Raw genomic sequence first — 72,089 nt, 5'->3', positions numbered from 1 at the left:
TTATTATCTTTTTAATTTACCTTTTTTCTTTTTATTCAACTTTCTGGGAGGTTAAAATTATCTTTTGAGTCTTCTACAGTATTCTTTTTTTTTTAAAGATTTGTTCTGAGCTAATGTCTGCTGCCAACCTTCCTCTGTCTTTTTTTCCCTCCCCAAAGCCCCAGTACATAGCTGTATATTCTAGTTGTAAGTCCTTCTAGTTCTTCTATGTGAGCTGCCACCACAGCATGGCTACCGACAGACGAGTGGTGTGGTTCTGCGCCTGGGAACTGAACCCAGGCCGCTGAAGTAAAGCACACTGAAATTTTACCACTGGGCCATCAGGGCTGGATCTTCTACTGTATTCTTAATTATGATTATCATATTTTAATTTCCAAGAGCTCTATCTTGTTCTAAGCTTGATGACGCTTGTTTCATTGACACAGAATGATTTCTCACGTTTCTGTGTTGTAGTGTATGGTTAAGAGGCGGACCTTCAGCCAGACCACTTACATTGAAATCTCAGCTCTGCAATTTACAGATTATGTAAACTGGGACAAATTACTAAAGATCCTCATCTGTAAAATGGGCTGAAACCTTTCTCATAGGATTGTTATAATGATTTAATGAGTTAATACACTTAAAGTACTTAGAACAGTGCTTGACCCATAGCAAGAGCTTCCATAAGCATTTGCCACTCTCATTATCTCTCTGAGATTATTAATTATAGGATTAAAATTTTTTTCTGGTTTCCTTATTTTTCCTTTCTCTGAGTTCCTTTTGCTTAATTTTGTGCCCATCTTTAACGTTTGAAGTATTCCTCAAACGTCTGGTGATCCTTGGCTGTCTGTTCATAATTGAGTGAATCACTAAAATGTTGGTTGGAACCCGTGTATATGCATCAAGCAGCTTGACTCATGGAGTTCACTGTAGGATGTACAGATATTGGAGCTGCCTCTTTGTTGGAGAATGTCAAAATCTTACTGTGTGGATATCTTTTATCTCCAGCTTTTCAGTTTCTCCAGAGAGGAATTCTGGTCACAATAAGAGTCCAACCGTTCAATATGTACACTTTTTATTAATCCCCATTTCAATCTTACACTTTGCCACAGTCATGCATCCTTCAGTCTAGATGCTCACTGCTTAGGTTTCCTCCAAGAATAAATCTTTCAATTTCTTTTGGGAAATTACTGAAGGGGTAGTTACTTGTTCTGCTTGATTGGGGAAGAGAGCTGGGAAGTCCAATTACTCTTTATTTAGACTGTCAATAAATCCATCCATGCTTAGTCCACACCTAACACTTACCTGGTATCTCGAGGCCTGAGCTTTCGTGGGTGCTGTGGAGGTGTGTTGGCTCATTTCCCGTCAGAATCTTCTCTCTATAAGCACTTAAGTTAAAAGTTTCTCTACTCTCCTAAGTCGATTAGTTACTACTACTCCGTCCAGTTTCCATCCTCAAAAATTTTATTAAAATCTTTCCTCTGCAGTTGTCTTTCCTCCTGTTCCTTTTGCCTTTTGGAGTTATATTTTTTTATCCCCCTTAACTATCACTTTAGTGGGGTTCAAGCAGGAAAAGGAGGCTAGGGTTAATTTGCTATGTTTAACTAGAGCTTAAATGAATTTTTTAATAGGGGGCTTTATCATCTTTTTCTGGTAGTATGTACACAGGAAGTGCCAAGGAAGAAGGTATTGCTCATAACCCTGGATCATCTGGAATATGGCCATTCCAGTTTCTAGGAGCCAATATTTTGCCTTTCAGCTCACTACTTTAGGGTGAGACAGAGTTTGTGGCAATTAATCAAACTGTATTATTATCTGATCTTCAGAGGCCTCAGATTACTAAGTCCATGGAAAATAGTCTTTAACAATGCTCTATCACCTGTCCTTTTGTTCCCTGTCAAATGTCGGATAAGTCAGCTCGTCTCTCTTTGCCCCATTTTTATGAATGCCGAAAGAAGTAGCCAACACTCCATGATAGGGAAGACAGCAGTTTCCTACTAAGCTTCCTAAGGTTCTAGCCTTGGTGATTACTTGTCTGAATCTAAGAGGCGACAGGTGGTAGTCTAACCAGCTGTTTCACTACCTTCAAAAATGTATGTATCAATGAAATTGCACATATTGAACTGTTGAATTCCAAAGCTCCAACCTTCAAAAAGATATTTCTCTCACCCCGCTTGGATTCACTCATATCAAAATGTTAGGTCCTACCCTGTTAAGAACCAGACTCTGGGTTGTAATTGACCATAATCAAACTCAAATTACCTCCCAGAATCTGTGAAAGACTTAACAGCCAAGAGAGAAGCAACTGGTTCTCACAAGCAGCTGTGACCAGGAATGAGACCAGGATATAACCTCTCTCATCTCTGAGGTTCTGTATGTCACCATCATCATTTTTAGTTTGCTCCCCAGAGAGTTGAATAGAGCCATCAATAGTCCTGAGTTTTCCATAGTATACATCTTCCACCAGCACAAAAGACTCACCTACATTCTCAGTTTCAGTTAAAAAAATCCCTAGGAAGGGCTTTACTTGGCCAAGCTTCAATGAGGCATCCATACTTGGGCCAACCAACTGGGTCCATGGGGTAAAGTCAGGTAGGAATGTCATCGCCCAAGGAGCCATTTGCATGGGATAGTTGTGGTGACAGTGGCACATCCTTGGAAGGGTAAGAGACAGTTCTTGCAAAACAATACCTTAGATGCTCACCGCAAAGTAACCTTGAGTTTTGGAGCAAAATTTTCTCTTAGTTCAAAATACATGTAACACTGTGTTTCTTATACACGTCAACTTAAAGTGTAGCTGTTAGAGGCAAAGGGAACACATTTTCCGTTGTCATTTCAAACTCTTAACTCTTTTTCACTCCGAAATAACCAGCTTGTGGCAACCAGGCTGATAGCTCACTTTCAGAACAGAAATCTGACAGCACTTACTGACTTTGACACTTTCGATAGAAAAAATTCTCTTACAGTATTGACAACCTGAATTATAAGCAAGAGAGTCACGAATGTTGGAATGAAAGAGACTTTTAACACAATAGACCTCAATAAATATTTTGGGTATTGATGATAATAAAATGTCCAACCTGGAATTAGAATCACCTTGAAGCATGATAGATGGCCATCAAATAAGGCACTGAAGTGATTTCTGAAAATCTGATTGGTATATAAAAATTATATGTATAAATATATGTAATGTATATATAAAATCCAATGGTTTAATAAAATTACATAAATTAAAAGGGAAGATTGGCATCATTTTGGCTCTGCATGTACAGTTTACCACACCTAGCTATTGACACCTTTCAAAGGACTTGATACAACCTTGAATTTGACACAAAATTGAATCCTTCAACTGGTTTGCTACCATTCCGTGGTTTTTACATTCTGGTTGTTTAAAAATGTAAGAATTACACTTTACACTTGAGAGCCTGTTTTAATTAAAACCTCAAGACTGAATTATACTTCCCTGCAATCTGAATATAAGAAGATTGAATTATTTACTTTGTGTATCTGTGCAGATACCATAGACCTGATTTATTGCTGGTAATGATATTCCATCATAGATTAGCACTCTGAATATTCAAAATTTAAAACACATCTTGGTAATTGCTGAAAATCTCCTGAGAACTCATGCCTGATTTTAAAAAGTAAGAAAGTATACTTGGGTTGATAGATGCAGACTTTTAAAACATTAAAGTAGAATAGTCAGAAGTGTCTCCTACTGTTATAATTGCCCCTGCTGCAAAATTTCAGAAACTCTCTGACCCCAAATATAGAGAGTGCTTGATAATTTCAGACAATTTCACCTTTGTGTAAAGTGTGATAGGTACTTGCAGATTTAGGTATATTACTTTAAAATACCTCTTTTGAAATTTTCTCTTTAGCATGATGCATGAGTATTCTGTTTTTAAGAATGCATGCATATTTATGTAGATTGGATTATAAACTTGTCTAATATAAATGGATATGATAGAGTCATTAGGATCTTATTCATTTCAACTCACATTAAAATCATTGAAATTTAAAACATTCAGGGATGGAACAGAAGGTGGGTGTGAGAATAGGAATGTATGAGGATGTACCGTCTCCCTTTTCTGCAGCAACTTAAATTTTATGGCTTCATGGAGCTCAGGGAGTGGAAGGAGAGATTAAGAGAGATGCTCTGAGCTAGGAGTACTCTACTTTGCCTTCCTGAGTGGGATGGGAGCTGTATTAAAGCTGAGAGACTTCAAATAAAGTCACAATATACCAGACTGTGGAGGGAGAATTCCAGAGTGAATGGCCTATAAGAGATAGTTTGAGCATCTGTATTAAAAAATTATTTATAACTGTTTCTCAGAGTTCCTATGCACAGCCAGTCATAAAGATGTGTAGAAGAAACTAGACCAAATGAGGCTAAGTGGCGATTAACCCAGGTCAATAAAGACAAGAAGGTGTTCCATTGCCCTGTGTTGTGAGTGCACGATGCTCATGACCACTAATCAAGAGATGGTGGTTTTCAGAACTAAGCTTTAAGAGTGGGTAGTATCAGCTATTTTTTTTCAGAATTAAGCTTTAAGAGTGGGTAGTATCAGCTATTTGACATAAGTAGGTGTATAAGACAAGAAGCCTTAGGCTATTTGCTGTGCCCCAACTTTGTGGTGACAGAGACTTGGGATATGGAAGATTTGAGAATGATGGTCGATCTTGGCTATATATGGGTACCTGTCATGGTTTGGAGGAAACCAAGCAATACCTTCATAAGGGGACATATGTCCCATGTCAGTGGAATATGTGAGCTGAGCATCAGGAGAAATAAGCACTCCCTTAAGGATTTTTGCCATCATCACTGGCCTCGTGCTACCTAGTTCAGGGGCCTACACCATTTTTAGAGTTTAATAGATAATCGAAGTGACCTGTAAATAACTATGTCCAAATTCCCAAGTTTCTCTATCTGATTTAACTCAAAGTTAACAAATGTGGGCTAGAATCCCTGCCGGAGGGCTGGAGTCCACCTCAAACACTGAGGGAGGTGAAGGTCCCCCATTCCAGAGCCTTGAGGTGCAAAATAACAACACGGTGTGGTGAGTCAGCCACTCCTCCAGGAGAAAAAAGGCACGCTAAGATCTTACCTTGCCGGTGTTTTCCTGGCTGTCACACACTTCTGGTGATTAGCTGTGAATCTTCAACTACAGAGCGTTCCTGGTTGCCCCAGAACCTCCAGCAGAGGGCAGGACAGGAACAATCTGGGTCTATTGTTCCATCTCAACCTCACCAGGGATGCAGGAGTATTCAGCAGACTCTCCCTATCATGCTTCCCTGCTGATTTCATTCAATTCCTTTTGCCTGTGCTGGGTGTGGCTCAGTGCCTGCCTGCAATGAGTATGGGGTGGTCTACACCGACCCTCTGCCAAGTGAACAGGGGAATATTTTTAAGACTATTATTAAGGCTAATTGAACTGACTGCCTCCCTCACTACCCCCAACCCATCCCATTCCACTCAATTCAAAGATAGAAAAGGAGGAGGAAGGAAAGAGAAAGAAAAGAGGCTTGCATAGTTTACATATGGATATATGAGGGAACACATTTTAACAAATTTTTGATTTTATTGCACAGAAAACTAGAACTGTCAGTCAATTTATTGTAAGAATCTGTGAAGAATATTACCGTGAGGGCAATGGAACTAGCTGAGAGAACAATCAGTGATTTATGTAAGCTGGGATGCCAAGCAAACCCGTAGAAGTGACAGAAATTAGGAAGATCCTTTATGCCCCATTCATTGCCAGAACTCTGATTTGGAACAAAAGGTCCATTTGAAACCTGGACTGCCTTCTTTCTACTTGGAGCAACTTGTACCAACTTCTAGAGGTTAATTAACTACAAAACAAAAAAGTCATCTAATAGGAATATGATAATTCAATTAAGCAACATAATCCCATAAACCCAGTCCAAACCCCACCAGTACCCTGAAACCCAAAACCTTGAAGCCCCATCATTCATGCGCCCCACCATTATTCCCTTTCTCTTATAAACCTTTCCTCCATTTCACACTACCCACCCCCACAAAATATATGATTATCATACATTTGCAATTGCTGATCATTTAATTGTTGATGGAAAGGTAGGGGCCATTCAAAAATAATGAGTGCATAGTCAGGATATTTGGTTGTAAGAATATCAGCCTGTCTCAAGTGATTTATTTAAGGGGATTTATTATGGGGTTACCTGTGTGGCAGTAAGGGAGATGGGGTTTCACCAGACTGCAAAGCTGATCACATAAAAGAAATGGGAGCCATGATTGATAGAGCCTACCATGGAGGAGAGAATCATTTGGGATTCAAGGCTGCTCTGGGGAACAGGGTATTTCATGGGCCCTCAGCAGCAGTCTGTAATTCTCTGTTGACTTCCTTCTGATTTTACTGCTTCTGCCTAATTACCCTCTTCTCTATTCTACTCATATCTTTGCTTTATGGTGTATTTTCTGATACTTATGATTTGGCTCCTTCACGTTTCCTCTGCTTTATGTCTGCTTTGGTGTTTTTTAATCTTCACCTCCCCCCCTACTAATTATAGTTCTTTCTGTATTTCACATTCAAATTCCTGCCACATTAAAATTCCTGAGGAAGATCCTTTGATTGGGCTAGATAATCACCATGATTCCTGTCCAGCAGAACTTTTGAATGGGCCAGTCCATAGTGAGCTGCTTACTCTGGTCCAAACAGCTACAGCCGATGTGCATGGTTACTCAGGCAGAGAACAGGTTCACGGACAGGGAAAGAACCCCCACGGCCATGGCCTCAGCAGGGTGGTTGCTTACTGGTTTCCTGTGTAAGACCACTACTGCTACATCGCAGGTGCTGTAACTGATCTGCCTACATTCATAGAAGTCACATTTTGTCTAGAAATTTGTACAAGTCAAATTCCCTTACAACAAAAATTCTCATATGCATAATCTCAGGCTATAACGAAAGATTACAATGCATCGACGGATACTTGTTTGATTTAAGAAAAGGTAATTTTGTTCACTGGATTTGATTCCTTCCATCTTTTCTTTCTTTCTTCCTTCCTCCCTCCCTGCTTCCCTCTTTCCCTTTTTCTTGTCTCTTCGGACTTCTACATTTACAATTATCTCATGCATATTCTATATAGTTTTGAGTTGCTTGGTCATGATGCATACTGTTGAGCCTTTTCTTCATCGTTAAAGTCACTCACTGCAGCCATGAACTTGCAAATTAGAACTAACTGCTCTCTCAAATTTTCTAAACCAAGGCTACCATGGTTGTTGGCTGATAGCTGTTAAATGGTGGGTTTCTGGAGGGTCATGTTCAATTTTAAAGTATTCAAAGCTTATCAAGAGGGATTATTCTCTATTTAATACTTTCTTTGCATAAAAAAAAAATTCCAACAACAGAATGTAACAGTTTTAAAGGAAAATATTTAAAAACAAGTTTAAATATAAATTTTTATAAGTTATACATACATTTGAGTCTCATCTGTCTGTCTAACTATATGCCACTTATGAACTCTACTTTTTAAAATTGGAGCCAGTCAGATGTGGGTTGAAATTACCAGTCCACTGATTATTAAGTCTATGTCTTAGGCAAAATATTAGGCTAGGCTTCCATAGCTTCATTTATAAAATCATGATGACAAGTTTACTCTTCTACAGCTCCTGTTTTTAAGGTCAAATCAGACTAAATTACACATTAAACATGAAAATCACCAAGCACAGTGTTCTGGTTCATGGAAGAAAGTTAAGAAATATTAAATCTCCTCTCTACTACTGTAACACAACTATTTTTATTTTTGCATATACTTGATGCAGGCTCTACCTCCTTCATCGCAGAGTGAGCACACAACTTATTATCAAGAAAAGACAATTTTGCAAGTGAAAGTGGGTGCTATTAATTATTAGTCCAGGAGGATGTATATCAAATAAGACTGTCTCCAGGACACCGGGAGTGTGGTTGCTCTATCTATAGACGCCTTCTTGTTGGTTTGGGTTCAGGACCCTGGCAGTTATTTAGGAGTTGAGTAATCACAGGCGATGTTTACCTGGAATTTTCTGACAATATTGTTTCTTCACTCTCCTTTAACTCCTTCATTTGCTTGCTTCATGGCTTCTGTAGTCATTTGCTGTGATGATCCCTGGCATAAACTCTCAGCTCCTTAGCACCCCATGTTGACTATTCCCATCTCTCAGAACTCAGCACCTGCATTAAGGGATTTGAATGAAGCTGGAGAAAAATGTAAATCCATGCTGACGCTTGGTACGTATCTCAGATGGGTCTTCTGCTCTGCCCAACAATCCAACTACACTGCCCTCGTCATTCTGTTTTATGCTCTCTGATGGACTATTTCAGACATTCTCTTCTCTCCTCGGACAACGCCCCCTTCCCATGACGTGCATGCTTCTCATTCTACTAAGAAAACGGAAGCAATTAGAACTCTGTGTCTTCCAGCCGCTAAACCTTTCAACCTACTGTGTCTGAACCTATACTCTCACAACCACCATACTGCACAGCTCCGGGGAGCGTGCTTCACATTCCTGTCTCCGTGACCAGTACCTTCTGGAACACATTGCCACAGCAATGCTTACTTAGTGTCTGCACTTTCTCACCTCACGATCTCTCTTTAATCAAGTCTCATTCTGGATTTTATTTCTCTTGCAAATCTATTCTCTTCTCGGCTTTACCTTAGTCAACCCCTCTGTCCTGATTTTCCTTCACTGGCTGATCTTTCTGCCTCTTTTCTGAAGACCCCTTCTCTGCCTCACAGAGCTAGATGGTCTGTGTTCAAACCTTGACTCTATTACTCACCAGCAGGTTTCTTTGCCTGTTCACGAGTCACTTTCTTCATTTGTAAAATAAAGGTAAAATAGCTTTTATGTCAGAAGATCATTGTAAGCATTAAATAAGTTAATTCAGGTCAATCCTTAGACAAGTGCCTACTAAATAGTAGGATTCAATAACTGTGCTATTAGATTTTTGATTAAATGTTAGTGTGTCCCAGGGTTTTATATTTGGCCATCTTCTCCTCTCTATCTGCACTATCTACCTAAGAGAACTCCTCCAGTCTTTTAACTCTAAATTCCACTCTCACCAAAGCTTCCCCAAATGTTTATCTCTAGCCATAACCTCCGCCTCATTCCTTGGCTTGCAGCTGCCTTCCTCCATCTTCAAAGCCAGCATCACAGCATCTCTCTGACACTGTTTTCATCATCACATTTCTTTCTCCAATTCTCTTCTTTGGCCTCCTTCTTACACTTTAAAAAATTCTTGTGATTACATTAGGCCCACTCAGATAATCTAGGATAATATCTCTATTTTAAAGTCAGTTTATTAGCAGCCTTAATTCCATCTGCAACCTTAATTCCCTTTTACATGTCACTTCACATATGTACAGATTCCGCATCATAGGATGTGGACATCTTTGGGAGACCATTACTCTGCCTACCGCATGCACCAACCTCCAACCTGGCAACTAATTCCATCTTTACTCAACAGTGAAGTGGCCACTCCACCACTTGCCCAATCGACCTCTCCTGCCCCATACCAAGAGAAAGAAAATCTCAAAAAGGGAAAATGGATTTTAAGCTATTGATTCTGGTTGGATATGAATCTAATTTTATAGAAACCATAAGTTCAATCTGCAATCTTTGTAAAGAGTGACATTGTTACTTAGAAAACATGCTAGACTGTATCCATTTGAAGGACGGAAAACTTCAGTTTCTCTTTTTTGGGGAGATGAAATAGCTGATATACAATTCTCTACAAAGGACAAGAAGCTCATCTACCACAGTTTATTTTTCCTCTGTAAATGCGTCTAATATTTGAAAAATTGCCAAAATTTTATGACTATAAAATTGATAGGAAGAATGAATAAGTAAAGCATGCTTATCAAAAAAAGCTTATTATCATACATTCAAAATTGTTCTTCACTTTAAGACCGGAAAACTGGGTAAATATTGTCTAAGAACACTTAGGTTATCTCTGAAAGTCATAGTTCTATAAATTAATTAAAATGGAAGAATCTTGATTTCACATATCTATGAGAGCAGGAAACAAAGTGAAATACATATCTGACACAAGATCCAAGCTACCTAATAAAGGATTATCTTTCTATTTAGAGACGATACAGTCAAGTCGCTATCAGCTGAAAAGTCTAAGCTAATAAAAACTAAACCCCTGTGTCCCTTCCTCCCGCTGTTTCACCAGAACTAAAGGTCAGTAAGTCAATCAGACAACACCGCTGAGGGCCTTCTATGGGCAAGGCACTGTGATTAATTCAGGAAAGCAAATACAAAATAGCTTTTTAGAAGGAACTTGCTAAAATAATTCTTACCATATTATTTAAAGATGTGTACATGTGAAAAGAATATCTCCTGGTTTAATTTAATAGTTATTCCCAGATATGCCACCAAAAAACAAATTAGGATATCTATGAAATTCTTACCTTGGAGCATATAGAAAAGAGGATGATCATCTGTTGCCCCAATATCTGCAGACGAAGTGAAACGAGTGGGATTTCCACATTCTAACCAACATTAAACTTAATATCTCTTGGATTTGACGCGTGTCACAGGCCTAAGAAGTGCAGGCTAATTTGCCTCACTAATTCCCATGTTGTGAAAGGAAGCCAAACATGTAGAAAGACCCCATTAGACACTGCTACTTAACGACTCCAGTGTGCCTCATTTTCGAAAAGTACCTGCTGAGATTCTTTTGAAGTGTGATGATTATTATTCAATTGAAAACACTCTTAAGTTTTTATGAATTTATAAAATGATTGATCAGCCTCGTCTATGGGTTGCTCCAGATGTTGCTTTCCAGGCCGTAATTTTTATGAGCCTACATTAAAGGTCAAAGAGCTGCTAGTCAGGGGGACTGGTTAGAGCCTGAAGTCTGGAGAGGTGATGCTTAATCATTTAAGGGGCAGGAAAGCAATGAAATGACCATTTGGGCGTTTTGCATTTTATTGAGCATATGAGATATAAATATAGGGGACAACCAGCTCAGGTCACCTATAAACTGGGATTAATGCCTTAAGAGTCTTTCATCTCTAAAAGTCTTTCATCTCTAAAAAAAATTACCTGAAACTCAATGGAGGTAGTAAGCGATGTCTTGTAATCAAAATTCAGCTTAAGGCTCCACTGCATTTTCTTATTTCCAAGCCCTGACCTTACAAGTCAGCTTCTACCCTGAGGCTCTGATGCCTGGGGAAGGTGAAAAGCTGAGCCTTTGAAACAACAGAAATAAAGCTGATCCACGGATTTGACTTGAATCAATCCACTCATTCATTCTTCAGCAAACATTAAAGGAGCACTCCCAGGCCACTGGTGGCATATAAAGATGCCGCAACATTGCCCCGCCCTCCAGTAGCAAACGATTCCTTTATATGGAGGAAGAGAGAAAGTGAGTGGGACCACATGAAGCTCAAGAGAAATGGCAGGAAAGTATCCAAGAGAGGCAGGAGGGCCTTCAGAAGACCCTCTGGATAACTATGGATTATCAGTTCCACTGATACAGGAAGCAGGATATGGGAGATGTTAAGCCATAGATTCTGGAGTCAGATAGACCTGAGTTTGAATTCTGCTTCTGTAACTTCTAATATTGGTGACCTTGCTCAGGTTACTTAGCTCCTAGGCCTTTGTTCCTGGACATAACACTAACACCTTCATAGGCTTCTTGTGGGGACCAATAATGTTATTCTAAAGGACTTCAACGCTTGGCACATAAGGAGCATTCACCAGGAGGTCATTGTTATTTATTTATTTATTTATGTGTGTGAGGAAGATTGGCCCTGAGCTAACATCTGTGCCAATCTTCTTCTATTTTGTACATGGGACACTGCCACAACGTGGCTTGATAAGTGGTATGTAGGTATCCGAACCCTTGAACCCTGGGCCACCGAAACAGAGCCAGCAAACTTAACCACTATGCCACTGGGCTGGCCCTAAGCCTACTCTTTATTTAAACATTTTATCTATGGCTTTGAGTGCACTGATTAAATGTCATATTTATTGGTGTATTCTGGAGTTGAAAATCACAGCCCCAGAATGGCCCAAATGTTTGTTCCTTAATAGCAGCTGTTTTTAATATAATTGGAAGAAATGGAGCACACATGGAGTAATAATATTTATAAACACTCCTTCTTCGCTAGCTGGATCCCTGCAGTGAATGAGTCCTCAGGGTGCTGTCTCCTTCCTGTCTCTTTTCTGAACTGTAACAGGAGGGTCTTCAATGGTTAAGAAGTATTTAGAAACCAGCCTGCTCCTTATTATGGAGAAAGTATTTCTTATGCCCTACCTGATCACCACCGCTTGAATTTAACCTCATTCCTTCTTTCTTTGCCTTCATCAGAGATAAGGCATAACTGGGCAGTAACCTCCTTGTTTACTCCATTACTCAAGAGAGCGATGCTGTATTTAAGCTCCCTCAAGTCCAGGCTACTTTTAGTCTTTTAAAATTTCTCTCTTTAGTACTTTCATGAAATTTTCAACCATCTGGATTTTCCACCTATATTCTTCTTTAAATATTTTTTTCTTTCTCTATTTCTTCCCTGGACATCGCCTCTCAATATCTCTCCCACTGAAAAAGCATTCTTTGTTCCATGAAGTCCTTCATTTGGGGCCACTGCTGACTATCAATTCAAGCAGTAGAGCCCTACCTGATAAAGCACCGGCCCACTGACCCCCTTTTCCCATTCCCTGGCTACCCCTGGACAGCCATGGCCATTTCTGAAGGACCCCCACGCACCTCTGAGGTTAGGAATGAGGCAGTTTATTTATAGCTCCTTTATTTAATTGGCCTGTTTAGTTTTGCAGCTTGCAGCTATTGAGTTCCAAACCTTAGTGACCAATGATGTGTGCAGTCATCAAAAGTCTCTTAATTTTCTCCCTGAGTGAACCTGGCACACGAAAGTTTAGGGTTATTAATGGTTGTTCTGCAAACTACCAACCTGTGCTTACTTGGTGTAGAAGACCTTTGCGGGAGAGGGTAGACTGTTAACATTTCAGGAACTGGGTTTCCCACCACCTGACAGCTGAGTGCCAGAGAAATTGGAGATAAGGTGGAAAGTTGCCAAAGAACATTTTTTCAATCCTACCAGCAAGATCCCTCCACACTCATCCTCCTATCCCGCTGTCCAATGCCTTTGTGCCACTTAAGCTTTCTGGAATTGAGGTATAACCCCTGGGAAAAGGGATGAGCATCTTGACATCGTTTCTGTCATTCAGTGGAATGGGCACTAAAAACTAAAATTAAGTTTAAATAAAGACAAGGGTAATATTAAATATTTAGCAACTGTATAACCCTGGTACTCACCAATCAGAACAGATGTTTGGCTGAAAAATCTGGAAGGCTGCCTGCTGTGCCTGGCATAATCTCTTAGACTGCTAGAACATTCAGAGGGCTGGGGGTTTGTGGAGCAGGGCCTGGTGTGGCAGTGCCAGTGGAGGGGCATGCACTTCAACCAACAATGAAACATTTCAATATTTAATTAACGTCTGCTTGTGCTGGTACACATCAGCTCAATATCAGGTCTGGTGAAAAAAATAAATGAGCAAAGTTATATTTATTGCTTATCTAAGTTTGCAAGTTGATTGGTGTATGCTGCATGTAAATTGAATGAAAGTTCTTTGCATGCAAATTTTCCTATCTTTCATCTCCATTGCTAGCACTTGTTTAATTTCCCACTATCATTGCCATTTATTTTATTCTTCAAGCAATAACACACACACACACACACACAAGAACAGAAACTACCTCACTGATTATAATGAACTCTTCAGATTTCTTTTCATTCTGATATAATTAAACAATTAAATAACTGAACACATTATTTCCATCTTAAGGAAGCAAAATTATTTGTTGAAAGACATGGTAAGAGGTAATACTGATAGGCTTACTATATCAGATTCTTGTTTGTTTTAAAAGAGACCAAATAATGGTGATTAAACAAGATAAAAGTTTATTTCATTCTCATATGCATGGGCTATGAGGGTGTTTCTACCCCACAAAGTAGACAAGAGTCCCAAGTCCTTCCTTTCTTGTCCCTCTGCCTTCTCCTAAGACACTGCTTTTGTCTATGTGGTTGAAGGCAGCTATTGACCATCATGTCCACACTGCAGCTCTTTATCCAGTAATCAAGAGGAAGGGGAAGTGTCTTAGTCCGTTCAGGCTGCTGGAACAAAATAATGCAGACTGAATGCCCTATAAACAGCAGAAATTTATTTCTCACAGTTCTGGAGGCTGGAAGTCCCAGATCAGGGTGCTACAATGGTTGGGTGAGGGCCCTTTTCTGTGTCACAGATTTTTTGTTGAATGCTCACATGGCAGAAGGGGCCAGGGAGCTCTGTGGGGTCTGTTTTATAAAAGCACTAATCCCATTCCTGAGGGTCCCATCATCATGGCCTAATCACCCCCCAAAGGCCCTACCTTCTAACACCATCACGTTGGGCATTAGGATTCAACATGTGAATTTTGGGGGTGACACAAAATTCAGAGCATAGCAGGAGGGTAAGCAATGACTTCAGAGAGCAAGACCCAAAAGTTGCACACGTTGATTTTGCTCATAACCCATTGGCTAGAACTGAGTCACGTGGCTGTGTCTATCTGCACGGGAGATGGTAGTCTTATCTGGGCAGCTGTGTATCCAGCTAAAACTCAAGGGGTTCTAGATACCAAGGTACAGCTAGTGGTTTCTGCCACGTTCATGGAAATAAGTTGACTACTATCCTAGTCCATTGCTACTGTAAAGGTTGTGTGATACTTTATATCTTAAGTGGGTAGGTAGAGTGGTTTTAGATAGCTGTCTTTTCAGTGTCATCACACACACTGCTCTGTTCATTCTGATCCTGTGTATTTACATGGTCTTTCTTAAATATACTACTAAACCGTGGTCACATGGTTCCCACAAAATTTCCAAAATTCAACCCAACTATATGAAGCTGTTTTTATTCTTAGAGTTCTGGTACTGTATGTTCTTCTATTTATATTCCAGTCTCTTCAAACACATCTTTGTGTGACTTTAATGAATTATTATTAATTGCTTCATTCTCTCTGTCTTTTTTTCTCTCTCAGCCTCCCCTTGCCTCGGTTCATATTTACGCCTCCACCTCCCGTATATCTGCTTACATTGATTTCTCTGGGCCTCTTGAGCAGTGACTGTCTTCTCCCTCATCTTAAGATATTAAGATATCACGGTATTTTCCCATTTCTTCCTTTTCTCTTTTAAGATCTCAGGTGAAATCTTCAGGATTTAAATATCAAACCCTCCTCTTTTTCTTAGTAGGAACAGTTTTTGCCTTCTCCATTGTTTTTAATAGCATCTGTCCACCCTATGTACTTCCTAATTTCTTTCGATCTTTTTCTTTCTGGAAAGACTTTGAATTTATCATCTTTATTAATTAGACCCTCCTGACATTCTGTGGTTTCCTGTTAGTGTTTTGGTTCCTTTTGAGTTCTTGCAGTTGTATGCTACAGTGTTGTGTTCCTGATGAGATTGTGGGGTTTAAGTGTAAAAATAATAAGATCTGGAACAATCTGTGCTTTACTCGCAGCTGGGGTATTCGACAAACTTGTGGGGTTTGAAAAGAAGGCCCATTTCATACAATCACAGTTAGTCCATCATTGCAATGTATATTCACCAGCGGAAACAACTGTATGTTGTTACTTATTTAAAACATCTGACACATACTACTGAGGCTCTAGTACAGTGGTGACAACTATGACCCACCCCCATCTTACTTCCAATATATGCATTTTTTTCATCTCTATTTTAAGAGTTCTATATCATGTGTGGCTTTCATGGAAGCCTATCTCAAGTCAGTACTGGAATTAGACCAGGTATAGAAAACCAAATGAAGTGACTATCAAGGAGGATTTTTCCTTTTTTGTGTGTGTGAGGAAGATTGGCCCTGAGCGAACATATGTTGCCAAGCTTCCTCTTTTTGCTTGAAGAAGATGGTTGCTGAGCTAACATCTGTGCCAGTCTTCCTCTATTTTATGTGGGATGTCACCACAGCATGGTTTGATGAGTGGTGCTAGGTCCGCACCCGGGATCTGAACCTGTGAACCCCAGGTTGCCAAAGTGGAGCACTCAAACTTAACCACTATGCCACCGGGCCGGCCCCAGAAATGTTTTTCTTTAACTTCCTTCTTCAGAAACCTCAACCAGTCACAAATACTTAAGACGTTTAAAATCAGAAACAGTTGCAAACCTTTTTTCCAGCTTGCCACCTGGTTTGATTGTGCTTCTTGCTATCTACGAATCTTGGTGTCTTCATCTATAAAATAAGTTTAAGACTGCATCTTATGTGACAGCCTGAGATGAATACAAGAGTTATGCCAATAAAATACAATGACATGCTCCTTTCCTAGAAAGTATTTCCAACCTGGAGGGTTCAAAAACTTGCGAGGTAGAAAAGGCAAATGTCAGATAGGTGAGGAGGTAAGAAGAGACCACCTGGCACCTTGAAAAGCTGGGGTACATTCCAGGCCATTGAAAGCAGTTACAGACTTGATTTCAGAGCAAACCTTTAGCATCTTGCAGAAATCTTGGCGCGCAGGAAAGGTGTGAGAAACGTTATTCTAACTGTCAACAAGGGAAAACATACTCTCAGTTTCAGGCAGGGCTTGATCTTGATCTGCAGAAAGTTTACAGAATGCATTATGAAATATATGGTTTTTGAGAACTAAAAAGGGTGTGTGCATGGATTCTGGATCAAGGTAGCTAACTGAGCACACAGATTTCTCTCTCCTACCTTCCCAGCTCACACTGAAATGACAGAAAAAAATACAAGAGAAAGGATGGGGTTCTGAGATTGCTGGAGAAACAGACCAGCAAAATGATGTAGAGAAAGCTAACATAGAGATAAGAACTGTCTTTCTCAGTGAGATTTAAGAAGGATACAAGCTTGAAATCAGCAAGGGTGAGGTGAGGGAGTGGGCTACAGAACAACCAGTGGGATCATTAATTAAAGGACTTTGAAAGAGCTGAGTTAGTTATCTGTTTTGTATATACAAAAGGACTGGCTATGATGTTTGTTCCCTAGATGAAGCCTGAGAGAACAACCCCTTAAAAAAGGTGGGGAAGGGGGTGGCCCAGTGGCATGGTAGTTAAGTTCGCACACTCTGCTTTGGCAGCCCAGGGTTCTGCTAGGGTGGCGTCCCACATATAATAGAGGAAGATTGGCACAGATGTTAGCACAGTGACAATCTTCCTCAAACAAAAAGAAGAAGATTGGCAACAGATGTTAGCTCAGGGCCAATCTTCCTCACACACGCACACACACAGAAAAAGTGGATGGGTGTTTTTCATGTGTGTGTGTGTGTAGGGGCAAGGTTTCTTAGCATAAGCATTGGAGTCAAACAGAAGAGACTGTACTTGGTAATGTCAGACACCCACTATGGATAGAGAAGAGAAAAAAGAATGTAAGGAAGCCAGCTACGCAGAGGAGAAAAATAATCTGAATTACTGCATCTCCAGAATAAAGCCATCTTTGTGTCTTCTCCAACTATACCAGAAGCCCTGGCATTGGGGCATTTCTGCCCATTCATTGGCAAAGCTGGAAAATTAACATCTCATTGAGGGGAGCCTTGCAATTAAAAGTAATTTTTGAAACTCCTGAGGAATCCTATTGCACTTCCTGAATTGTTATGGGGCGAATTGTGCCCCCCAAAATTCATATGTCGAAGTCCTAACCCCCAGGACCTGAGAATGTGATCGTATTTGGAGACAGGGCCTTAAATGAGATAATTCAGTTAAAATGAGGGCATTAGAGTGTGGCCAAATCCAATATGACTGTTGTCCTTACAGAAAGAGGAAATTTAGACACACAAACAGAGGGAAGATGGATGTGAAGATACGGGCAAAAGGCAGCCACCTATAGGCCAAGGAGAGAGGCTTCAAAACCAACCCTGCCGACATCTTGATCTTGGACTCCCAGCGTCCAGAACTGCGAGATGATAAATTTCCGTTCTTTAAGCCACCCAGCCTGTGGCACTTTGTTTTGGTAGCCCTAGCCAACTAATAGACCTATCGACTGACCAAACCCTTTACTTTTAAGTATAAAAAGCATCCAAGTATTGCCAGTCATTTGAAGAAAACCAGTAACATGGATGAGAAGCCCTGAGACGAACAGAGGGAAGAACTAACCTCAGAGGAAACAGATAATTCCAGAGACAGAAGAGAATATTAAAAATAATTATTAATCATGGAGATTCAAGGGACTTTTATACTAAAGACAAAAACTGTTCAAGTGCTTAGAAAATGTGTAAAATTCTAAGCTCTTCAAACAAGTCCATCAGACAAGTGTAGCAAGGAAAAAGAAATGCAAAAATCAGAAATGGAAAGCTGCTGGCTCACATGTGGAATATGTCCTGGACATGTAGTTTGTGTGCATAATGTTCTAAAATTTTTAACTTTTAGACGTGTTGCATCTCCTACAAAAAGTTTCTCTCACGTGTGTTAACAATCTGGGCCTTAAAGAAGTTTGCATTTTTTGTTCTTGCAATAGAATGATCTCATTTATGAATATGTATTCACATTTTAAATACATTGTTATTATATCTAATCCAAGATCAAACTGAAAGAATAATTCAATACATTAATCAAGATTAGCAAATTAATTTAAAAGTTTTTTGAACGTTTTACCTTTAAAAATGTATGAGATTGCTAAGAGAATAGAGAAAGATGCAAAGATGCAAAAAATACACATAAAAATGCTACCTTTTGGGTAAGAAAAAAAGAAATATGTATTGTTTTTTAAAAAAGAAACACAAGAAAGATAAATCGAAGACCAAAGAAATTTATGAGCCAGTGGATAGGAACATGGTAAGTAGAAACAGGGTGAAATAATGGAACATCCCTTTGAATATTTATATATTTATATATATATACACACACACATATATTTATATATATTTATATTTGTAGTTTTGACTTTGAACTATGTTAATTTTTTATATTAAAAAATGATCTTAAATCAGTAAGAATAGGAGAAGTCCAAAAATTGAATACAAACATAAATAAATCTAAGTAGATATCAAATAGATAACATAAACACACAGAAGATAATAGAAAGACATCTAACTAACTTTTGAACAATTCCTTGTCCATCATCAGTGGGAGTGAAGGAACAGCAGGAAGAATCATGCAGTGTTGGACTGAAATTAGAGGTATCAGTGATCAAAAACCAAATAAAACTCTACTGCATGGATCTAGAAGCAAGCACATCCTTGGTCAATAAGAACATCTGGTTACCATATTTTGTTTTCCCAGTAAAAAGAACATGGGATCTTTGGAGACACACTAATTCCAGGGTTAAGACAAGGAAAGTATAAGGTGAGTATAGAAGAAATAAACTGCCCAAAAACTGATAGAAGCATGTCAAGAGGACATGAAAATAGTTTAAAGGGATTCCCACTGGCCAAATTTGGGAACATTTGCACACCAATTGAATAACAAGGGTGAATTTGATGAGTCTATGATGGTACCAAACAAAATTAAAACATAAGACTAAAAAAGCCCATCTTTATAGAAGAATGCCAACTATAAACGTGAAAGGAATGAATACCATAAGCAGAAAAATCACCATTTTACAAGCACTACAGGAATAATTCAATTCAGGCAAGAATCACCCCATGTACTAAAACCATGGGTGAAAGACTATTAAGGAATGGCGTTTTCACACAGTTGCAAAATACCACCCCTCAGATGACTTCCCAGTTATGAAAGGGAAAATCTGCTTGTATGGTTTTGTAGATTGCCTTGGCCAAGTGATCAAAATATCTTCCATGTGGGATAAACACCCCCAATGCAATGTACTGAGAAGAATAGAACTATTCTTTCCATAAATGTTTAACCTGCATTCAATTATGAGGACAATTCAGACAATTGATATTGAGCGGCATTCGGCAAAACCACTGTCTGGACATTTCAAAAATGTCAATGCCTTGAAAAGCAATAAAAGTTGAGAAACTGCTCTGGATTAAAGAAGACTGAAGAGAGAGGAAAACAAAAGGCAGTGTGTGAGCTTTGATGGGCCCTGGATCATTATTGGGCTAGTGGAGGTAACTGAATATGGCTCATATAATAGATAATATTATAATATTAATATTTCCTGGTGATAACTCTATTTGACTACGTAGAATAATGTCCTTGCTCTTGGCAGATACAAGCTGAAATATTTGGCATTAAGGGTAATGATGTTTGTTTGCTAGTAATTCTTAAATGGCTCTGGTTATAATACATGTATACACACATATACACATATGTGTGTATGTATGTGTATAAATAGAAATAGAGAAGTAAATGTGATGAAATTTTAATAACTGGTAAATCTGCATGAAGGGTATAATGATATTTCTTGCAGTATTCTTGCAACTTTTCTGTAAGTTTGAAAATATTTAAAATAAAATTGGTGAAAGGTTTGAGGCTTAACTCTTTGTGTGAGAAGACTAGAAAAAAATATTAGCTTTTTTCTACAGCAAATATAGCAACTTGGTATTTTTAAGTTTAATTAAACAAAGTAAAAGCACAGGTTTCATAGGAAGGCCAACAAGGATTCTAGTCTTAGCAGTACCGTTAACACTGCTTCCTAGTGGTATATCCGAAGGCAAGTTGCTTAAATTCACTGTAAAACAGAGGATAACAACAGTACTCATCTGCGATAGAGGGAGGCCGGATGCCTAGTCAGTATTCATTCTTCAATTCTTTCTTATTAAAAGAATGGTCAGTTTGATGACACTGACAAGACATCCAGCTGTGTAACTACATTTTGCAGAATTCTTGGCAGAATGGTCATATTTAGGCTCAAGAGATGTAAGTGGAGGTCGTTGAATAAGGGCTTTGACAGGTGGTACACTCAGGATACTGGTGACTTTTGCCTTTGCTCCTTTCCTTCCTTCTGGTTCCTGCCTAGAAGACGGATGCAATACTTGGAGCTCCAAGCTGTCTCTGGGCATTGTGAAACTTCTCCTCCAGCTTGGGATCACCTGCTTCTGGACTTCCTTTTACATGCAAAGACACACCATTATTTAGTTAAATACACATTATTTAGATTTTCTAATAAATGCAACCCAAAGCAATTCCTCATTTACATACTATCTTATAGAATTGTAAGGATTGAATTTGGTAATAGATATAAATTGCTTACTACATTCTTAGCACACCCAAGAAGTCTTGATAGATGTTTAGCTACTATCATATAGTGTAGTATAAAAGAGTGTTCTTTCCCATTGACCTAGGGAGAGAATGAATGTGTCCCTCTCTTTCAAAATTCCCTTTTCAAATATTCCTTTTCAGCTCAGAGAATACAAACCAATTCAGAATTCTTCAAATATCTTGTATATTTAAACATAACTCCTTGAAGAGATTATCATAATCAGCCCCATATTTGAACTGAAGATAGGAAATAGGTTTCTTGAACTAATGTAACCAAGTCATGTTTAGTGGATAATTGCTGTTATAAGAGTCTGAATGATTTATAAAGTTATGAAAGTGATTATCAAGTATGCTAAGTGAATCCAAATATATAAAACCCTGCATTTATGTGATATGTGGTCTCGATAAATAAAAACATATAAATGAATAGCAGTGTTTGCAAACTTGGCAAGCTGGTTGAATAAATAATGTGATATATAAACGGGCAATTCTGTATATTTCTTTTGCTATAAAGTGGTAAATAAATATACATATGCTTAACTTGCCTTGAAATAAAACAGGTCTAGCATGGTTGAATTCCAAAGCCAGAAATTATCTTAAAAAACCCACATAGTGTTTCTTGATCATAGGAAGGGGCAAAGTTTCCTGTTTAACTTAGTTAAGATGTTACTTACTTAACATGTAAGTGTTATTTACATGTTACTTACATAGTAAGATTTTACTTACTTTAGCAACTTAGTAACATCTGTAGTAAGATGTTACTGATATCTGAATACACTCTATCTCATAGAGTAATTTTTCTTCTTGTCATGTTCTGTTCGGAGACTGTCTGTGTGAATAAGTATACACATAACAAGGTGTTGTGTGACTAGAAAACAAAATGCCCAATTGGTGGTGAAGTGGAATTCCTCTTGAATTTTTAACACTTTATTATTCAAGTCTGTGTAAGACAGAGATAGCACACCAATTTTTAAACCTAGGAGTCTGATAATTCATTCCATAGCATTTGACACATTCACTTTCGCATGTAATGAAAATTTATAATTGAAGCAAAGAATTATAAGGGGAATAAACATATAATGAATACTAAACAAGCCTGGCCCTGCATACATTTTTCTTTTCACTTGTCACGATAACCTTGTGAGGTGGTTGTGATTATCCCCATTTGTGTGGACTGGGGAACTGTGTCAGTCAATGTTTTAGCAGGAAGCAGATGGGACCCTTGAATTAGGATAAATCAAGGATAGCTTAATAAAGGGACTCCTTATGAAGCTGTCCTCAGGGCGAGGAACCCACAGGGAATAGTGCAGCCTCCCAGGGCTAGTCATAATGAGCTGCTCCCACACCGAGGCTCAAAGGACAAGGGGAGGAAGGAGGAGTGGACACTGGACCCAGGAAGGAGACTGGTAGAGCAAGATGCCTTGAGAGATATTGCGACCTTTAATTAGTTGACAGAGCTGACTAGAGGGGACTTTGCAGGAAGGGAGCTGGAGTAAATGCTGGACCGTACTTCCTTGCCTCCAATCTCAATATGTCACCTCTCTTCCCTCCCTCCAGTCTCCTGCCAGGCTCTCCACAGCTGAACTTGAAGGGAAGCAAGTGGGCAAAGAAGTCTGATGACATAATCTTTGTAGGGCAGCCTCCTGTGACAGAGAACATAGTGCAGGAGTAGACAGTGCATCTGGGAGGACAAGTAGAAGATATCCAGCTCAGGAACTGAAGCTCAAAGAGGCAGGCTCTTTGTTAAGAGTCATACAGCTAGGAAGTTGAGGAGCCTCAACTGGAACTCAGGTCTGACATTCAAAAGGCTTTATTCTTTCCGTTATGTCAAGTGATGGCTCCTATTATTTTGGAGACAAGAAATGTATTTATATTTGCAATGTCTTCTCTAATCATCATGTTTCTCAACAGAAACTGATATAAAGCCTTAATGTGTCAATGTAGGTTCATCTATTTGTTCAATAAAATATCACAAGAAGAAAATCATGCAAAAAGCCATGGTTTTATGTTGCTCTGAATGTACTCTACACAGACAAAGAGCAGATTAATTTTCTGTGGAGATAAGTAGCATAAGTCCAGAAAATTGACAAGCCAAGCAATGGTTTCATTCTTTCAATCATGTATTTAATTCTATTTTACTGCTTAAGTCCCTGGAATCATTAAAATTCAAGTAGGGTTACAAACCCGTGTCTCCAGAAGGTCATCATGAGTTTGTTAAGGTCCCAACCATTAATAGGAAATCTGTTATTGTATCTTGAAAAATGGTTTCAAATTGCCCAAAAGAAAAATCAATTTTTTGAAAAATAATGAAATTGCAAATCAAAGGATAATTTTCCCTCTTTAAGAGCATCAGTCATTGTCACTGATAGCAGTCAAGTAAAACTGAAATGAAATGCTTGCCATTTGCAGGAATCATTGAAAAACTAACTTTTTTTTTTTATAAGCTTCCATCAGATGTAAATAACTTTTCTTTGAACACCACCAGAGCCATCTCTGGAAAGATGAGAATATAATCATGATTCTTTTCTTCTAGGACATCATAGGCTTTATTTTAATTAATGGAGTGATTGAAAGTATATAGGATGGTTTTACTGGGTAATTCCCTAAGTGAATCATTTAACCTCTCAATGGAATGGCCTATTTTTTAAAAAATTTGGGTGAGTTTCCAGAGTTTACAATCCATAATTGATTTTTTTTTTTGACTAGAAGTAGTAATGATTCTTTTTTTTTTTTTTTTTCTGGGAAAGATTCGCTGTGAGCTAACATCTGTTGCCAATCTTCCTCTCTCTCTCTCTCTTTTTTTCCTTTCCCCAAAGCTCCACTACATAGTTGCGTATTCTAGCTGTATGTGAGCCACTGCCACAGCATGGCTACTGACAGACGAGTGGTATCATTCTGCCCTGAGGAACCAAACCTGGGTTGCCAAAGCAGAGTATGCTGAACTTTAACTACTAGGCCATCAAGTCTGGCTCCATAATTAATTATTTTTAATGAGTTGGTTAATACAAACAGTAATAGGTTATAGAAAAAGATATTGTTCCAAATGTGAAAACCAAGTTTTTAGCTTATGGCTAAAATTTCATTCAAGCTAATGCTAAATTCTGTGTGTTATTCAACAGAGTGACTGTGAATCAGTTTAACGAGGAATTTTCAGAATACCTTCTGAAAATATTTGTGAAGTGCCAACGTGGAACTTCTGACATCTCTGCAAACTATTCTATTTTATTCAAGGAATTCAGCTAAAGTGTGTTCAAGGATTGTAGCTAAAGTTGACTCTAGCTGTGGGTCAAGATAAAGTATTAATTTATACATCATTTTAAATGCTAAGAGGTAAATTATAGACAGAATTTGAGTAGGTAGAGATTCAGAAAGAGCCTCATACACAGTATTTTATATTTTTATCTTAGCATTTTTTTTTTGTTGGGTGGGGAAAAAAGGAAGTGTGTTTGTTTCTCTGGGCTAGGGACATTGGTGTCCATTTTTATCAGCTAAATATTAAGAATCTGCATTAAACAGAATACTTAATATGCAAATTTTGGCATTGGCCTGCCTGGGTTTAGCTCGTAGCTCCACCACTCAGTAGCAGTGTAATGGAAAATCAGGATAATAATAATAGCACCTACTCCCCTGGGTTCCATGAAGAGTAAAAGAGTTAGCTTATGTGGAGCCCTTAAACAGAGCCTGTCACAGAGGATGCCTTTAGCAACTTTCACAATTGTGTGATATGTGGTTAAAGGCACTCCACTGTCCATACTCTGGTGTGGATCTTATTTATCATCAGCATACCCATCTTTTATATCCTACATAAGACAAACACTTATACAAAAAGTTACCACAAGGAAATTAGGGTGATTTAAAATTTGCAATTTCATATTATTTTCACAATTAAAGAGTAGAGAAATTGGAAAGGATTTTAAAGAGTGATGGAAGGGGAAACAAGATGAGAGAATATAGTCTTGCAGCTAAGAAATCTGTTTTATTCTGAGCCTGACCGTTAACTAACTATCATCTTTGGGAAAATCATTTTCTCTCTCAGGTCTCAGTTCCGTTAGCTATGAAATGGGCATAATGACACCCTTGAGATAGTGCACGTGCTCCCACACAGTGTGTTCTTTTCATTGAAGACCATTTACACCCACATTTTGTATTTCCAAGTGCCTGGAAGCCTTTTATCCCTTCTTAGACTCTCGGATGTCTAGAGAGTAGTCAACTTCCTATTACATTCCCAGCCTTTAGGCCCTGTGTGTTAAGAACTAGGAAATGGGCTTAGAGAAGGCGGTCAAGAGAATCACTTATTTAGATGGGTGACACTGAGGGGCTCTCCAGCCAGGCACAGCAATCTGGGAGGCAGGGACCACTGGGTTAACCTTGCTGGACACAGTCATTTCTCACTTCATTAGCCCAAAGTTCATTCTGATCTGGGAATCTCATGCCAGGAACACAGTTCATTCCACTTCTAATTCAAAGCACCTGGACTCCTTTGGTCAGAGGCCACATCCTGGGGCTGGCTCTTCTCTGTATGGTGACCCGGGTCTTGCCTCAGCCTTCAATACAACAGCAAACACACCACAAGAAAGAGGCGTTTTAGTGGAACAAAGCCAAGAAAAACAAACATAACTGAGAATTTAAAATATTAAAGACCTATTAGCCGAGACAGTGGAAAGCCTACATCAGCCCTAAAGTAAGAAATGTGCCTAATTAGACAGGTGAGAGCTGTTAGAAGCAGTCTGAGTTAGTGAGAACGAGAAAAGGACTCCTTGCAGAACAAGAGTGATTTTAATCGAAATGCTGCCAGAGCTGAACTAGACAGAGAAAACCACCCATTCTGTTTCCATGTTGATACTTTGTTCTTGATGCTGTTCCTATAACCGCAATGACGAATGAAGCAACCCCATCCTGAGAGTTTCAGGGGCATATGTAGGGCTGTGGGATGTGTGAATTGACTTAACTTTATGAAGACATCAACAATGAAGGAGAGGGAGTGGCAACACAGATTTGTTGGTACCAGCTGGTTTTCAACTGGACATCTGCCTTCATAGATTACGATGTATATAGAATTTGCAATGTGGAATGATGATTTCCTAGTTTATATTTTGTTAGTTCATCCCTGAGCAACTCATTACTGCTCTTTTCTTCCTGTCTCCGATTCCAGTTTTTCCTGGCCCCTCCATATACTAGACAGAAAAAGCAAGAACAAGCGATGGCATTCCAATTAGTATCTTTGCTCTACCAAGCTTCAATCACAGGTTCACTTCAGTTCAACGAGTCTTTTCTTGAGTGCTCTCTTCAGTTGGGCATGCTCCTGCGAGCTGCAGAGATGAATCGGTCTTCATTTTAAATGAATCAGGCCTAAGGACCTTCTTCATACCTTGGGATTGGGTACTCCACTTGTGGTAGCCACTGTTCCTAATTCACACGAGGATATACAGTGCCCACACAAGCCTTAATATAAGGTCCTAATGTAGTTATTCGTTAGTAGTACTGATGATAGAAACAGAGAAAGATAATGGCTCAAATATGATTTTTTTTTAAGGTTTCTTTTATCCTTTTTCTCCCCAAAGCCCCCAGGTACATAGTTGTGTATTCTTAGTTGTGGATCCTTCTAGTTGTGGTATATGGGATGCCGCCTCAGCGTGGCTCGATGAGCAGCGCCGTGTCTGCTCCCAGGATTCGAACTGACGAAACCCTGGGCCGCCTGCAGCGGAGCACGTGAACTTAACCACTCAGCCATGGGGTCAGCCCCCTCAAATACGACTTCTTTAGCATGAGTAATAGATTTAGTTTTCTATAAAAATCGACAACTGATATTAACATTTCCATCAGAAAGCTATTAGAATACTTTCCATGAAGATACTAGACTCCTATATTAGAAGTATGACAAACCAAAATTTTACATCTAGGACACAGAACAACTAATGAAAGAATTCTAAAAGAAATGAGTTTTATAATATACAGCAAAAGAAGTAAATGTTTATTAAGCTCCTGCCGAGTTTCAGGTACAATGCTTTGCACTCATGTTCTTCTTTAGGTAGATAGGAGTCAGGTGGTAGTGATGGTTAAAATATTATTCTGTAGCAGTTGGAAATAACTGCTGCCCTGCGCTCCTGGAGTATGTCCTTCCATCCCACCTCCTAAGAACTCTTTAGAGATTTCCCCACAACTTTCTAGGATCCAGCAGTTGAAGGGCAAATGCCTGGCTCGGTGGGTGTTGCCAGTACTTGTTCCAGTACCGAGGTTAACATCTCTTGTGATTGTTCTGTACCTTGGCCATACTGGATGCTCTTTATTTGAATATCACTCCAGTCATCCCACTGACAGTGGGGAAGGCAAGGCTCGGGGTGTTACAGTGACTTGCTGGAGGGAGAAAAGATAATTTGAGGCTGGGCTAAACTGAAAGCGCTGATCTGACTCTGAGCCTTTCCCACTAAGCCACAATGCCTCCTGTGGAAGTCGAGCGGGGACTGCAGAAATTCAGGGCATGTTGGAGTACACTCACTTCCCCTTTGTCAGCTGCTTTTTCTCCTTACAAAGCAGCATGTTTGCCACTGATTCTGAGGATTTAACTGATGCCTCTTTATATGGGGAACATGCATGGAATGAAAGACTGGGAAAGCAAGGACATAACCAAGAAGGAAGTGCGCTACAGAAAATGCAGCGACAGTACCAGTGAAAAATGTGCAGTGCTTTCCTAACAGGAGTTTACATGTATGTAAAAAGGCACAAACAAGGTTTGTTCAATAGCAAAAATATGGGAACTATTGAAGTGCCTATTGATAGGGAGTGGTTAAATCCGTGAAAGGACCTCCAGGGAGTGAAATATTAGGCAGTTCTTAAAAAAGGTGGGGTGGATCTGTATGTGCTGATATGGAAATGTGTCCAAGATGAATTAAGGAGCCAGACAATAAGTATAGCCTTTCCCCATTTGGGAGACAGTAACAGTGGTGGGGTGGAGGAAGCAGCAGCTGAGAGGAAGGGGAAAGGGCAGTGTGAGAAGTGAAAAGCTTTCAGGAGGTCTTGCAGCAGAGGGACCAAATGCCCTGAAGGCACCATGCACCCATGGTTCTAGGTTCATGTTCAAAGTCCTTGCACGGATGGTATTTCCCAATTCAATGATGACACAAAGGTAGGTCTGGTGGAGTAGGCTATTCACGCTTCACCACAATGAGACACCAGTACACACTTATTAAAATGGCTGCAATTAAAAATACTGACCGTACCAAGTGTTGGGAGGATGTGGAGGAACTGGAACTCTCATGAACTACTGTTGAGAATGAAAAAATGGTACAATCACTTTGGTAAATAGCTTGGCAGTCTCTTAAAAATCTAATCATGTGCCTATCATTTGACTCAGCCATTCCACTTGTAGGTATACACGAAGAGAATTGAAAGCATATGTCCATACAACAACTTGTGCACAAATATTTACAGCAGTTTTATTTCAAATCATCAAAAGTTGGAAAAAACCCAAATGTCTAGAAATAGGCGAATGGATAAACGAATTGTAAAATCTCCATGTAATAGAATACTATTCAGCAATAAAACGGAATGAACTATGCAACATGAATGAATCTCAAAATAATTATGCTGTGTGAACCAAGCCAGACAAAATAAATTACATACTGTACTATTCCATTTATATAAAATCCTAGAAATTGCAAACTAATCTGTGGTGACCGAGAACAGATCAGTGGTTGCCTGGGGAGGTGGAGGGGCAGAGTAAAGAGGAAGCGAGGAATTGAAAAGAGGCACAGGTAACTTTTCGGGGTGGATGGAAATTTTCGTTATCTCAGTTTTGTTGATGGTTTTATTTGTATATATGTGTTTGAAAACATCAAGTTGTCTATCTTGGGTGCAGTTGATTGTATGCCAACTATATCTCAACAGAGCTGGTTTAAAAAGCTAAAAAACAAAGAGCAGAATTTAAGAGGACTCTCATTCTCTTTTGGCAGAGAAGTGGTCTACTTCTGTAAATTTATAAACGTAAAGTGGGGTGAAAGGTGGGCCTGGGGGTCTAGAGAATATTTTCAGAGATCTGAATCTGTCTATATCACTGAAACAAAGAAGGATCTAAGTGGATGTTAAAGACCCCAATTATTTTATTAAAATCCTGCCTTTGCTCTTCTAAGTGCCTGAGAGCGTTCTGTTTGTTTTGGGTAATTGACGCACAGTCCGAGTTTGTTTTTCATGAGGACATGTTTGGCAGCTGGTGGTGAGGTTGGCGATTGAATCTCTGAGGAACATTTTAAAGATGAGTTTATGTTTTGATTCCTTTAGTTTTCATAGATGTGTAAAAGAAGCTTATAAGTTTTTTGCAGTCCACTTTCCTCTTCATAAAGATTGCCTTTTATCACACTCACCCTTTTTGTAGGATTCTTTAATAGTTTACCACCTGCTGAGCCAGACAGTGTCTTAAAGCTTTGGTTGGAATAATTGGATCATTTGTTTTCCTCAAATGCAATGTTTTAGGAGCTTTTCTGAAAGAAGAGCCCCTCAACGTATTAGCCTGCTTCAGAGCGCCATCAGCAGAAAATTGAGCCCTACTATTTTTTATTTTTTTCCAACAAATTTTAGAGAGAAAAAGATCTGTTTCTTTCCTGTGTTCTTTTCCCTATCCCTCTGGATTGTTTTCTCAGAAATGCGTGAATTCATTTCAACTCTTGTAGTACCAATGACACCTGAAACAGGTGCTCATGGCATAGGTGCTAATTTCATCTCATGTGAAACACGGCCTTGGAAAATACCGTAAGCTGATGGTGGCTTCAGTAGCAGTGACACTGTGTCCTCCAGTTCTGCACCTGAGAGTTTTCCCATTGGGATCCCATAAAGAAAAATGATGCAGAATTCAGGGTCATGGTGTAAGAGTGGGAGAAATGGAGAGTATTTACGCAGGTCGCAGGACTGGTAAATATGATGACTAAGCAGTCTTGATTGCTTTGCTCATTTATCTCCAGATATTTCACCCCCTGCTAATCTTGTAAAAAACGAATTAACTTTCACTAAAGTAGAGAATGAAAGTTAGTCATTGGCTATCAGTCTAAGTTTCACAGCATTTAACCTAGCAGAGTGAACAGCTCAGCCCTCAACGGGAGGAAATTATTGCTCCCAGCTCACACCTTGAAGCAAAGGCATACAGCTTTCTCAATGATTTTGTAACTAGTACAAATAGAGAAGTAAATTCAGGTGGAATTTGAAGGAAGAGGAAATTCCTTGGTGCACAAAATCAACTTTATAAAGATAACATATGTTAAGGAGGCAAGTAGCTTAACACTAGTGTCTTCCATAGGTTCTGGCTCAGAGATTTGTTATCAAGGCCATCTTTTGAGTGTAGGCAGCTGGGGTAACTGGTCCTTTGCAATTTCAGGTCAGAATCATACTGGATAATGAGAGCATACTGTGAACAGAGTAAAGAGGAGTAGGAAGAGGCATGAAGGAGGGACCAAAATCTGGCCTCTGGGGAGAACTATAACAAGATGAGGCTTCCTCGCTATAGGACTGGACATGGCATCTTGTCACTTTGTAGGGTTGGGCCAATGTCATTATACCAAAAGACATTTTCTTCTCAGAGAGTTTCTTCCCACATATGAGGTACTGGAAAATAACTTAGATTTGTACTTCACAATGTACAGAGCACTATTTCCACATATACTCGCCCTAAACCCTTGTAATTAGGTTGAAGTAGGTGCCCTTGTCATCCTAGTTTGCATAGGAGGGATCAAGTTCAAGGCTGTTGAGTCAGGGCACATGGCTACAGAATGGTAGAGCACAAACTTAAGACTTTGTTCTCTGACGCCGATCCCAGATGCTCTGTTAGTTGTTTGGTTTAACAGTATATCACCTTAGAGAATTAGATTCACTTTTAGAACTTATTACAGCAAGTGGATGCCAATCAATGAATGCTTATTCTAAGAAGTTTAGCATGATGGTGAAGTGAGTGTATTCTGGACTCAAAATGCTACAGTTCCAATCCAAGTTCTAACACTCACAGCTGCGTATCCTTGGGTGATATTCTTCACCTCTTTGTTGATAATGTTATTTCATAGAGTTGCAGTGAGAGCTAATGAGTTAACAAGCACCAAGCACTTAGAACACTGCCTGGCACCTTTTAAAGTCCGCCTATGAGCTCTAACCACACCAGCAAACACTATTGTTACTATAATTGATATTTATTATGATAGTAATGGAAAGCATTTATTACTTTCTTCCAGCTCTGTGGGAATAAAAATCAGGCCTGAATGGCATGCTTTTATGTTGATTTGAATCCCTCCAGGAATGTATTAGGCATTGGTGAGCTGCATTACTCTAGGAAGCTCTTGTTACCATTTCAAGCCAATACTTTAAGAACCAGGAAATGTATGTTCATATTCTAAGGTGTTTCATTGACATCTCGCAATCCTATATCTAAGGATTACTGGACTCATTCATACTATTTTGAGTTCTATACTATTTAGGAGGGCTGGTAGTAGGAGTGAATACTCAATTCTAGGGGTACACATGTGTATCTTTCCTATCACTACTTTTTTTTCTGTATTTATCTTCTGCCTTTTTTAGCATTCAGTCTTTGGATGTCTCTTCTCTAGCTGTATGTACCTCCTTATAGTTCTCATCCAGTCACATGGCTTTAAATGACAATGCTATGCTAATAATCCCCAAATTTATATCCAGGCTAGATTTCCCTTCTCAACTCCAGACTTGTAGGTCCAACTGCCTGCTCCACATCACCTCTTGGAAGTCCAATAGATATCTTTAACTTAACATAAGCAAAACCACTTCCAATCATCTCCAAACCTGTTGTGCCTTTAGTTTCTCTCATTTTAGATGGTGACATCTCCATCCTTCCAATTGTTCAGAAATATTGGAGTCTTGGAGTGATTTCTCTCTCTCATACACACATCCAATATATTAAGAAATCCTATTGACTTTATCTTCAAAATCCATCCAGAATCTGACTACTTTTTGATAATTTTTTTTTTTGAGGAAGATTAGCCTTGAGCTAACTACTGCCAATCCTCCTCTTTTTGCTGAGGAAGACTGGCCCTGAGCTAACACCCATGCCCATCTTCCTCTACTTTATACGTGGGACGCCTACCACAGCATGGCTTGCCGAGTGGTGCCATGTCCGCACTCAGGATCCGAACCGGCGAATCCCGGGCCGCTGAGAAGTGGAAAATGTGCAGTTAACTGCTGCACCACCGGGCCGGCCCCAGAATCTGACTACTTTTCACCATCTCCATTACCACTAACCTGGTCTGAACCACCATCCTCTCAAACGGATTATTGCAGTACCCTCCCAAAAGGTCTCCATGAATCTATCCTTTCTTTCTTATAACTTATTTTCAACAAAGATGAAAGGATGCTTTTAAAATATGTCATATCATGTTACTCCTGTAGTCAAAACCCTGAAGTAGCTGAGTGATTCTACGTGATTTGACCACCTAGCCCTCCTCTGATCTTCTTTTCCATTCTTCTTCTCCTTGTTCATGTCTCTTCTTTTCCTCACAGTCCTCAGATATGCCAGGTGTTTTCCTGCTTCCTGGGCTTCTCTCCCCTGTTCTGCTGCCTGAAATGCTCTTGCCCTGGATAGCTGCTTGGCTAACTCTCTCAACTCTGTAAGTGAAGGTGTTGAAATCTTACCTTCCCGATGAAGCCTCCCCTGACCACCCTTTGTAATTCTGTCCCAGTTCCCCTCCAGATTTTCCTTTCCCTGCTCATGTGTTCCTTTTCCTATGGCACTGTTCCTAACAATAGTCTTAGGTCCACAGTCCCCAACCAAAACCCTTGGAACCATATGTGTTTCAGAATTTAGCCTTTTTCAGACTTAAGTAAAGAAGACAGTATATATGCAGTATCATATATTATGTTTCATCCATACAAAGTCCTGTAATCAAACACATTAATATTTCTGAAACAAAACATAGAAATATACATATTAACTAGACTAAAGACTACACATAGCTGTTCAGTACAGATCAGTTTCATTGACAAATAAATTCAGGAAAAACCTTCAATTTTTAGACATTTTTAGACTTTCTTTTGCAATTAAGGGGTTCTGGACCTGCATATAACTATCTGTAATGTTTATCCCTCCACTGGAGGATAAATTCCATGAGGGCGGTGTTCATCGTCTTTAGTTCACTGACATATCCGAGGAGCTGAGAACAGTGCCTGGCATATAATGCGTGCTCAGTGTATGTTGTTTGAATTAATGAGTTGTCCCACAAAACTCTTCCTTTTGTCCTTTCCAGATTTAACTAGCCAATCATTGTTTGTTGAACGTGTGTTATATGTATGCTTTTGCATCTAGACCTTTCCTTTCTTTGATCTTTCAATTCTGCCCTTATTCTCTTTTTATTCAAGTTGTTCAGTCTTTCACAGTTTAGGCCTAATCTCATTCCCACATGAGCCTCCCTGACTACACAGTTTGTGATGCCATTTTCCTATCCACTACTACTGCATTTTTTCTTTTTACTAATATAGCATTTGTATCCAGTACTCATGTGCCTCATTTCTTTTATTAGCATTTTTTTAAGATGAATTATCCTCACTCCAAGTAAATTGCAAGCTCCTTGAGAATAAGGGTTATGCTATCATCACCACTAGCATTACTAGCATTAATGCTATCACCACGAGCATTAAGTAAAGCTCTTATTTCACAGTGATAGACTCACTCTTAACAAATTATTACATTCTACCATTTTGTGTGAGACACTGTACTAGATGCTGGGACTATAATGACTTATTAGCTTCACTCCTCACCCTGAAGAAATTTACTATGAGGAAAAAAAGAGTAGAAAATGGGCCATTGCAATTGAATTGATTGGGAATTACGGGCATTTAGCCCAACCTTGGAGGACCAGGGATTCTCTCTGAAGCAATGGCAGCTAAGTTGAGCCATAAAAAGTAGGGATCACCCAAAGGAAGAGGGGCAAGGGGGAAAGAATGTTGCAAGTAGAGGAGATTCATGTATAAAGACCTGGAGGTGAGAGCGAGAAGGGGTATGTCATTAAACAGGGCAGCCTTGGATAAACTAAAGGCCTTTTGGTGCAGTGGGTGCACAGGTTACAAAGGAGATGGGGGACTGCATTGAAGGATAAAACTGATGCTGAAGGGAGGCAGAAGCCAAATCATAAAGGGTGGTATACGTCATGCTAAGGAATTCAGTCTTATGAGAGGCGTGGTGAATTATTCAGGGATGTCAAACAAGGGTCTATGATGTTCTCAGATTTGCATTTTTGAAAGATGACTTTAGCTGTGTTGTAAAGAATGGATGAAGAGGGCAAGGCTGGAAATAGAGACCAGTCCTTTTATTTTTTCAGTCTTTGTGGCAATGCCATCATGAAGAGTTTGTCAAACGGATGTGCTTACTATTCATCTCCTGTAGGATGAAAAATAAATCTTAATGCTGTGAGGAAATATGGTAACATGTTTATTGATTAAAATGTGTTGGCTTTTGTTTTATGCCCTTGGGAAATGAATTATCCCCAAATAAAGGAAAAAATAAAATATTTGAGTGGTAGGTATGTGTTCTGCAAAACAGGATGTGATTTGGGCTGAGCCATCACTCTGAGAGCAGATACGGGACTGCAGAGGGCAGGGAAAGGACAGACCAGAGACGCAATGGAAAGATTGACAGTGACACATGGAGTGTGAGCTCTGGGACCATGAAGAGCCTGGTGTACCCCACACTCTACTCTAATGAAAGCAGCCTTCACAGACCCTTAAGGAGATGAATCTGTTAAACAGATGCCTTCAGCATGTCACTTGCAGACAAAGCTTCCTTTGCTAAAACCCCTCCCAGAAAGATTGATAATGGATAAATCTGCTGAGAGGAATAATTTGTCAAACTAATTTATTGTAGTCCAAGGAAATCTCTGAATAACACAGGACTTTACGGAATAGAAGGCTGTCGTCTCATGGTGTTAGAGACTCTCCTCCCACAGACTGGGGCCTCTGCTTGCTTATTTGTTTTCTGGCTGAGGCTAAGATTGTTCCTAGTTCTTTGGTTCTGTGAATAATAGTCCATTCTTTGTTCATTTTGAAAAGGAGAAAATGTGAGCCCATGTGTGGGAATGCTGTGTTTCAAACAGGATTCAAACAGGGAAAATTGGAGCTAAGAGTTAAAGCTGTTGATAAAACAGGAACTGGATTGGCCTGCTGGCTGTCCTGCTGCTTGGCTGTGCCTCTGTAGGACCCTCAGGGAAAGGACAACCCAAAGCAGGCTTCTAAGGCAGGAGGTTATGCCTCCACGCTCCCCCCCTCCCCCGGAAGAGCTCACAATCCAAACTCAAAACACTAAGCACTATGAGAGAACTTTTATTTTCTACCCTTATAAAATAGGAAAAAAAAATCACCTCGCCAGAAAAAAAAAAATGCAATTTAGTAATAACTAAATGGGAAAATTATCACCATTCTGATAGAAATGGTCATTTTTCAAGAGAAAGTGTTAAAATTCCTATTTCTAATGTAATGAGTATCAGGCTGCACATTTCTGGAAGAATTATTTTCCCTGATCATGGTAATAACTGTATTTGTCAAACTATTACAAAGAAAAAAAGAAAGGAAGGAAGAAAGAAAATGAGAAAGAGAGAAAGAACGGGAGATGGAATACGCGAGCTCAGTCTAGTGAAGTAGCCCGTGGGGCGTTGTTTCAGGTCGGGCATCCATATGGCGCCACAACAGCACTCAGCCTCTTTCTTTGGCCTCAGTTCTCTGACGTGCAGCTTGTAATCGCCACGTTAGCATTTCAGGATTTAAAAAATAAACATCCCACTAAATGCATTGCAGGAGAATTTACCAGTTTCAGAAACTAATAGAAAACCTAAAACAAAACCATTCCCTAACCATCAGGACAAGAAATAGCATGACAGTGATCATACAGGAATCTTCACAATGCGGTAGGAAGAACTAGCAAAGAGGTAGGGGCTCTGAATCTGTTCCTTGTTAGTGTAGTTTTAGAAAAATATCCCACCTCCGGTCGCAGTTTCCTACTCTGCCAAGATGAGAAGTTTAGACTAGATGGTCTCTGTCCTTTTTTGGATCTAAAATTCTATATATTAAACGGCAATATTTAAATTCAGCCAGTAAATATTTTTATTGCCAGGTTTTAGGGATCCCCAGATGACCAGGATGATCCTTACTTTTGCAGAGTTCACTTTATGTGTGATTCTCAGTTTTGCAAGACGACTAACATTTTTGTTACTTGTTTCTGAAACACATTAATATAATCCATGCAAAGACTTTGCACTGAAATACAAGTGGATGCAAATCGATATGGCCCATTGGTGGATATAAGGCATATAGATGTGAGGTTATAAGTATTTTGAATTTTATAAGAATGTTGAATGGCTGCCGGGGGAGTTTTAGAGTAACTCATCAGATGTTAATTTGCGGAGACTTTACAAGTTTGCACAAACATGTACATATTTACTTTTTCATTTGGCACAAGCTCTCCCAATGCTGAATTTTACTTACAACCATTCCTTCCACCATACACGTATTTTCAGCACAAAAATCCGTTGAACTCAACCCTGGACGGTCAAGCACCAGATAACTCAGTAAGACAAACTTTATGAGCTTTCCTCCTGGTTCCCAAGTGGAGCATTAAATACACAGGTCGGGAAGAACATTTTCATCTTAAGTCTGAGAGCTTTACCTATTCCATCTCTGCCAGGCACAGACGTGAGCAGATGGTACAACTGTAGATACCAGCCTGGCATGTCCACTGTCCAGATCTCTGAGGTGTGTCTGTCAGTGGGTTCTATGGCTCTAAGTGGAACCTTCTATGATAGCACATTTCAACATTTACACTCCAATAAACTCACATTACCAATCAAAGTCTTTTATTCCAAGCTTTCTTTGTTAGGATGTTCTGACTTTCATGAAATGTCACAGGGCATTTTCTCTGAAAATCCATTTCTGGGAAGCTGCTTCCTACTCCGTGTTACTTTTCTTCAAAAAGTCCACTTCAGATGATACACTAGGCCTTTTGGAATCTGAACATTCCTTAGCCAGATGTTCAACAGTAAATATTTTCTCAGCTGGGAAAAAGAAGAAAAAAACACTGAAACTTGTCAGCACCGGTGGGAATTATCAGTATCAATGAACACTTATTTTTTGCTTTTGCATGGGAGACTGGCAGAAATATTTGAAATATGAATCTCAGTCCTATCCTTAGTATACCTTAATAAATTCCAGCTCCGGAGTAGCAGACGAAAACTGATACTGGAGACTAGAGAGCATGCAAAAATATGAAACATATTCAGAAGTTACTACTATTCATTCTACTTCCAATCATAGGTTCACTCAACCTCTATGTGATAAATGAACCTTTGGGGGTATGCTTGCATTGACATTTATGGGTTTCAAGAATAAATGACCTGATTTTTTTTTTGGAGGGGCGTTCCCCAAAGGGCTTAAAGGTGACTGAAATCTCCTTGGCCCAGAGTGTTTCTTAAGTAGCTTTGAAGTCAGAGAATTTAATTGAATTTGAAAACCCACTTAGGAATAAAAATCTGAAGGCACTTTGGGCATTGCAAGACGGGGCTAAGCCAAATATTTCAAAAATATTTTACTTCAAATGCAATTTTTATTCATTTGGCTGGTTAATTAAATATGATATTTTGCTGAATTTCCCTGAGAAGGAAAGAACTTTTTGAATGCATGGTATTAAAAAGAATACTAAATAAATTGGAACACAAGAGGCCTTGGTTTGGGGCAACTTTGAGAAGTAACAGCTTTTTATTAAGGAAAGAAGCATATTACCTCCCATGATGTCCTTCCTTCACTTGCCTTGGAGCTGTTAGGGCCCCCGTCATGGTCTCTCCCAGTGTGCCTGGTCACTTCTTATCCAGTGAAACTGATTTGGAATGAAATTATAATACACTCTGTTGCTTTCTCCCAAGATCCTCAGGCACTGAAGAGTTCTCAAGTAAGATTTAGTGAAACAGTGCCCTTTTAACTCAGAATATCTTTGGATCCAGACTCGGGTTTTGTCAGTTACTGACTTGGAATCTCCTCAAACCTGGTTCATCATACGGACAAAGCTTATCCTTGGTGACATGATAAGTAATCTTGTGATCAAAAACTAAACTTTTATCTTAGAAGAATTTTTAAGATACAGCAATCAAAACTGGCATACTAAGGTGCTATGGATCACCATTCATTTTTTTCAAACAATTCCTTTATTTGAAATTTTGGCATTTTGACTTTGAAAATGTGGCATTGACGTGTACACTGACAGGTTACTTGAAAAGTTGAATGTTAAAATTTAGATCTTGCAAATTTTTCTGGCTTAATTATAAGAGCAATCTCAACTTATAAAGTGATGATATTGCCATTCACTTCTTTTTGGTGAATGATAAAATCCTTCAGAATCTTCACTTTAGCTTAATCAACACGAATTTCTTAATAGGAAGATTGGATACAAACACTCTTGACTTGAATCACTAGGACTTATCATGCTCCAGTTCCAAGGCACAGGGAGATGCACTCCAGGGATTCCCCTTCCTGATCAAATAATTCTTATGGTAAAAACTGAGTGTAGAAAACTACCACTATCCATTTCCATCATATGTCTCTCCCCGTGTGGAAAAAAATTTGCCTTTATCTTATATTTATTTCCCAAGACCCATGAAATTTACATAGCAAGTGGAAAAATAAGAAGCCTCCTTTATTTCGAAAGGATTGGCAAAATATTTGGGAATTTCTCATTATTATACTACCCATTCTTTAAGTAACACTAGTGTCTGTGACTTGATTGAAAAGAAAGTTTTCAGCCAAAATTGAAGCATATAAAATCAGTAAAGTTGGATCAATGTGTACTTCTGTAACACTTTGATATTATCGTTGGACTGGAAGTGTAGCCAAAAAATTCACATACAAATAATTGAACATTCATTTGCTGTTCACAGAAACCTGAAGCCTAATGCCTTATTAGAGAGTCACTTTCCACTTCCTCCGAACCATTTTCCAAACACCTTTCAACTTTAGAATTGGTCCAAATGCAAGGAGCCAAAAGGACAGAGTGTCCTGCCAGAAAATGTCTTTGCATTTCTGTTACTGGAAACCAATAGTCTTAAAACAAAGAATCTTCTAAGGGAAATTGTAAAAGACTTACCACCCAAATATTGGAGCAAATAAATGAATTTAAGATAATATTTTTGAATGAGGATTATTTTGCCTGCCAACAATGATGAACATTCTCAGTTACTCCAGGTGATGGAGAACTGATAATGTAGATCTAAAAATATATCAACTCTGGATTGAACATGTATAGATGTGGTATATGTATGTTGTAATGCATAACATGTATAGTATAAAATAGAACTACATACAGTTAGTAAATGTCAGACTGATATTCTCCTAGTTTTACCTGGTCCAAAACTATTTACAAAGCCGTCCAATTGCTAGCATCACTTAAATGGCATTCAAAAATGCAAGTCTTTCCTTCCCCCTCATTTCTTTCTTAAGAGTTTCTGATTCCAACTGGAGAAGGTCCCAAGAAACCATATTTTAGAATGATCTCTGGGCGGTTCTCAAGAGAAACCAAATTTCCTATCTTCTCACTTAGGCCCCCTGTTAGCCTGGTACCTCAGCTCCTTGAAAGATAGAGGGAATAAAGTGGATATTCTGCTTGTATGCCAAATACTAGGGTGGGCTACTTTAAGACTAATTCCTAGTATTTGTGATTATATTTGTAGGTATTTCTAACACAGACAAAAGAAGAACCCAAAACAGTTATAGTTAATTAAATGGGAAACCCACTCCTGGAAGTATTGTGAACAGACTTCTATCTTAGAAGTAGCTGGAAATTTCTTCTTAGAGGCATCAATTCAGATATACAAATTGAAAGTTGTCTCTCAATTAGGGAATAGCAAAGAGAGATCAGAGCACATCTTGTTAAAGGGGCAAGGAATGAAGGTGTCCTGGAGGACAACATATCAAATACTAGAACTTTAACTTTTGATTATATTTTATTTCTTTATGAAATTCCATTTTATTATTACAAAAGTAAATTTTGGAAAATAGAAGAAATTATCTAAAACATGAGAAGTTATAAAAACATATCAGAGCAAGCCCTGATGGTCTAGTGGTTGAAGTTCAACATGCTCTGCTTTGGTGGCCTGGGTTTGGTTCTGGGGAGTGGGACCAAACCATTCGTCTGTCAGTAGACATGCTGTGGTGGTGGCTCACAGGGAAAACCAGAAGAACTTACAACTATACACAACTATGTGCTGGGTCTTTGGAGGGGGGAAAAGGAAGAAAACAAAAGGGAGGAAGATTGGCAACAGATGTTAGCTTAGGGTGAATCTTCCCCTGCAAAAAAAAAAAAAAATTATATATACATAAAAGAAAATAGCACTATACCCGTAGATAATCACTCGATATTTTGTCGTGTTTCCCTCTTGTTTTGAAATATGCGTATCTATATCCCTTGAAATGCATATAGATATTTACAAAATTTTAAGCTCAACAATTGTGTGTTTCTCTAGCAAACGCCATTGCTGAATAAAATGTTTTAACTGGAACAATGACTCAGTTAAATTAAATAATACAGTAACTAACATTTGTGTGTTGCTTATAGTAGGCACTTGACAACATGTTAAAACTTCTAATGCTTGGCACATCTTAAAGCTTTTCCTAATCAGAAGAGTGAGATAGGTACTATATCATTTCCCATTTTATTGATGAGGCAAGGAGGTACAGAGAGTTTGAGTGATTTTGCTCCTACTCTGTGGCAGAGGCAGGATTCTAGGATTGCCAGAGAGTTGTTGCTCTTAACATCCTGGGAGGATCCACTGGGGGCATGAGTGCACAGGACGTGGATACGGACTTGCAATTCCCTGAAATTCTCCTCGGCTCCTGCATTTCTGTTTCACCCTAAACATTTAAGTGGTGGAAAATTAATTAGAAAATCTTGAGGTTTATTAGAGACATGCTGTGGTGCCACAAAAACAGCTTAGGAACCTTGATCTCAACGTTTCTATCAGGCTGGGTTTTTGCCTCAGATTTTATCCTTTAAACACAACAGAGGAGAAAAGAGAGAATTTCACAAATAACTAAAAACTTTTACCTGAGGCAGTTTTCCTTTTCCTTTTCCCAGTAAAAGGGCTCTGATTTTTGAGTTCAATCTGAAAAAGGACTCTAAAAGACACCTGTGAAATTTCCTCAAGGTGAATTTCTAAATCTGTGCAAACAATCCAAGAAAATATCATTTTTTATTCAGACTAATTTAATAGTTGGATACTGTTGGTTCTGATAAACAGTCGGTTTTAATTTAGGCTGAGGATTAAGACAAGAGAAATCTCAGACCCTTCAGTATGGTTTGCTATTTAGAACAGTCTCCTAAGCTTTTGTGCTTGGGTGCTTATGTAACACAAAACTCTGTCCGTGGGAAATCAGCCATCTTAATTGCTCAAGCTTCCGTTGAAGGATATCTAAAGTGACCAGACCCCAAAGGGGCATAGTCATAATGAAGAATATTTATTGCTACTCTTATGTCCTCATTGTTAAAGTGACACACAGAAGCATCTCTACTTTTTAGTATGATGTAATCAGTAGCAAATTATTTTCTCTGGAAACCTTGACCCTCTTACTGTTAAATCACATGCTTGCTGTTAAATGATTTACAAGCTGCCCAGCTTAGCTTGGTTTTTTATATCTCTCCAGTGATTGCGCTTTCGTTTTATAACAGCAAACTTCTCACAGGTCAAAGGAAGCATACTCAGAGGGAGGCGAAATTCCCTTTACTTTACATTTAATTTACTGGAACAGGGTAGGAAATCACTGTTTCTGAAGCATCATTCCCAGCGCTCGGTAATATGGCAGCACAGCACTTCTGAGTGATGGAAACCTCTAGGCTGACATCTGGCGTCGGATGATTCCAGACAAAGGAAATCCACTTGTTTTGAGGCTGCTGTGAAGGCAGCTGGCCTGCAGAGTTAAACAATGGTATAAAGTTCATGCTTGCCCCACTTCTGAATTAACAAAAAAAGAAAAAAGAAAAGGCGAGGGGAAACATCTGCCCAGCATCTGTTGTCAGAAACGTTCTCTCTTATGAACCTCAGACTGTGTGTTCCTGGAAATGTCAGTTTACCAGGTGATACTGCTAAGACCAGTAAAATATGAAATAATGCTCATATGAGAAAATCAAGTAATAATGATGGGAATCTGGTCCGTTTTGAGGTGAGATCCTGTCTGTTTAAGAAACAAAGGTCCAGTTTTGTTTTGGGGTGCATATCAAGACATCCGGCTTAACAAGCCCTTGGTCAGTCTCAGGTTTTCCCCAAATAGTCTTTTCTATATTCTCAACACATACTTTTCTGTATTTCCAATAGCTTGCAGAGTTCTTCATACATAGTTGATGTTCAGTAAGTGACTTTGGAAAGACACCTAATCCATTAAACTTTCTCAGATATTTTAGAAAAGCTTTGATCTTTTAGATGCCTTTCCTTTTTAATTTTTTTTATGGAAAATTTCCAATAATCTGCAGTTTATATTGCATTTGAAAAAAACTTTGATTTACTGTAATGTATTTTGTTATAGAATATTTCAAACATAAAAGAAGATGGAGAATAATGGGATGAATACCCACAGATCCACAAGCAAGCTTTAATAAAAATCTTAACGTTTGCCACGTTTGTTTTAGACATATTTTTAAAAAGAAGCAAAACACTGCACATACAGTTGAATCCCCCACGCCTCCACGAGTCTGTTCTCCTCTTCCACAACGTACCTCTACTCACAGGCTGGTGGATGCCATTCTCATGCATGGCTCATGAGTACATACTTATAAATTTTACCATATAAGTTGTGTATATGTATATATTTATTTATTTTTAAATTTTTTTATTGCTGTGACATTGGTTTGTAACATTATATAAATTTCAGATGTACATTGTTACATATTTCGATTCATGTGTAGATTACATCGTGTTCACCACCCAAAGACTAATTACCATCCATCACCACACACATGTGCCTAATCACCCCTTTTCCCCCACTTCCTCCCCTCTTCCCCTCTGGTAACCACTAACTCAATCTCTGTTTCTATGTGTTTGTTTGCTGTTGTTTTTATCTTCTACTTATGAGTGAGATCATACGGTATTTGACTTTCTCCCTCTGACTTATTTCACTTAGTATAATACCCTCAAGGTCCATCCATGTCGTCACAAATGGCTGAAGTTCATAATTTCTTATGGCTGAGTAGTATTCCATTGTGTGTATATATCACATCTTCATCCATTTGTCCCTTGATGGGCACCTAAGTTGCTTCCAAGTCTTGGTTATTGTGTATAATGCTGCAATGAGGATAGGGGTGCATGTATCTTTATACATTTGTGTCTTCATGTTCTTTGGAAAAATATCCAACAGTGGAATAGATGGGTCATATGGTAGATCTATTCTTAACTTTTTGAGGAATCTCCATACTGTTTTCTATAGTGGCTGCACCAGTTTGCACTCCCACCAACAGTGTATGATGGTTCCCTTTTCTCCACATCCTCTCCAACACTTATTGTTTCCTGTCTTGTTAATTATAGCCATTCTGACGGGACTGAGGTGATATCTTATTGTAGTTTTTGTTTGCATTTCCCTGATAATTAATGATGTTGAACATCTTTTTATGTGCCTGTTGGCCATCCATATGTCTTCTTTGGAGAAATGTCTGTTCAGATCTTTTGCCCATTTTCTAATTGGGTTGTTGGTTTTTTTGTTGTTGAGATGTATGAGTTCTTTGTATATTTTGGATATGAACCCCTTATCAGACATACGGTTTGCAAATATCTTCTCCCAATTGTTAGGTTGTCTTTTGTTTTGATGATGGTTTCCTTTGCTGTGCAGAAACTTTTTATTTTGATGTAGTCCCATTTATTTATTTTTTCTATCGTTTCCCTTGGTCGGTCAGACATTGTACTTGAAAAAATGCTGCTAACACCAATGTTGAAGAGGGTACTGCCTATGCTTTCTTCTAGAACTTTAATGATTTTCGGTCTTACATTCAAGACTTTAATCCATTTTGAGTTAATTTTTGCGTATGGCATAAGACAATCTTCTACTTTCATTCTTTGGCATGTGGCTGTCCAGTTTTCCCAACATCATTTACTGAACAGACTTTCCTTTCTCCATTGTATGTTCTTGGCTCCCTTGTCAAAAATGAGCTCTCCATAGATATGTGGATTTATTTCTGGGCTCTTGATTTGTTCCACTGATCTGTATGTCTATTTTTGTGCCAGTACCATACTGTTTTGTTTACTATAGCTTTGTGGTATATTTTGAAATCAGGGAGTGTGATACCTCCAGCTTTATTCTTTTTTTCTCAAGATTCCTTTGGCTGTTCTGGGTCTTTTGTTGTTCCATACAGATTTTAGGATTCTTTGTTTTATTTCTGTGAAAAATGTTGGAACTTTGATAGGGATTGCATTGAATCTGTATATTGCTTTAGGAAGTATGGACATTTTAACTATGTTAATTCTTCCAACCCAAGAGCATGGAATATCTTTCCATTTCTTTGTGTCTTCTTCAATTTCTTTCAACAATCTTTTATAGTTTTCAGTGTACAGATCTTTCACCTCTTTGGTTAAGTTTATTCCTAGATATTTTATTCTTTATGTTGGAATTGTAAATTGGATTGTATTCTTAATTTCTTTTTCTGCTACTTTGTTGTTAGAGTTTAAAAACATGACTGATTTTTGTATGTTGATTTGTATCTTGCTACTTTACTGTATTCATTTATTATTTCTAACAGTTTTTTGGTAGATTCTTTAGGGTTTTCTAAATATAAAATCATGTCATCTGCAAATAGTGACAGTTTCACTTCTTCCTTTCCAATTTGGATCACTTCTACTTCTTTTTCTTGACTGATTGCTCTGGCTAGGACTTCCAATACTATGTTAAATAGGAGTGGTAAAAGTGGGCATCCTTGTCTGGTTCTTGTTCTTAGAGGGATAGCTTTCCGTTTTTGTCCATTGAGAATGATATTAGCTGTAGGTTTGTCACATATGGCCTTTATCATGTTGAGGTATTTTCCTTCTATACTCTCTTTTTCAGAGTTTTTATCTTGTCAAATGCTTTCCCTGCATCTATTGAGATGATCATGTCATTTTTGTTATTCATTTTGTTAATGTGGTGTATCATGTTGATAGATTTTTGGATGTTGAACCATCCCTGCATCCCTGGGATGAAACCCACTTGATCATGATGTATGATCTTTTTAATGTATTGTTGTATTTGACTTGCTAGTATTTTGTTGAGGATTTTTGCATGGATGTTCATCAGTGATATTGTCCTGTAATTTTCTCTTTTTGTGATGTCGTTGTCTGGTTTTGTATCAGGGTATTGTTGACTTCATAGAATGAGGTGGGAAGCTTCCCCTCTTCTTCACTTTTTTGGAAGAGTTTGAGAAAGATAGGTATTAAGACTTGTTGGATGTTTGGTAGAATTCACCAAGGAAGGTGTCTGGTCCTGGACTTTTATTTCGGGGGAGGCTTTTGATTACTGTTTTGATCTCCTTACTGGTGATTGGTCTATTCAAATTTCTATTTCTTCTTGATTCAGTTTTGGAAGGTTGTATGATTCTAAGAATTTATCCATTTCTTCTTGGTTATCCAATTTGTTGACATATAGCTTTTTGTAGTATTCTCTTATAATCTTTTGCATTTCTGAGGTGTCTGTTGTAATTTATCCTCTTTCATTTCTGATTTTATGTATTTGAGCCTTCTCTCTTTTTTCTTGGTGAGTCTAGCTAAAAGTTCATCAATTTTGTTTATCTTTTCAAAGAACCAGCTCTTGGTTTCATTGATTTTTTTTTTCTATTGTTTTCTTAGTCTCTATTTCATTTATTTCTGCTCTGATTTTTAGTATTTTACTCCTTCTACTGATTTTGGGCTTTGTTTGCTCACTGTTAGATTGTTCATTTGGGATTTTTCTGGTTTGTTGAGGTAAGTCTGAATTGCTATAAACTTCCCACTTAGAACTGCTTTTACTGTATCTCATAGATAATGGCATGTTGTATTTTCATTTTCATTTGTCTCCAGGTAGTATTCAATTTCTCCTTTAACTTCTTCATTGACCCAATCATTGTTCAGTAGCATTTTGTTTAATCCTAACATGTTTGTGGCTTTTCTGATTTTTTTCCTGTGTTGATTTCTAGTTTCACACCTTTGTGGTCAGAAACAATGCTTGGTGTTATTTCAATCTTCTTAAATTTACTGAGACTTGTTTTGTGGCATAATATGTGATCAATACTGGAGAATGTTTCATGTGCATTTGGAAAGAATGTGTATTCTGTGGTTTTTGGATGGAATGTTCTATATATATCTACTAAGTCCATCTGGTCTAATGTCTCATTTAAGGCCAATGTTTCCTTATTGATCTTCTGTTTGGATGACCCATCCATTGTTGTAAGCAGAGTGTTAGAGTCCCCTACTATTATTGTGTTAGTGTCTGTTTCTCCTTTTATGTCTGATAATAAGTGCTTTATATATTTAGGTGTTCTTATGGTGGGTGCATAGATATTTATATGTGTTATATCCTCTTGTTGGATTGTTCCCTTTATTATTGTGTAGTGTCCTTCTTTGTCTCTTGTGACAGTTTTTGTTTTAAAGTCTATTTTGTCTCATATAACTACTGCTACTCCAGCTTTAGTTTCTTTATCATTTGCTTTGGGTATCTTTTCCATTGCTTCACTTTCAGTTTGTGCGTGTCTTTAGGTCTGAAGTGTATCTCTTGTATGCAGCATATATATGGTTCTTCCTTTTTGATCCAATTGGCCACCCTCTGCCTTTTGATTGGAGCATTTAGTCCATTGACATTTATTTATTTATTTATTTATTTATTTATTTATTTTTGAGGAAGATTAGCCCTGAGCTAACTGCTGCCAATCCTCCTCTTTTTTGCTGAGGAAGCCTGGCCCTGAGCTAACATCTGTGCTCATCTTCCTCTACTTTATATGTGGGACGCCTTACCACAGCATGGCATGCCAAGCGGTGCCACGTCCGCACCCAGGATCCAAACTGGTGAACCTCGGGCTGCTGAGAAGTGGAACATGCGAACTTAACCACTGGGCCAGCAGGCCGGCCCCTCCATTGACATTTAAAGTAGCTATTGATAAGAATGTACTTATTGCATTTTGTTACTTTTTTCTGGGTGTTTTAGTAATTCTTCTCTTTCCTTTCTTCTTCTCTTGCTCTCTTCCCTTGTGGTTTGATGGCTTCCTTTAGTATTATGTTTGGGTTCCTTTCTCTTAATTATTTGTGTATTTATTATATGTTTCTGGTTCATTATTTTGTATTTTACCATTTCATTTTACCATATATGTAATATATATTTTACTATGCATGTATTTATCTGTAAATCATTAGCAACACACTGTACCTATAATTTTCAAATTTTCTCTTTTCACTCAATATTATGTTTTTCAGATTTCTTTCCATTTTTACTCATCTAGTTAATCATCACTGATTCTCCAACTCTGGTAAAGAAAATTTTTAAAAAATTTTTCAATCTATCACAAACCATATGTCTAATTAAAATATAATAAAAGTGGATTATTAGAAAAGTATGATAAAACAAAGATGTACTGGGGGCTGGCCCTGGTGGCTTAGTGGTTAAGTTTGGCATGCTCCACTTCAGCAGCCCAAGTTTGGTTCCTGGGTGCAGATCTACACCACTCATCGGGGGCCAGACTGTGGGAGCAACCCACATACAAAATAGAGGAAGATTGTCACAGATGTTAGCTCAGGGTGAATCTCCCTCAGCAAAGGGGAAAAAAAACAGCAACAAAGATGTACTAAACATAAGTCCTACATTTTTATTATCACATTTAACAGATAAAAATTACTCAAGCTACTATAAAAGTTTCTAAATGCTTACTCTCAATTTTAGTACCCACCTTGGCACAGATTGGTAATAAATAGTTTGCCAGCTGACACTGGTGGAGCCTAACTCCCCACCCCTTAAGTGAGGGCCGTGCATAGTGACGTCCTTCCAAAGAGAACAGTGTGGTTGGGGTTGGGAGGTGAGGAAGAATAACTTTACACTAGAGAAATCTGACAAGTACTAGCATAGGTAGTCATAAAATATACCATTTTATTTTTCTACTTTTAAAATAATAGCTTTATTAAAATATATTTCATATACTATACAATTCTCCCATTTGAAATGTACACTTTAATAGTTTTTGATATAGTCACAAGTTGGGTAACCATCACCACAATCAATTTTCATCACCCCAAAAGAACGCTGTACTCACTAGCAGACACTTCCCATTTTCCCCTAAACTCCCCCATCTCAGCCTGAGGAAACTACAAATCTACTTTCTGTCTCCACACACTCACCTTTTCTGGTGAGAGAGGACATCTTCATCTTGTTTCTGATCTTAGGAGGAAAGCATTTGTTCTTTGACCATTAAGCACTATGGGTTTTTCATAGATGGCCTTAATCAGGTTGAGGAAATTCCCTTCTGCTTCTAATTTGTGAGTGCTTTTACCAGGAAGGATGTTGAGTTTTGTCAAATTTGTTTTCTCTATCTCTTGAGATGATCATGTGACTTTTGCTTTTTTGGTCTATTGCTATGATGTATTACATTAATTGATTTTGAGATGTCAAAGCTTGCATTCCTGAAATAAATTCCACTTGGTAATGGTATACAATCCGTTTTATAGGTTGCTGGATTCAACTTCCCAGTATTTTATTGAGGATTTTTTCACCTGTATTCTGAAGAGGTATTAGTCTGTAGTTTTCTTTTCTGGTGATATCTTTTTCTCGTTTTGGTATTAGCATGGGACCAGACTCATAGAATGAGTTGGGAAGTATTCCCTCCCTTTCTGTTTTTTGGAAGAGTTTGTGAAGAACTGGGATTAATTCTTCTTTAAATGTTTGGTGGAATGCACTAGGGAAGCCACGTGGACTTTGGCTTTGCTTTGTGGGTAGTTTTATATTTATCTTTGCAACCTCTTCGTTTATTGTCTATTATAGGTCTATTCAGATTTTCTATTTCTTTTTCCTTAAAGTATGCTTTTTTTTTTTTTTGGTGAGGAAGATTGGCCCTGAGCTAATTTCTCTGGCCCTGAGCAATCTTCCTCACTTTTTTTCCCTCCCCAAAGCCCCAGTACATAGTTGTATGTCCTAGTTGTAGGTCATTTTAGTTCTTCTATGTGGGATGCTGCTACAGCATGGCTTGATGAGCGGTATGCAGGTCTGCACCCAGGATCTGAACTGGCGAATTCTGGGCTGCCAAAGCACAGCACATAAACTTAACCACTCACCACTGTGCTGGCCCTTCTATTTCTTTCTAAGACAGTTTCAGTAAGTTCTGTCCTTCCTGGATTTTGTCCATTTCATCTAATCTATGTCATTTGTTAGCATACAGTTGTTCATAGTTCTCCCTTGTAAATCTTTTCATTTCTGTAAGATTGATAGTAATGTCTCCTTGTTTGTTTCTTAACTATTTTTTTTAAAGATTGGCACCTGTGCTAACATCTGTTGCCAATCCTTTTTTTTTTCTCCCCAAAGCCCCCAGGTACATAGTAGTATATTGTAGTTGTGAGTGCCTCTGGTTGTGCTATATGGGACGCTGCCTTAACATGACCTGATAGGCAGTGCCATGTCCACGCTCAGGATCCAAACCGGTGAAACCCTGGGCCCCCTAAGCAGAGTGCACGAACTTAAACACTCGGCCACGGGGTTGGCTCCTAACTCTTAATTTTTGAGTTATTTTCTCAGTGGTTACAATGGGTTTGCACTACATATCTTAACTATCACAGTCTAGCCAAGGTTAAATACTGACTTAATTCCAGTAAAATGTAACAAGTTGGCTTCCTACTTTGTGCTATTATTGTGGTGTATATTCTGTCTATGCATGTTATAAATGCAACAATACAGTGCTACAATTTTTTCCTGAAACCATCCATGGATCTCTCATTTCTAGGGTTTTCCCTCAACTCGGATTACAAACTCAGGTGAGTAGAGCATAAAGTTTTCCTCAGTCATTTCCTAAGGAGTGTGCTGCTTTTATTGACGACACTGCCATCCCTCAGTTATGGCCCTGTGCTCCAAATCAAGTCTGCCCCACTGGCAGCAAAGCTGTTGGTTTTCCTGGACAGGCCCAACCTTGTCAAATTACCATGTCAACCGATTGGGTGTGTGTATGTGTGTCCGTGGCGGGGGGGTAGTGGGTGGGTGTGTAGGAAGCAGGTGAGGTACAGAAGGCTGCAGGTGGACTCCCACTGTTGTTACTCAAAGCATTGGTACTTTGCATAAATAAGTGCTTCTCAATTTGTTGTTTTCATTAGTCAACTTATTATAGCACTGAAATGTTTGTTTTTAACAATTTTGTTCAGTTTTACAATTGCTTTTTGGGGAGAGGGTTATCAAATATGCTAATGCTGCTGCTTCTAGAAAGCCAAACATTTTGTTTTACAAAGAAAATGCTTCTAGTAAAAAAGTTAAATAATACACAGAAGAATAAAGAATAAAAACCAGTTCCTCTGTATCTCAGCTACAAACACTATTAACCTCAGTGTGAATGTCCTTTCATACTCTAGTGTATTACCATACAATTTTACATTTAGAGGACCACACGTTACAGAATGTTTTACAACCTGCTTTTTTTATTCAACAAGATAGTGGGTAACTACCTTCAGTGTTCGTGTGAATAGATTTACATCATCCATTTTAATGCCTCCACAGGATTCCATTTTATGACATAGTTGTTCTAAAATGTATTACCCAGTCCCTTATTGAGGAGGTTTAAAATGGATTCCTCTCTTTTTTCATTTCATAAACAACAACGTGATAAATGTACATCTTTGCACATTTGTCTGGGTATCTCCTTAGGATAAATTTCTACAAGAAATATTACCAGTTTTCAGAATGTGATCATTCTGATTTGGGGAATATTTTGTCAAACGACTCTCCAATTTGTGCCCCCTCCATCAATGCCTGTGTATAGCTTTTTCTCTATATTTCATAAACACTGGGCATTATTCAAAATTTTCTGTTTCCCAGGCATAATAATTGGTGTTGATAATTTATTTCTACATTTGTTTGCATTTATTTGATTACCACTGCTATTGAACGTATTTTTTTTGTTTCTATTGAATATTTGTGTCTCTTTTTCTGTGAGAATTTCTCACTTCTGTTTTTTGCCCACTTTTTCTATTGGTATTTCTCTTGTTTGCTGGAACTCTTTGTCATTTGTCATATTGTCTTTCTTCTGTTATCACCACTATAAATCCTTTTTCCATTTTTCCATGTCTTCAACTTTATAACATATTTTTCCTTTTATTGTTGGCCTTTTAAAAAAAACTTTTATTTTTATGGCAGAGCACAGGCTATGGTCAGAATGCTGAGGTTACAATTCTTGTTTGTCTATTTGTAAGCTCTGTGGCCATAGATAATGAGCAGCTCCATGCTTCAGTTTCCTCCAAGGTAAATTGTGAGTAAGGCTAGATTTACGTGAATGTTAAATGTTATAGGGTAAGAGATTTAGGATATTGCTCCCAAGTTCTTAAGGAGTCTTAGCTATTATTATTGCTATTTAATAAAATCTATAATTTTGTTCTGACTTTCTAGTTTTCATAGCCAGCCTTACCCTAAGATTTTGTGATCTAAATGTGCTTGGGCACGCTAAGATTTTAAATATATTTGCTCATACTTTATCCTTGTGCTTGTATTTATATACTATTTATAGACATATGTGTTCAATCTATTTGCATTCATTTTGGTGAGTGTGATGTGTATCAAGCATTTACTTTTTTCCAAATAACTGATTGTTTTGTTTATAGTCCATTTTATTAAACAATTACCAAATAATTTAGTAATTCGTTGCATAGTACACTTTATTTTAGCAATCTGCTTTGTATTAGATTGAGTTCTGACATATAGTTGAGCCTAACTCTGGACTCTCTCTTTTTTGTTCTAATTGTATCTGTCTGATTCTGCAACACGATTATATTACTACTATTTAATTGAAATAATTTTAATACATTTATGTCTGAGTGATCTTGTTTCCTCATCTATAAAAGTGTGAAAATAATAGTACCTATCTCAGAGAGTTTGAAAATTAACATATGTTAAGTATTTAGAACAGTTGCTCACCACTTGTCAGTTTTTCAATATATCCATATTAGCATTTGTTATAATCGTTACTCTGAAAGAATAGTTTTATGACTGATGGATTGTTGCAATAAGACCCTTCAGTGAATCGTTATCTCCCTGTATCCATGCCCCTTTGCAATTGAATTTCTTAAACTTCATCAACAGGTGGAACTTATCTTCCCGCCTCTTGGATCTTGGTGGGCCTGTGCCTTGATTTGACCAATAGAATGGTAGGAATGACCTAGTGTGGTTTGTATGCCTGGGCCTCAAGAGGCCTTAAGTTATCTGCTTTCACCCTATAGGAAATTTCGGATATCCTGCTCTATAGGATAATTGGGGTACATTGGATAACCACTAGACATGTGAGTAAAACCATTTTGGACCCTCCCTTCCCAGAGGAGATCTCAGTGCCAGCAGTTATATGAGTGACCCCAGATGACATTAGCAGAAAGACTATCCAATGGATTACAGCCCAAACTGCAGAATTGTGAACACACAAATGTCATTTGAAGCCTAGGTTTTATTCCTTTGAAATGCCACAGTAGACAACTGATACACAGACTGAAATTTCCAATTTTATTTTAAAGGTAAATAATTAAATCCACATCTCAATGACTAGAACTTTGCATTCTCCTAGAATATTTTACTCTCTCTTCTGTAATTTGTGTTTGAATTTATACTTAGTCATCATTCTGACAACAAAAATGGCTATGAAGAAATAGAAAAGATTAGAACTCACAATAATACCTAAAATAAAAATTGACAAATCATTGGATGATCTGCGAGCATTTTCTTCTGCTAATTAAGTAGAGGACAGAGCTATATTTAGAACCAATAGTGGCTCACCTGTGCCTCACCCCAAATGTCCTGGTCATCTGAAACTAAGCCACTCTTATCCTTCGCCCAGCCTTACTGCCAGCCCTTACACCCTCCCAGCCCCACTATCGAGAAAACTGCTATCAATACCGAGTTAATCATGTTATTCTGCACAGAAGTTGGCCAGTTTTTATTCGTAATATAAATTCAGGTTGCTTACAAAAGACAAATGCAGACCTCTATTGCTTTAGGGAATATACCAGAATAAAATATGGTAATCAGCATTTCCAAATCAGTAGCTATTATTTTTATGTAGCCAAATCTATTAAACTATATTGCTCTATTACGCATAAAAGAGGTTCTGAAATCCAAAATTTTAAGCATATTTGCATACATTTTTCTTCTGGTACTATGCCCCTTACTTGGTGTGTGACATTTTATTTCAGAATTGAGAGAAAAGAATAACTGACAAACTTTAGGACATCAAGAAGAAAATTAAGACCAACATAGAAATGAGCAGACTGGAATTTTCCTTAAAGTAGTTCCTGAAAGAAAGACAATCAGGTAGGCTGATCTCTGGCATGTCTAAAAAGAGAAAACCTAGGAAATAAGCAAAATTAATAATGATAAAGTTCTTTGGTAACAGTTGCAGAAAAGATAGTCTGATAATTCAACCACAGGATAGGGCATTTTAAGCTTTTGTGTTGGATGAAAAAGAAAGTAAATTGGCTAGAATTCAATCTCCTAAATCAAAAATGTCACATCTCTCCAATTTTCAGTAGCAGAATTATTTAGTGTAGAGAAATATTACTTAAAATAATAGTGAATGTTTCACTCTTTATGATAATTTTGATATTTCTTATTATTTTTCTAGATGTCAATCATGAGAAAGTTCTTTTCGTAATTTATCTGAGAAGGTGCCATCCCATATTTGTCTAAATCAAGATGAGATGGTAATATTTTTTTTCCAATTTCACTAAGAAAAATCTTTAGGAGACCATGATATAGTTTGATGATTTAACTTGATTTTCTGCCACATGTCCCTTTCCTAGCAGTGAATGGCAACCATTCTCCTTCCTCTGCTGGATTGCACAGCCAGGAGCACAGTCTGCTCCTGGCTGTGCAATCCGCTTGATGGCAGAGTTCTCTGGGATTTCTCTGGGATTTCTTCTGTCGTTAACGTACTAAGAGAGCTTCCCAGTAAGATGGAGGCCAGGGCAATTGCACCAGTCTGTCACACCTATGGATCTTCCTTTCTCACCCCTCCAACACCTCTCATAATCCATACATCCTAAAATATAAAAGCGTGCATCATGTACATGGCATGGCACTTAGTTCTCAGGCTTCTGTGTGTGTGTGTGTGTGTGAAAGCATTTATAGTACATGTGTGTGTGTATTTAGACCAGCATACAAAAACTTCGAAGAATTTTTATAACTTGAATATAGCATTTTGTGGTTTGCAAAGTACGTTAACATCAACCATCACATTTTACATTTTCTTACCTTACACATATTTGAGGTAGGGAAAGCAAGAAGTCATTGCTTCATACTATGGAGAAATGACTGTGAACGAAAACAGCTAAGAGACATGTCCAAGGTTATAGAGTAAAGGAGGAACACAGGTGGGGCACCTGAGTCCCTGACAAATGCTTTTTTGCTGTGCTGGCCCTACAGATGGGAAATACATTTTCATGATGCCCAAATGGATGCAGCTGAAGATGGATACTCTTCTCTTTACTCTTTCTTTTTTGAAGCACTTCTCTTTGAGAAACATGTCCATTGTAACCTGGGTAACATTATATAGGAATATATTAGGGTTAAATTTCATTACTATATAGCATATATTTTATTTTTCTGAGTACCAATACCCATTAAAAGTGAGCTTCTAGAGTGTCATTGGCTTGTACAATTTTGAGAAAGAGTTCTGACAGAACATGCTACACTCATCCCTGCTAAACACACACACACCACCCCCCACTCCCACATATACCCTATGTAGTGTATCAGAAGTTAAAAAATAAAAAAATATTAATTAGTTAATTGTTGAAGCCCTTTAGGCTTAAACGTCCAACCAGCTATCTGTCTAATTTAGTCTCAAATAAAAATATCAGAGTTCATGTTGCCCCTACCCACCACACTTTTTTTTTTATAGAAAAGCACTTGAATTTTATTTGATACTTTAAATGTTTTTGAAAATATTAATAAACATGAGCTGTATTTGGAGGTGGATGACAGACATGCTTTTAATATAGAATTTTCATCCTAGAATATGACTTCCTCCAAAAGGAAAATCTTAGTCCTCTTCCTACAGGTAGGTTCCAATGAGAATGCATGAAAAACAGGTGGGAGACAGTCCCCAGAGGAGACCTGAAGTTTCTTTAAGAACAGGCTGCTACTACTTCCTGTGAGGTTCGTAAAGCACCTTTCCTTTCGCTTAGTTGTCTGGGGTGAAGTCAAAGGGCTCAAAGTCTTTCCAGAAGTGGTGGACCAGGGTGTTCTCCTCATCGTTGCTGATCTAACACTGTCTCCAGTCAGGAATATGAAGGATGGCTTTATTGTCCAGGATCTCCTTTCCAACCTGCAAAGGAAAATTCTTTTTAATTCTGTGGAAAAGCTTCTCTCCTGTGTCAAGTTCAACACAAAAATAGTCTGCTCCTGGCTGTGCAATCCGCTTGATGGCAGAGTTCTCTGGGATTTCTCTGGGATTTCTTCTGTCGTTAAATGAGGCATCTTTAATGTCATCAGAAGTGTAGTGGAATGACCTGTAGCTGAAGGTGATGGCTCTTATAGTCTCTCTAGAACAGAACATAATGTTTCCACCACCTCTGCAGAATGCTTCACCAATGACTAGTAGTGTCCCATGGGCAGGCTGAGGACAGTCAGCAGATAAGCCTCCTTTGACCAGGGCAAGGTAGCAATGTGTGCCGATGTAGACCAGCAAACGCTTTTCCACTTCAGGGTTGGCAGGGCAAAATCAGCAAGGTCTTGGAGGCTGGGGAGGTTTGAGGCTGGTTTGGATGAGGAGAAGACTTGCTATCTCTACCTGCGGACGAATGCTTCCTTCCCTTCTTCGGTGTACCTTTGCCATCTTACAGAAGAACAGAGTAGTTATAGGTGACTAAAGAGATGATTAAAAATGTACATATAGGGCCAGACCGATGGTGTAGTGGTTAAGTTCTCAGGCTCCGCTTTGGAGGCCCAGGGTTCACAGGTTCCAATCCCGGTCGCAGACCTAGCACCACTCATCAAGCCATGCTGTGGCAGCATCCCACATAAAACAGAGGAAGATTGGCAAAAGATGTTAGCTCAGGGCCAATGTTCCTCACACACATACAAAATGTACATATAGCCTTGAAAAAATTATTGGTCACATAAGCAGGAATGATTTCATCTTCTGCGTGTGGGTTGGATATAAAACACCTATGTAATTTTCACCGTCATTATTGTGAGCCAGCCTTGTGGAAGTGGGAGAGAGCCATCTGCTCCACAAAGGTGATTATGAATAACACATAACAAAGTCTCATTCAGCCAGCACTGATTGGGGCAGAATTACACGGTGATCAATGACTGAGCTTGAAGATCAGAAAGGCTGGCTTTGCCTAGGGGCTCTCCCACTTCACCACCATTGTGACCTCAGACAATTGTTGAGCCTCTTTTAGTTTTTGTCCTTTCAACTGAAAAATGAAAATAACAGTATCTACTTCATAGAGTTCTTGTGAGAATTAAATAGAAAAATGCATGCATGGCACATAATAAACATTCAATAAGTGGTTGCTGTTTTAAGAAATTTGCCAACAATTTCATAAACAAGATTTCCTACTGATTCAAGAGCTCACAGAAATTTTTAAAACATTCCTGAGACTTTTGTTATTTGCCATAAAACTTAATATAAACACTAATGATGTGAATATTCTTGTCTGTTATAATGTTGCTGTTAGAGTCATTCCAGAACTTTCCAACCCTACATTTCTTACTTCTCTCCTAGTCCAAGCTTCTGGATATTCTGCCAAATTTCCTCAAACCATGACTTCTTTACACTGAGAAAAATCCTTTTGCTGCTCTTCTGTTCAGTGTTTCAGGGCCCTGATCCCTGCAAACTTGATTTCCTACACCCCCTTTGCCACTTATTTTCTAGAGAGATGTGGCTAAAGGGAGACAAAACTGGGAAATTGGAGGACTAGGGAAGGGAAGCCAAGTGACTTCTTTGCCTTCTCTCTTGGCTTTGGGCTGCAATTCTAGCACAGACTGAGTCTCCATAATTCACCTCTCTCTGGCAGACCTTCTCTCTGTGCCCACAATTTCTGTAGGGCACATGCCTGCCCTGATCCCACTTCCCAGTTGGACCCTGCTTTGGTGAGCGTCTGCTCCTCTGTGGTTCCATCTTCCGTCTGGATGCTCTGTTTTCTCGGGCCATTGGTAGCATCATCTCATTTGTCTCTCCAGCTCTAGATAGCTTTTGTCTGAAGCTTATCTCTGGGTGTCAATGAGAAACTCTGTGTGTCCTCACTCTCTCCTGACTGTCTTTCAGCTCTTATTCTTTGCACCTGGTAGCCTGTATTAATGTCCTCTATTAAAGTACTTGGTCTGGATTCTCCTCCTAATTAGATATGATTGATTCAATCATGGTAATTTCACAGCTGTTTTCTAAGCAACTGACCTAGTATTGATATGTGATTTTTATTGAATTTTGAATTCCGGAGGACATTTTAAAAAGGTGAATATTGAACTATTCCTTATTTCTTTTTTTATTCAAAAAAGTCAAAAAATACCTGCTCCAGACTTTGATAACTCATTTTACTAGCAAATACTCATATAGAAGAAATTTTGTGCCCAAGACCGATTGCTGAAAAAATACAATGAAGTCCAAGACATGGCCACATCCCCAAGGGAGGAAGAAAATACTCTATTTTCTTCACTTATTATTGTTAGTATTATAGCTCCTGATATTTAGGAGTTTGAAGTAGGAATGACTCAATTGCTTTCAAGTTTATCCTAAATTAAAAGAGCTTGGAATTCTAATCCTCAAACTTTATGTATTAAGATCGTTTATTTTTCTTGTGCCCTTCACCCATGTAGTTCCTGCAAATCAAATAAGCAAATGAAAATAATACTAATCAAATACTAAAAAACAATTATAACTAATAGCAGGAAATAAATGTTCTGCTTAATCATAGGGAATCTCAAAAAATAAGCCTGATATTTCCAAATTTCTGCTTAAGTCATTGCAAAAGAATCAAACTTGACTTCCTTCGACTTTGTAGACCTTCTGGAATTCAAAGGAGAAACAGCTGCCAAAGCAAAAAAGGTGGATTGAATTCTGAAGTTTAGGAAAATCGTATTAACCTGGCATCTCAAATAAAACACAACCAGATTCTCCTCGGCCATCAGGGGACCACATACTTAAGCCTTCATCTTTGTGCAGATGGGTTACATTCAATAGGAAACACAGCGTGGAACAGTTAGTGTGTCCTGAGATGGACGTCTTTGTTTATTTGCCTGAATTGTTCTTTTCTGTTCCCCATGATGGAAAATGTCATCAATAAATCAGGGTTTTGGAATTTATCTAAAGTTGTACAATATCTGCTCTGATAGATTTATGTGACCACTATGTAAATAAATAAGTTTATTAAATTGACCAACTTAGGCAAACGCGCACGGAGGTCAGCTAAGAATTACCTGTCTGAATTGGTGCAGCTGGTGCTTAGCAAATGTTATTGACCTTGAAAAATATCACAACTCGCCAACAGTAATGAAGCTCTAATTTTTAAAAAATGGTTACTCAGGAAGGAAACCTACACTAATGAGAGCATTTCTCAAAACTGTCTGTCAAAGTAATATATCCATAAAATTGAGTCGTTTAGGAAAAAATGCAGTGTTTTAATGATACATAGTTTATAAAAGAAGAAACTAGGCCCAGGACTTAGCTTTGGATTCCATCATTATAAAAATGTAATATAGTAATGGACAAATACGTTGAAAGCTTGATGCAATTATAAAAGCAATTAAGAAATATCATATGCGAAGGGATAAATTAATACCATGCTTATTTACTTAATTTTTTAAATTAATAGACTACTTTTTTGAGCAGTTTTAGGTTTCCAGAAAATTGAGCGGAAAATACAAAGAATTCCCATGCACTCCTTCTCTCCTCTGAACACAGTTTCCCTTATTATTAACATCTTGCATTAGTGGGAACATTTGTTACCGTTGATGAGCTCGTATGGATACGTTATTGTTAACTGAAGTTCATAGTTTACATTAAGATTTACTGTTTGTGTTCTATATTCTCTGGGTTTTGGCAAATGTATAATGACATATGTCCACATTACAGTATCATCCAGAATAGTTTCATTGCCCTAAAAATCCCCTCTGCCCCACCTATCCATCCTTCCTTTCCTCCCCACAAACCCCTGGCAACCACCAATATTTTTGTTGTCTCCATAGTTTCACCTTTTCCAGAATATCGTATGATTGGAATCATACAGTATGTAGACTTTCAGATTGAATTCTTTCACTTAACAATATGCATTTCAGGTTCCTCTATGTCTTCTTGTGGCTTGGTAGCTCATTCATTTTTATTGCTGACTATTACTCTCTTGTATGGATGTACCACAGTTTGTTTATCCATTCACCTGTTGAAGGACATTTTACTTGTTTCAAAGTTTTGGCAATTATGAATAAAGCTACTATGACTGTTCTTGTGCAGATTATTGTTTAGATGTGTGTTTATAACTCTTTTGGATGTTTCTGGGATTTTTTTTTTTTTTTCCTGAGGAAGCTCAGCCCTGAGCTAACCACTGCCAATCCTCCTCCTTTTGCTGAGGAAGACCAGCTCTGAGCTAACATCCGTGCCCATATTCCTCTACTTTATACGTGGGATGCCTACCACAGCATGGCTTGCCAAGCGGTGCCATGTCCGCACCTGGGATCTGAACTGGCGAACCCCTGGCCGCCGAGAAGTGGAACATGAGCACTTAACTGCTGCACCACAGGGCCGGCCCCTATTTCTGGGATTTTTAACATTCATGACAGTTCTATAAAAACTTTATGCTATAAATTTAAAAATATCAACTAAGTTGACAAATTCCCAGAAAATGTATGTATTAGCAAATTTATCTAAAGAAGAATTAGAAGATCTGATTTGTCTTACAACTACTAAAAAATTGAATCAGTAGTCAAAGATATCCCCACTAAAAAAATTCCAAGCACAGATTCTCTACCAACAAGTTCAAACTGGTGTTCAAGGAACAAATCATTTCAGTCTTAACGATAATTTTCCAGGACACTAAAAATTTGTTTATGAGGCTGGTGTAATTTTAATACCAAAATGCAATACGGATAAGTAAGGAAAGAAAAACATGGGCAAATTTTATTTGTAAAACATAGATGCAAAAATCATAATAATATGCTAACAAAAAGAATTTAGAACATATATAGAAAGCATAATGGTATAATCCACGATTACAAAGTTGGGTTTATTTCAGGAAGATAAGGTTGTATTAATATTAAAAAGTAAATTAATATAATTTGCCATATTACAAGATTAAAAGACCTCAATGATTTCAGAAAAAGCACTTGATAAAATACAGTATCCATTGATGTTGATGTACTTGGCAAATTAGAAACAGAAGGGAACTTTCTTAATCTGACTGAAAATCAACAGTCAACTTTTTACACAGTAAGAACACACTGAAGGCTCTACTTCTGAATTTGGGAAGAAGACCGAGATTCTAAGCATTATCTCTTTTGTTCAATATTTTACCAGTGTTTCTAGCCAGTGCAGTATGACAAGAAAAAGAAGTGGATAAGGATTGGAAAGAACAAAGGAATAAACACTCATTTGCAAATCATACAACTGTGTACAAGGAATAACTAAAAGCACCCACAAATAAATTATTCCACAAACAAATTAATAAAATAGGAAGGCAAATTTGCTAAATAAAAATCCGCATAGTGGGGGCCAGCCCAGTGGCATAGTGGTTAAGTTTGCATGCTCCACTTTGGCGGCCTGGGGTTTGCAGGTTCGGCTCCTGGTCACAGACCTACCACTTCTCATCAAACCACGCTGTGATGGCATCCCACTTAAAACAGAGGAAGATTGGCACAGATGTTAGCTCACCAACAATCTTCCTCACACACACACACAAAATTCATAAAGTAAAATAACCGTAATAAATAGTAAGAATACAAACAAAATATTTAAAGATGCTATTTATCATACTATGCATATCAACTACATAAAAATATATATAACAGAATTTGTTCAAGAACTCTGAGGAAATTTTTAAAAATTAATTGAAAGACATTAAAGTCTACCTAGATAAATGAAAAGATATATTATATTAGTGGATTTTACTCCTTAAATGATTTATAGATTGAATGCAATCCTAGTGAAAATCATGGCACATTCTTTGTATAGAAATCAACCAGCTGATTCTAAAATTTATATGTAAATTCAAGAGGATGCATATAACTAAAGACAGTTTCGCAAAGGAAGAATTAGGGGCAAAGACTTGCTCTACTGGATATTAAGACTTATTACAAAACTGTAATAATTAAGATGATGTGACATGGGTACAGAGATGGACAGGCTAATGAGATAAAATGGAGAGGCCAGCTGCAGATGCATGTATATATAGATATACGTATGATAGATGGAATGGAAGATTAGTGGAGGATGAACCCACTAATCTTCCATAAATAATATTCTCTTCCATATCTCTTCCATAGATAATGTTCAGACCAAATATCTCCATAAGTACAACAAATCAAAATCCTACTTTACACCACATATAAAATAAAGTCTGGGTTGATTTAAGACCTAACTGTGAAAGGCAAGATTATCAACACAGGAAATTTTCTTTATGACGTCAGGGTAAGGAATAATCTACATCTGTCGACTTCAGGTTGGGGTACAAAAATCTGAAAAAATAAAATAGTAGACCACCAAAAATATTCACTGAATTTAATATGCCATTCTTTTATGTTTTAAGATGTAGCCACTGCATTGTATACATCAGCATTCATTCCTAAGGAAAAGCACTTCAAATGCAAAATAGTATAGCAGCAATATTTTCTTAGCATTGTGCCATAAGAAACAGAAAATTTGCGAAAATGCTTTTTTATATGCATTGTGGTAAATAAACTTATAGTATATAAATGCCTAATAGACTTTAAACATTCTTTGCCATTTACTCAATATAACTGTTTCTATTTTTTATTCAAATAATGCCACAAGTTGACATTTTATTTCTAAAATGTAAAAATAAAAATATATGAGAAGAAAGAAAGACAATAAAAACGCCAAATGAGATGCTTGTGCACCTTTGAGAATTGTTTTTCTAAGGAGTAAAACATCAAACATGACTTACTTGAATTAAAAACTACCTTCACTTCCTAAAGCTCAAGTTATTTCTTCAAATGTAATGATTTTTCTCATAAAATATTGGGTTTGATAGCAAAAACTTTCAAGAGAATTATTTCTGTAATATGTTTGGCTTAATATTGCAAAAGTTGTGTCCCTAAGAAACTGTGTGTTACCAAAAACAATTCTTTAACAGAGAAAAGAGAGTTATGGACTAGAGAGTTTCAATCTTGCAATCACTAGGTGAATTTCTCTATAGGAATTTCAATGATGATAGTGTTTTTGAGGTATTATGAACTGAATTTTTTGTCCCCTCCAAGTTTATATGTTGAAGCCCTAAACCCCAGTGTGACTGTAATTGGAGACAGGACCTGTGAGGAGGTGATAGAGACTAAACAAGGTCATAAGGATGGGACCCCAGTCCAGCAGGGCTGGTGCTCTTATAAGAACAGGAAGAGACACCAGAGCTCGCTGCGCCATGTGAGGACGCAGTGAAAAGGTGACGCTCTGCAAGCTAGGAAGAGAGCTCTCATCAGGAACTGAATCAGCCAGCACCTTGATCTTGGACTTCCCAGTCTCCAGAAGTGTGAGAAAATAAATTTCTCTTGTTCAAGCCACCCAGTCTATGGCATTTTGTTACGACAGCCCAAGCTGGCTAAGACGAGAGCTAAAAATGCATAGCTGAAGAGTCTAAACATCCGGCTAAATGTAGCATTTATGATATTTAGCGTTTGCTTCATAGTAATGGCCTTTTCTGTCACCATCAGCAATATAATTAGCATAGTTTCTTACAAACACTAGTTATTTCATCTTTATCATTATTTTATAAACTAGCTTTGCTATTTAACTAACCATCCTGAAACTTAATGAATTAAAACAATATCCGTTTATTTAGCTCACAATCTTTTGGGTTAGCATGCTGATCACAGCTGGGGAGATCTTCTCATCTTCTAATTCTGTTCTTAGCTGGGATTCCTCATGAGTTGGCCGTCACCTGAACGTCAGCTAGGCGGATCTGGAGTTCTGTGAGGTCTGTGGCTAACACTTGCCTGTAAGTTTCTCAGGGACAGCCATATTGTTTTTCACGTTTTTATCCCTAGCATCAAACACCATATTGGGCAAATTGCAGGAGCTTAATAAACACTTATTGGACAGGTGGTACAAAGACAATGACACTGAACAAGGAATTGCTGAGAAACATGGAGCTCCTTCAGAGAGCTGACCAGTTGCTCTGCCTAAAGGGCAGGTGTTTGGAACTTTGGGCAGCAAACAAGGTGAGTTGTGTAGGTTTTGGCTAGGAGTTGATCCTGCAAGTGCAGCTACCCTGCAGCTCCTGTCAGCAGAGCTGGAGCTGCCCTGATGGAAGATTTTGCTGGCAGGAATTGTCTTATTACAGGAAGGAACGTATTGTTGAAGATCTCCAGTTCACCCCTTATTGTGCAATATTTGCTCACCTCTTCACTCGGGAGAGAGTGACAGTTTGCCACTTATAGCTACATCCATGAATAGCTCACACAATCTAGTCTTTGTTCTTACAGACAGTTATCCTGCAGGTAGGACCAATTAAGTGAAAACAATCTAAGGAATGGAAGTTGCTATGAAACACTAACAGGACAGTATTTGGGTGATATGTGAATTATCCAACAGGACCATAACCAAAGTTTGCAAATTACTTTCTTATACATTTCTATAGTGGATGCTTAAAATACCTTTTGTGAGGTGGGTAGGTGAAGTGTTATTGAATGATGATTTCCAGGTTATGTAGACAGGCTCGGAGGCTCACAGGACCTGCTTCATCTTAAGAAGAGTCTGAAACTAAGATTCAGAAAAAAATCTTAGGATTCCAAATCCGAATTTCTTTCTTATAGTCAAGGTTGCATCTCCAAAAGAAAAACTACAGTTTGAGAAATAAAGGATGCTTTTCCTTAAGTTTTGTTCCAAAGTCTGAGAAATATAGCTGTGGGCCAGCAAGGAGAAACTATTTGTGCCAAAATTCTACCGATACTCAGCAGCTTATTTACTAACTTCCTTTGAAGTTAGAGACTTTCTAGGCAGATAGTTGAGACACGGTTGCAGAAGAATCCTTCAGAATTTCCCCTTTACATTTAGCTTAACACATATTTATAAGAGAGTTTATGCGGAACTTATGGTAGTAATATGATGAGATTTTGGCCTATATTTTCCAAAACTGTTCTCAACTGAAATATATCATCTCTGAAAACCTCGCTTTAAACCTGTGTTTTTTAAGATCAAAGGAAAATTGGCATTATTTGTTGGCAAAAAGTGAAGTGGCTTTCCAAGCTTCAAAGCTGTGCAAAGTGTTTTGAAAATACAATTACACTATTCATCTGTTTTTCCCTTCAGAACCAGTGCATCATGTACGGCAGTTATGGTGCTGTGCCCTGGATGGGATGCTAAGATGTCATCTCAGCTGAAATAAATTGAAGTCCCTCATTAGATGCTAAACAGCAGCATGAGGGGAATCGGTTTCGTTTGGTCTTCCACATAAGGAGGCAATCTCCTCACATGCAAGTAAAAAATTTTGCATATTGATTGTACTTTTTGATGATTGAACTTACACATTTATAGGCTAAAAGTCATTCTTTACAAGGAAGGTGTGTAGTAAATATTTATTTCCATGATTTCCTCTAACGATTTACTACTCCAGCAAGCCAAACACTCTAGTGGCACGATTCATAACTTCTTTTCTTGTCCTAATGGTCCTGCTCTCTTATACTGATTTTATGCTTCTATAAATGCATAAATAATTTTTATTTAAAACAGCAAGGAAACTCCTCTATTCCATGTCCCATGTAAATTCCCTCCCTGTGCTTGGGGGTTGGGGGAGGGTAGGGTGACCAGTTTTCCCTGGTTTGCCTGGGACTTTCCTGGTTACAGCAATGAAAGTTCTCAGCCAAGGCAGCGCCTTAGTCCTGGGAAAAATGAATGGTTGGTAATTCGAGGGCTACCAAACCAGGACTGTTGGCATCTTGGGGATGCAGAGTTTGGCACGTGTTTTTTAATTACTTCTTAATTTGTACGTAATTTCAAATTTTCAGAGAAGTTGAAAGAATATTTCTATACACAGATATATACATATACAAACACAAATATACCTTTTACCCATATTAGTAATTGTTTATTTTTCTCCATTTGTTTAATTAAACTTCTGTTATATCTACCTACCTACCTATTTATCTATCTATATGTATTTTTTTCTTTTATTTTTGAGGAAGATTAGCCCTGAGCTAATGTCTGCTGCCAATCCTCCTCTTTTTGCTGAGGAAGACTGGCCCTGAGCTAACATCCATGCCCATCTTCCTCTACTTTATATGTGGGACGCCTACCACAGCATGGCTTGACAATTGGTGTGTAGGTCTGAACCCGGGATCTGAACCAGCAAACCCCAGGCTGCCAAAACCCCCTATCTATATGTATTTTTGATGAAGCACTTGAGAATACATGGGAGACATCATGCCCCTTTATCTCTAAAAATTCAATGGTTATTCCCTAAGAACAAGTAAAATCTCTTTCATAACCATAATATATTCAGTGTATTTATTAAAATCATGAAATTTAGCATTTATGAAATACTCTAAATCGCAATGAATTCTCATATTCAAATTTCGAGTGTCCCATACTCTCCTTTATGGCTTTTTTTCCTAGTATAGAATCTAATCCAAATACAATGCATTTTATTTAATTGTTATACTTTTTAGTCTCCTTTAGTCTAGAACAGTTTTACATCCTTTCTCTGTGTTTCTTGTCCTTGATATTTTTTGAAAAGTATAGGCCTGTAATGGAGTATAACGTCCCTCAGTTTGGATTTGTCTAGTCCCCCAGTGATTAGATTCTGGTTGTGCAGTGTTTGGGCAGGAGTACCATTGAAGTGATGCTGTGTCCTTCTCAGTGAATTATATCAGAAGATACGTGATGGTTTGTGTCAATATTGGTGATGTAGGGAAATACTTCAGATTTTCATCCTTTAGTTTTAGCGGCCATTGAGAATTTTCTAACGCCATCATTCCATCTATCTTAATTAGTTGCCATTCAATTGTCCTGCTGTCGTAAAGAAGAGCTCACCACTTGTGTTTCAATTTATAAGGAGGCACTCAGTTCACTATGAAATTTATTGTTATAATTGTCCAGTGACCTAGTTCTGTTATTTGACCCACCACTAGTGATACGGAGTTATATTCCCTGAGAAACGCAGTGATCCCAGGTCCCTGAGTCTTCTGCAAACAGAGGCAAAATGCACCTACTTCTTGTCTTTTTGCAAAAATAAGAGGAACAAGTGTTGCATGATCAGAAAGCACCTTTGAAGACTTCAGAGTATAGACACGATATATAATCCACAGGAGGACTCTTCCACAGCCTATCAGCCAACCATGTTTTGACTGCCTCCTGCCTGCTGCATGTTTTACCAGATGCTGCTTCATAGAATATTGCTTTTAATCTACATAAAGTACAGGAAGTTAGAATTCTTTGGAGAATACAGTTAGCCCCATCACTTGCCCCAAAGCGTTCTTATTAGTATTTTGAATGTTAATTGCATAGTTTTTAAGAATGTTAATTGCATGGTTTTTATGACTTACAGGACAAAACATAGCTAGTAACACTTGTTATGTATATGTGAATCCCTTTCTTGTGTCTTAGATGTTCAGAAGAGAGGCTTACACAGATAAGTCGGTTTGAAGACAGTGTTCATTTTGTGAACAAAAGAGTGGCTTTTCAGAATTGGGAAATTTATATGTATTTATAATTTGTTTTATTTCCCAGAACATTTTTAGTTGATTATTTTTATATCCGTAGGCGTACTTTACTCAGGAGGCAACAGCAAAACTGTGCTAATTAAGTGACTCAAGTTGAAAAGCCCTTAACTCAGTCTATGTCACGGGTCCTTGATCTCTACACATACACAACACTTTAGGCAGATACCACAGAAAAGAGAAGGATGTGAGGAAAGGGGAAGGGAACAAAGACTGTGTTGGACACCATGCAGAATGTCATGATAAATGTATTTGAAGCATGGTACATATTAGGAAGAAGAAATGTAAACAAAGGATCAAAAAAATTCTAACAAGTTGGATTGGTAAGGAATGAACCATACATCTCATGGAGAGTTATAGGGCCTTATCGATGTTTTACTTTTGCTGTAATCCCAGCATTTTATTGGCATCTTTGAGAAGAATGGCAAGTAGCTGGAACCAAGTTGATTTATATGTGGAGGGTTACTATTACTATGTACACAATTTCCATTTTAATGAAATGTCTGTCAATAGTAAAATAATAAAGTAGTCTCTCTCAAACTTGCCAAAATGGATTGAACACCACACATTGTCCTTTATTTTGCTTAATCTGTTTTACCTTTTCAAGGAGGGACCACCCCACTTCCATTTTCTTCCTTCCTTCCTTTCTTTCTTTCTCTTTTTCTTCCATCGACAATCCTCATCATCTCCCTTTTTGATTTAGTCATATTTCTTCTCTTTATACCATCACTGAAATGCTATATAATGAGAGCATCATGAAAAGATTAGCTCCTGAAATATGGTACGCTGACATACTGTATTCACACAATGCCTGTTTTGAGGATTTGTACAGAAGGCTTGGTCAATACCATAATGCTCAGAATCTTCCTATTCTTGGACAATAAGTGTTATCTCTGAGGGTGTGATTCAGATGTCTAAACTGTGAGAGCGGGTTCCTTGTTATGGTTTAATTGCTGCCATTATGGTGCTATGCTTTATTTCCAGTTCCAGACATACTTCCTCAGACTACCACAGAACACAGAAATTGCAAGTAATACACACCCGGGATGTTCGATTATTCCTAGCAAGAGATCCGCCCTAGAATGGGCATTTGAAATCACAGATACTCCCACAGCTTCACAAAACCCAGTTGTTAAATCTGTCTCCCTAAGGCTACTATGCTGGGGCCTATAGAGATGATATTGATTGGCTTCAATTTGGGGTGAGTTTTTGAGCATGGAGGTAGTCTGTGCTTCACATTCTCCTGGGGAAAGTCCCACTCACCAATGGGAAAGGAAGTCACAAGTGTGGAAGGTCAGCTACCTCCTCACCACTCAGGGAGAGATGGGAAGGTGGGCTGGGGAGTGGTTGAGGCCAAAGGAAGAGGATAACAATGGGCTAAGCTTTTTTTCTTTTCTATTCCCAACCACAGGCTATTCACAGAAAAGTTACCTTCACATTGTGATGTACAAGCTTTAAAAATTCTGCAACTCATTTTTAAATTCCTCCGAGAATGATAAACAATATATTTCTAGTGCCTTAATGCTTACTCTATAAGCTTTCACATATATTATTTTATTTTATCTTTACAAAAGCCTTATAAATTCTCTGTTATCCCCTTTTGTGGGAGAAGAATGAAGACTCTGAGAAGCTGTGATGTTCTTAAGATGATAGAATAAATCAGAACATTTTCGTTGGCACGTACTGTGTGTCAGCATGATGCTAGTCAGCAAGGGTAGAGCCAGGACGGAGAATGAAGGTTTAGAATTCCACATCTCCCATCCTGTCCAGTCCTTGGTGACTTGCTTCCTGATGAGTAGAGTTGATAGAACTCTTTTCAAACTTCCAGCTGCATTTCTTTCCCCCTGGGTAAAATGTCCCCTTCTTCCCTATTAAAACATGTTCCTAGTCAATGCTTCTTTTATTTCTGTCTGTGTCATTTCCCTTAGAAAGTAAACTCTCTGAGAACAAGAATTATTTTTGCTTTCTGTTGTTGTTGTTTTCATTTTATTTTATAGCAGCCATTGTGCAGTTGTGCTCATAGAAATTGTGCAATATAAAGTCCCTGTGATACATAGGGTTCCATAAATGTAATCACTAGCCTGTTGGTAATTAGAAAGTAAATCAAGATGTTTTTGAAGGAAGGGGATAAAAGTGAGCTTGAGCTGCTCCTTTCCCATGCATTTAATTATTTTAATTGATTGACATTCAGTTCTGAAGCATAAATGAGGTGGAAGTAACAGATTTGTCACAATAGGTGGGGCAAATATAATCTTAGTCTAAAATATAGTTAAATTATTTTGAATATTCAGATTTGTGGCTTGACCTTGTAGATACACATCGTGTATGTGTGTGTGTATGAAGGAAAAGAAAGTAATACTAACTATATCCAGAAATGGAAGAAATGGGATCTAGGGACAGGGAGGCTGCAGCATTTTTTTCATCCAAAACAATCTCAACCCCAACAGCAAACGTTTATGTGAGAGCTGTTTTCTGAGTGAGTTGATGAGCTCATCCTTCCTTTTCACCTTCCTTTCCAAATTGCACAGCTGAAAAGAATTGTCAATGGAAACACCCTGGTAAGTCAGAGATTCATACACCCTATCTGGTAGGTTTTGTTTCTAAAGTGCCATTTTAACTGTTAACTCCTTGGGAAATTAACACGACATTCCAAACATAGTCCACAAATACTCATATGTTCACACTCAGTTGCAAAGAATGTCTGAGTTATATGTAATTACTGCACACAAAGGGGTCCTGACAAAAGTCCAGGTATTTCCTGTCTACACTCTGCATCTCAGCCTGTTCACTCAGAGCCAGGAAGCTTGATTCCAGAACATTCCCCAACAGAATTTGGGGTTTGAGAGGCCTAAAAGCTCTGTGTGTGTGTGTGTTTGTCTGTGTGTGTGTTGGGATGAAAGGCCAGGAAGAGAGGGAAAAGGGAAGCAGGAAAAAAAAGAAGCTGAAAACATTTAAAATAATGAAATTCTTTAATAAACACATTGAACATAAAATTTGAATGCTCTGCCGTGATTAAATGAATAAGGTAGGTTTATGTACCAACATGGATAGATTACATGAAAAATAATTTTGAATAAAAATCCAACTTGCACAAAAATGTTTAGCAATGAGATCCTTTAAGTAAAATAAAAAAGTACCAAAATTATATGTGGATACACATATGTACAGTATGATATGATTATTTTTTTAAATGTTTGGAGATATATAATTACATATATATAAATAAACACTGAATTCTGGTTAATGGTTTTCTGTGGGGAGGAGGGGTAGGGAATAAAGCTGGGGAAAGATGAATTTAGTTTTAATATTCTATCTAATAAAAAATAAAGATTAGCGTCAAATGTGGGCAGACTAATAATACTTTAAAATCATGAGTGGTAGTTCCGTGAGGAGTGGCCGCTCTGTTATTTTCTATTTCAGTATATATATATACATATACATATATATATTTACAAACTAACAAGAAAAAGTGAATTTTTATTCTTTAACACCGTTCATATATTTAGAAAACCAATGGCAATAAATGTTTGGAGGTTTAAGATGTACATTGCAAAAAGGAGTAATTGATCTCATTTTTAAGTGTTCTTCTGATAGCACTTTAGTAACTTAAGGAGTGACAGTATTTTCTTTAAAAACGTTCACCACATTACTTACTATTTGAGGCCCACTGATTATACTAATACTTTAGTATTGTGTTAGTAAAGATTTCAGTATTCACTTTAGTGTTCAATGCTGACGCATTAACTCAGAGGTGTTTTGTTTGAGTTTTCCATTCCTGAGAAAATTAGTAATACGCTTTCATTTCACTTACTATCTGTGCACTTGTGGAATTTGCAGTAAATGTAGGCAGACAAAGAGACCCTCCTTCAGATCTTTGTTCTGGGAAGACTGAAGTTTGAGCCCAATGCTACCTCCACGGGTCAAGTCTTGGTTTCTAAATTAGCCCAGCATCTGACCTCTGAGTGGGCCGTTTGAGGTGGGATGCTTTGTGGTCTCATTTCTCCTTTACTTTTTGTTGCCTTGGTTGAGAAGTTAATCCCCCAAACTTAAAAATGAAAAAAATTAATTTCATTAAAAAATAACTTTATTGTTCAAAAATGAATACTAATGCTAGACAAAGTAAAAAATGGGACTCTTTCCATTGGTTCCCAGTCTTTGCTTCTCTAGTGTCTTTCCTGAAATCTTATTTGCCATTATTTGTTCTTCAATTGGAAAGTTCTTTTGCCCACAGGGAAGACATTTCCTGAGAAGTGAAGCTTTTCTTCTGTACTTTTTACTGCCTGATCATTTCTCCTTCCTCCCATCTGTCTTCTAACTCTTTCTAAGCAAGAGGTCTTGTTCATAGTTGCCTTCTATCATTTGACGTCACTTCCACCACAGAGAATTTGTATTTCTAACAGCACATGCTTCAAGACAGAATCTTCTTCAGTATCCAAAGGAATGATGCTATTTATAATGGTAAAGAGATTGGCAATGGGGTCAAATTTTGGGTCATTGGCACTGCTCAGAAACTGCTCAAATCCCACCTTAAATCTGGATATCTCTCCTTTTGGCCAAAAAATATCTTTAAAGAAGGTACATCAAATTTTACCTTGGGAATTCATGGTATTTGTTGGAGCTAAGACACCACTGGACAAGAAAAGGCATTTTACCTTGCAGCACTTACAATATTATACAAGAAAAGGTGCTAGTAATACTAGCATTTAAAAAATTTAAAATCTGTAATAATTCATGTTTCTTAAGTTCCTTCATATTGTGACCAATAGATGAACATTTGTCCATGTTTTTAATTGCTTGTCACATAGCATAAACAAATTCCATATATATGATAATGATGTATTTTTTTTAAAGCTGCCAGGTCCCCTGTTTCTCAGCAGATTTTTAAGAAATCTTAGGAAACATAACTTTTGATAGAAAAAAAATCA

At 38.0% G+C, this 72,089-nt stretch overlaps 1 pseudogene; it reads right to left on the bottom strand.

Annotated features, from left to right (window-relative positions):
* Positions 1–55,465: 55,465 nt before the first annotated feature.
* Positions 55,466–63,508, bottom strand: LOC124246697 (CWF19-like protein 1; annotated as a pseudogene).
* Positions 63,509–72,089: the final 8,581 nt, after the last annotated feature.

The sequence above is a fragment of the Equus quagga genome, chromosome 11 (assembly GCF_021613505.1).
Source record: "Equus quagga isolate Etosha38 chromosome 11, UCLA_HA_Equagga_1.0, whole genome shotgun sequence".
Lineage (NCBI taxonomy): Eukaryota > Metazoa > Chordata > Mammalia > Perissodactyla > Equidae > Equus > Equus quagga.
The sequence above is the reverse complement of the archived record's forward strand: the minus strand, read 5'-3'. Positions and strand labels throughout refer to the sequence as shown.